The sequence below is a fragment of the Gossypium hirsutum genome, chromosome D06 (assembly GCF_007990345.1).
Source record: "Gossypium hirsutum isolate 1008001.06 chromosome D06, Gossypium_hirsutum_v2.1, whole genome shotgun sequence".
NCBI classification, from domain to species: Eukaryota; Viridiplantae; Streptophyta; class Magnoliopsida; order Malvales; family Malvaceae; genus Gossypium; species Gossypium hirsutum.
The window spans coordinates 55,898,710-55,970,798 of NC_053442.1; the positions used below are offsets into that span (position 1 = coordinate 55,898,710).

The following is a 72,089-nucleotide window of genomic DNA, read 5'->3' on the forward strand; positions in this document are numbered from 1 at the left end:
GAGAAGCTTCTCAACTACACCACATACTTCATTTTCCAACTAATGGAAAATCCCTCTTTGGACCTATGCGCTCCCACATCTATTCCATTGGTAAAACCATATCTTGCACAAACTTTTTCTATTCTTTTTTCACTTAAGTACATGTCTCACCTTATCCCGGAGGTAATTAACCGCCCATGGATGCCCTAATCCAAGAATGTTCCAACTTAAGATTTTTATTGCACCCGGTCAGCACGATTACCAGCGACCATCGATCTCTCAGTAAATTGAATCAATGCACCTGAATTATCGTCCTCAACTGAATGTTTGTTCCTTATTCTTTGTTATTTTTTTCCTTCACAATGCTCAATTGGTTTATTCTCCATTATTGATTCCCTTTGACCCATTGACCATTCACCTTAGGTAGATTCATCTCTTTCTATTCCTCCTCTACTCCGAATATCTATCTCTATTCCAATGAAACTATTGCCCATTTGAAGTCTGCTTGACACCTCCTCCCTTAGCCATTTACTTCCGACGAGCTCATTCCTTAACGACACTCTTAATGATTAGTTCCATCCAAATTTTACTTCTTGAATCCTACTTGTCTTCCTTACTAGACATAATCCTTCCCCATGATCTAATTTTCTGCGTAGGAAACAGAACAAGGATAGTCACTCATATTAAAAGTACGCATATCCCTCTCGTCCTTGCCTCAAGGCCAATTTTTTCTTTCTTTTCAAGGCTAGTCTTACATTGATTCTTGTCCTGAATCGCATATACCTTCATTCCTCTCTTGAAATCAGCGCAGCATCATATTGTATGAATTGCGCAATAAAATCCCCCAACTTCCTTGCTAATCCCTTTGATATTACCCCCAAAGGGCAAATTATGGACTTGAATCTAGAAGTAAGTATAATTTAAATAAATTTGCTTTGGGTCTTCCCCTTTAACCAAACAATGAAAAACTATTAGATGTCTGTTGAACGACCACGACATGCCATCCAACACCCTCTTTATATCCACTTCGTAGAAGAATCGAAAAATATATTGTTTCTCTTCTAGATATGAAATTATTACTCCCCCCAATGGATAATATAGATCAACCAAAGTTCTTTTTAGATAAGGAAAGAGAATTACACAATCCGTTAGTGCTTTTCCAACTAAACAAAACTGATATTCATCATCTTCTTTGTTCGGATCTCTTTCACATGGGATCAATTCCTCCTCTTCATCCTCCAGATTTAGATTTGTAGTATTTGCCTCCATCAATGACCGGTTGCTTGTGAAAAACCTCACTTTTTCCAAATAGTCCAACCCTAGAATATGCCAACTTGATCTCAACAAACGAAAGAGAAAAAAAATAGCGTGCTAAAAAACCTTAGCAGACAAAAGAACTACCCTATTTTATTTATGAAAAAAGTGAGTATTTGGTGTATTAGCAGTATGTATTTTATTCCATAAACAATTTTAAAAAATTGACATCTACACTTGTCAACCCTCTAATCTTACATATGGAATCCTGATGATGACAGTGTACCGAATATTTTCCCTCCAAACATATATATGTTTTCTCCTGAATTAGATATTAATTTTTTACAAGTCATCTCCCTCTAATTAGGGTGATAATGTATCGTATTTGTATTTTTTATTTTTTATTAATATAAAATGTTTTAGATTTTTTTAAGTCAAGTAAAAATTTGAATTTATTTGTTTCTTTTTTAAATTGAACATATTTGATTGATTTTATCAGTTGAAATCGAATGATCAATTATGAAAAAAGTTATTATTTTTTAATTCGTTCTTATTATTTTAAGATTATTTTCAATACATAATATATATTTAGATTTAAGATAATTATTTTATTTTACAGAAAATTAAAAATTATATAAAAAAGTATAAAAGTTCATGCAAAACAAAATTTGATTTGGATACAATAATTAATTTATATGCCCAAAATTGTATGGTTGTTTTTTTTAAACGTAATTTTTTATGATTGTTAAATAATGGAAAATCAATAGAAGATATAAATGTCAGCATATATGATATATGTTGATTAATGGATAATAATACATATAATTATCTGCCAAAAAAATTACTAAAAATATAATGATTTATAACCTTAAAATTTAAAAGCCTAAAATAATAATAATATCTCATATATTGATAAATAATTATTTCTTATTATATTTAAATAAACCAATCTTTAATTAATAATTAAATTAAATTAAACAAAAATAAATTTTAAATAATTATATTTTAATATTTTAACTAAAACTTAAAAATAAAAGTGTGAAAATATGAAGAGTGATTAAACATGCATTGAATATATATATATATATGAAAAAGTAATGGATTAGAACCAAACTCAAAACACTCTTTGGTGCTTAACTTGCCACTATTTACTAGATTTAAATATTTTTAATATCTGAAATTCCTTTTTGTTGAGTAAAACTGAAACTTTCTTTACAAATGTCATGACATTCCTATTTCAACTACAAAAAAATATTTTACCTGAGGTGAGGTTGCTATAAATAAAAATATTTCCAGTTTTCATTGCAAAAAAAAGCAAACAAAGTCTTTAATTCTAAATTCTTTGTCTTGTTTTTTCATTCTAAAATAATAAAAATTTTAAAATTGCATTACTTTATTTAAATAAATTATTGTACTTTTATTAATAAAATAATGATATAAGAGCCTTTTTTTTTTCAGAGGTATTTCAACCTTGTCTTTTTCTCTTCTCTCATATAAAAAAAAAATGAAAACAACAAATACCTCTTGCCAACTTCAAGGAACTATCCAGCGTTGTTATAAAGTCTGTTCATTTCACCAATCTATTTAACAAAGAAATACTTGCCTTTCTCCTCTTCTCTTTCTTTTTAATGGTGTTTTTCTTCAGTAAGTGCTGTTTGTAATTCACGAGATTTCTTTGATTTTTAGATTAGTTTTTTCTTGTTGAACTTTCTTTTTTCTTTTTTTTCCTTCTGAACGAGACTGTATCTCTGTTTCTTCCTTTATTGCTTTTTTTTTTACTAATCTTTCCCTCACTTTCCCGAGAAAATGATGGACATGACGGAAAACCCAAAGTTGGTAAGTATAATATATTTAGGTTTTTTTTTTTAATTTCATTTTCCTTGTAATCAACTGTTTGATTGATTTCTTTCATCATCTAATATCTATCCTTTAGTTTTTTTTATCATAATTTCAAGTTAACCGCTGTTCTGTTTTTTTTTTTTTGTATTCCTCTGACTGTGTTTGGTCGGATTCCTTGTAGGATTTAGCATCTTGCTGCGGGGATCTTGTGTCAGAAGAGAAGACCTCCACTCAAAAGATATCAGTTTTGGATCATACTAATGGATTTCACTACACAACTGATCAATCCGATAGCTTTGTCATTAACATGGAAAGTTTCTCTCATGGAGGATTCAATAAAGACGTCAATCCAAATTCAAGAATCACAGTAAGTCTTCTTCTTCTTTTCTGAACATGCTGTATTTTTTGAATCACACGTGTTTATAGCTTTTTAAAAAAACCAGTTTCATTCATGTATAAAAAAAAAAGTCATCTTTTGTTTGATTTAAAAAAAAATTGCAGAAAATCCTTTCACGAAAAGGGTCTCAACGAGGCGACAAGAAGACTATTGTTCCCAATCATACCAATTCTAATGATATGGATTCTTTAGTTTCCACCTCTTCACCCAGAGGTACAAGCACTCTCAATTTACCAATTGCTGGGTTGTTATTATTATTATTATTATTATTATTACTATTATTATTATTATTATTAACTCATAAGAAATTTCCTTGAAAAAGATGGGAATAGTTTAGTCATCACCAACCTGGACCAACCTCACCTCCGGGGTTTAGTAGCCAGTAATAGCTCCACAATTATACGGTTATATATATATATATATTATTAGGTTTATCAATTACTTTAATACTAAGATTCTTGGTCCTCCACCATGTGCTGGCATTACATGCCTTGCTTGAATTTAACTTGTAAACAACGGGGCACCTATGGAAAAGCCTTTGTCATTTAACTCACGAGAGCTCAATGCATGAACCTGAGCACTGCCGTGTGTTTATTAGTTTGGTGCAAGTACAGATTCTTGAGAGTATGTCCTTTTTGTTGGTGGCTCTTTTCTCTTGGATGCAATCTTCTGCATGTATGTCTGTTAGTTCACATTACTTTTTGTTAGATTGATCTTGGAATTATTGAAACTGCAATTGCTCTGGTAGGGTCTTGCATGCCAGAAAAGCCGAGGACGGTGGTTGCCGGGTCCACCGATCCTGCCACCAACCAACAAGTTCATCATCAGATCGCCATCACAACCGGCAATATCACTGCTGCAACCGAAAGCAGATTTAGTTTGAGGAGGAATAGTTTCAGGCGGTATCCTCCACCATGGTTGCTTGATCCCAAGAGGATTCTCATGTTGTTTGCCACATTGTAAGCTTCCAAGCTATTATGGTATTTTCACCTCCAAATTACATAAACACTTTCAACAAATTGATTTGATATATTGAAGTGAAATTTTCCGTTCTTCGACAGGTCAAGCATGGGCACGATTTTGCTGATATATTTCACCTTGTCGATAAGAAAAATGAATGGAGATGAGAATGGCTTAGATTAGTAGCTGGAAAAGATAAGACACCAACATATTGCTGATTAAAATATGTTGCAGTATAACACACACATGGGAGTTCGATGCTTGACAAACAGAAATGGATGCAAGTGGTTGATGATAGGCCATCTTTTAAAATTAAAAAAAAAGGGCCTTCTTTTGATGAGAACTATCCAGGAAGTGAAGAACAAAAAGAAAGTTTAGAAAAAGAAGACAAAGTGGGCCATTGGATGACAAAAGCTAATCAATCTTCCATTAACAGAGCTTCTTTAAAGAAATTTTGGAGATGAAGACAAGGCCTTACTCCACTAAGACAAAGAGAAGGAATCTTTCCTTTTAAATTTACATAAATATGTATGTATGTATGTATGTCAGAGATGAAACAAAACATGGTATCCTACTTTTTTGTGCTTTCTTGTTTATCTTCAAATAAGACAAGTTGACATGGAGGATCAGAAAAGTTACCTTTGCTCCCCTTCTTTTAATTTTCCTTCGCCCATACCTTCTTTTCTTTTTATTCCTTTTTTTTTTTCTGACAGTCCAACTTCAAGTGCTTGTTCTTTGTGGCTTTCATGTGATTGAGCAGAGGGAAGATGATGATAGCTATGACCCTGAGATTTACAGGCACTAAAGTATATACATAAATGTATATTTGCATATCAGTATGCGCACTCCTAGTTTCTTACCTTTTTTGGACCAAAGTTTGGGCTTTGGGGAATAAAGAAGGGCTACCTATTGAGAGGGGCCGGGGGGGGGGAATTCTTTTCCAAAGGCACGTAGGCTTGCTCCCACAACTGTCAAGTAGGCGGAGCACTCTCACTGATGGTTCAGTTGAAGTGGGAAAGATTGAATCATTCCTCATACTGATACATTAATGCCTGGGTTCCGTTATGGTTCAAGTAATCATTGTGCTTTTGTGAAACCATGTTAGTGAAAATGAGCAAAAAAGCAAATGCATCATGCTGCCGGCAGCAAATAAAGCAGAATAATAGGCAATATGTATGTACACTATGACCATGAGAGCATGCAAAGAGCTAAAATTTTCACTATTGAGAAAAGCTGCTTCAGACATGTTGAATTGTTTCAGTTCCATAAAGCCACACCTGATCCCAGAATACAGTCTTTCCTTTTACCTAATGCTCTACACTGTGTGAAAAACAAAAATCTTTTATTCTATTCATCAAAACAGAAGCAGTCCATTTCAACTGTATGAATCATGCGAAAGCATAAAGAAATTTAAAGTATCATGATACAGAACCCAACAAAATCACTAATTCAACTATAGGACTAAAACAAACTTCATAATAGCATTCAGCAAACTGATTCAGAACATTGTAGTCATTGACAAATGGAAAACCTCTTAAGGTAAGGAATTCAAGAGCACCTAGAAAATACGGATTCATGCTTCTTGGATAAAACCAGATACAAGTTTTATATATCCCCAGTGGGGAGAAATGCAGACTCAAATAAACCAAAATAATAAACGAATGATTAAAGACAAGTTAGACCTTGCACTCGTTCTGGTACTAATTTCCTCAACAATCAATATATCAGGTTCGGGAGATAATCAAGTAGCCCCTTTAGAATATATTTTCAATAATATAAACCACTTGTAACAAATAATGGCTGCCACTTTATTAAGAATCTTTAAATGTTCAATTGACAGAAAGAAGAGTTTGTTGTAGGACAAACTGCATAAGTAAACTACATAGCTGTATTGCATCATTATAGAATAGTAGTTAGTATAGTTCATAACCAGTGAAGCACTGGCATTGTACATGTAAATTGTAGCTAATTTCATCGACCCTTCTCAGTAGTTACAAGGCAGCAAAGTCCTATTACTCCAGCACACCTGGAGAAAAAAGTAATTTTCCATCTCATTACTTCATTAGTAACGTTTTGATATTCGTGGCATTGAACACTTTTGCTTACGGTCATGGTAGAGCCTCAATATAACAGCAGCAGTTTCTTCAATTGCTTTACCAGTAACTTCTGCAAGGATAAGGACCAGTAGGTGATGAGCCCAAGGTTCATCAGATGAATATGTCAAACATCTTTAACTGCTTAATATCAAAATTTACCCTATTTTTAATCCTCTTAAGCTTAATAATGATCTCTAAGTATCTCCATGTCAAGGAATCAAAATAGTTGGGAGAGTTAAACAAAAATAAGTAAATTAATTATGTTTACCGATGACTGGCCATGTAGGATTTTGAGCAAAAACCTTGCGAGCAAACTCCAACTCCTCTTTCACATAGGCCATCTCCGAGTAGTTACTCCTTGCATTGTCACCGAAACCCAGACTCTTAGCCCTTGCTTTCCTAATAGTTTGCAAGACCAAGGGATTAATAGTCAAACCAAAAACCTTCTCAGGGTCTACTTCGAAAAGTCCCTTTGGCAAAGCCACTCCCTTCACAATAGGCACATTTGCTACTTTATATCCTTTCTGTGCTAGATAAATTGATAACGGCGTCTTCCCAGTACGAGAAACACCTGTGAGAACAATGCCAGCCTTGCTTAAGTTTTGAGGTAGTGCCCCATCATCCTGCTTGATTGTAAATTCAACAGCTTCAATCCGCCGAAAGTATTCATCTGAGAGGGGGATGTTTCTTCCAGCTGCTCCACGGGGAAGACCAGAAGGTGAGACACCTAAATGAGCAGCAATAGCCTCTGTAATTGGACCCAATATATCCGTCGATGGTATACCCCACAATTTGCAAGCTTGCTTGGCGGACTCTGCCATGGAAGGATCAGCTAAAGTATATACAAGCAATGCACCTTCCTTGGCTGCCTGCTTTATAATCTCCATCAATCTCTCAACATCATCAATCTGAACATTGCAGATCATCATTGTCATTCAACCAATCTAAATGACACTGATTTCCCAGTTTTTAAAACATTACAAGTTCAAGTTTCATCACTAACTACAACAAATACAAAAACTTGGATTAATTAGTAACTGAAACGAGTTCTGAAATATGAAACAAAAATACCCCAGAGAAGAGATGGGTATTTACGGGACACCCACGATCCACCAAACAATGCTCGAACTGCCCCAACGCTGCGTTAACGGAATGCTCCGCCGTCCATCCAGTTCCATCAGATACCATATAAATTGGCTTCCCCGAGTCTGTTACCTCCACCTCACGATCGCTGTCATTTGCCGTTGAAGTGGGTTCCAAAGACAAGGTCCCACTGGTTCGTTGAGCTGAGGGGTTCACCTCAAGCGCCCCAGTCCCGTGGCTCGGTCGTTCAAGCTTGTGGCCCGACCTTAAGGCTCGTGCACGGTACCATCTGTTGAACTGTGGGCTACCCTTTAGTTTCCGAACTTTGGGCTCGGGTTCTGGGTCCGAAATATCAGGATTGGCCGGGGCGGCCGTGGCCCGGAGGTTGAAGGCGGAGCAAGGACACGCGAGCATTTTTAGTTTTGCTTCATTTGCTTTTCTTCTAATCTAATTTTATATACTTGTCTGAAAATTATGAGGTGGAAGGATCTTGGGCCAAAAAATGGTAGCAAAATCCAAACAATAGGTTAATGAAATATGAACCCACTGAATTGGATATTAAAAATCTAAGATATTTTATTCCCATTTGAAGAAAATATCAATTTGATTCTCTCACTTTATTGAGAAATGATGGGAGGGATATGAATTCTTGGATATTAATGCCAATTCAATAGGAAGTTGAACCCATTGTTTGGGGCATGAAAATTTCAGTGAGGGCTTTAAATGAGTTAATGGGAGGATTGGGAGAATATTGCATGTAGTTTAAACAAAATAAAATGGATAAAAGAGCCTCCAAACTATGGGGAAGTGGATCCAATCACATAATGCCTTTTTTATGGTTACATTCATGTGAGAAGGTGTTGATGTCGGTTTATGCATACCATACTGAGAGACCACCAAAAATAAATCACAAAAGAGAATAAACATGTCTTTTGAACCGGGGGCCTCTAGTGTGTGAGATTAGCATGATAACCAACTACACTAGACATTTTGATGTCACTTAAAATATTAATTAAATATTAATGACATAATAATCGGATGCAAGTGTCACGGGCGACCGCCTCCAAATGTGCGAACGTTTAAAGTTAAAATGTGCAAATAAAAATATAAATATTTAAGTGTGGTATCTGTAAACGTACATGTCAATTTGTAATATAACAAGCGTTACAATAGAATATCGATAAGTATTTCGAGGATCGTATCCAAGAGATTGCAGATTGGAGAAATTTATTATTAAATTAATTATAGAAAATAATTACTAATCTAATCAAGTCACAAATCAGTAGTGTGAACCCAAATTAAAAGATTAATTAAACTAATGAAGTTAATTAATTTAAAATTAACCTAAGGGAATTTCCAATTCTTAGTGTTGACAATGCGAGCCTCTAGCTTATGATCGATTAAATCCCTAATTATCTAATTAAATAATTAATTATCCTCGATTGAGTTATTTATCACTCTTAGCTAAAAATACTCTTCCGGTCTCATCTTCACTAAGGATTACCACCTAAGTCACCCTTTCAGTCTCTTCCTAGGTATGCGGATACCCTCCCGGACTCATTGTTTGGCACAAGGTATACACACGATAGGATACTCTTCTGGTCTCACCTGTCTAAATATTCTATCAGGGGTGTCATTCCCTAATATACTAAGTACTCTTGAATAAACAACTAATTTCAGATAAATAATCACTTAACAGATAAATCAATTTAATAATCGAATCATGCAAGATATGAATAAAGCACAAGAAATTGTTCTAATATTCATACAAATGTTAATTGATCAGATTAATGAAATATAAATAAAAGAATAAAATAGAAAAGTGAAGAGAATGCTCATTGATAAATATATTGAAGTGCGGATCCAAAGCAATCTTCGCTCGTAATTGTCTTCACATCGGAATAGAAAAGATCCGACTAAACGAACATCAAAATAAAATACAAAGAAAACTGAATAGTAAAAACTGTCTGTTTAAGTCTACACTGTCCTGTCTACCAATCCCGGTTACCCTAAAGTTACTTATATAGGCTACGAGCTACTTGGTGCCCACACAACACAAGATACATTTAGATACTAATTAATACAATATAATCTTAGATTGCTAGGGTCTAAATATGAAAATATCCCAAGAGTTCCGTCCTAGGATTTAGCTCATTTTGGCCTGCCTTTGTCACGTCATCTTGACGTAGAAAGACTCCTCGTCACGACATCGCTATCGTGAATGCCTTCTCATGATTGTTGCGCCGTCATGACAAGGGGAAATTCCTCATCACGACATGGGATGCTTTTTAGCCTTGACAACTTTGTTGTTCTACTGAGCTCCCTTGTCTTGCGGCCCGACGATTATTCCTTGTATTCTTGGACCTGAATTGGCATCCTACACACTAAATTAGCCCATTAATCACTCCCGAGACCCATGTTGGCCTTACAAATCATCGAAACATTAGAAAATGCATAAGAACACTTATTTTATTAATATTTAGCTCCTAAGCTATTAATATAAAAAATGTAATAATTAATTATAAAATGCCAAGAAAATAAGTTTGTTAAGTGTCGAAATGTATTTAAACTACCACTATAATTAGTGGCAGGTCAACAAGCCACGGATCAAAACTCATGACAAATGCACACAGAACGGCTCATGGGGATCATTTGATCCACTTGAATTAGCTCAATTCGTGAAACATATGGAGAATTACATCTACTTAAAGTCTTAGAGGCCTAGTGGAACACTCCAATAAAACTAGAGTTATCATGTTGAATATTGTAAATCTTAAGGGATAAAATTGTATAAAGTTTAAATCCCTTAGGACTCTCATCTTGTAGATAGGCTTTAATCTTTATCATCGGTGTAGTTTAAATTATATCGTTGGATTTGGGAGAGTTCAACTATAAATAGAGTACCTCATTTGTAATCATCCCATTCATTGTTATTGAATATGTTTGAGAGCATTTACTCAAACACCTTGTGTGCATTGTTTTCGTATTTTCAGTTTGATTCAAGTACTTTTTTCTTTTGAGTTTGCTTCCGCTTTGTGTTGGTGCCTTGGAGAATTTCCCTTGAGAATTTTCACTTACAAGAGATAGACTGACTTAGGTAGATTTGAAACAAAAAAATTACTTAAGGCCGTGCAATTCACCAAACTAAAATTTTAACCCCGTAATGCAAGAAAGTAGATAGTTTTTAGCATCTAATTGTAAGAAAAGAAGAAAGGCTTTTCAAATGAGACCTTCTAACGCAATGAAATGATAATGGTGCTAGCGGCAACGATTTGGTGGTGCGCGCAATCGTATCGGCTACTGTTCTATCTCACCTCATCTCATTGTGGATTGATTAAGGAATATTAACCATCATTAATGAAAATTTTAATCACCTCGTTATAAAAAAAAAGACAAAATCTCTCTGCACATGATATTAGGTCTAACATGAGCCACAAAAAGTTAATTTTGATTATGTTGGAGAAAGGACTTGTTTGAGGATGGATTTGAGTCTTTTAAGGAGTCAAGGGTTGCATTGTTCATAAAAAAAACTGCCTTGATGAATTGAATTTTCCACCGCTCAAATTAAATTCCACTGACCCGTAACGGTGATAGTGGAGGAGCCTGAACCTTTGAAGACTCCTCCAAGTATTATCCATAATTGGAAGTTCAATTATTTTCTACGAATAAAGTACAATCACTTCAATTCTTTTCCTCTAGAGTGGTCAGATTGTAATGAAGTGATTGAAATGAAGTTTCGCAGGCCTAGCCTGTACTTGATGAACAATGCAAGTCCTTAGCAGTAAGCAGGCATCCGTGCTTTTTTAAATTATTTGATTCCTCAAATTTATCTAAAAATTTGAGTTCATAAATTATTCAAGTATTACTATTCAATATTATTATTTAGCATTTTCAATCATATGTTAGATATCCGAATCTACAAAAATTCATCTCTATTCACGAAATAATATAAAATCAAAGAAAAATTAATTTTAAATAAAATTTATTTATAATTAACATAAAATAAATAAAAATTAACAAAAGTAGTTAAATAAAAATCTAAACAAATTAAACATAATAAATTCACAACAATTTAAATATACCTACCAACTTTACATAAGAATTCTAAACAAATTAAAAGTCTCAAATAACTTAGTTTCACATTTAGAGTTTAAAGTTATATATTATTAATATAAAAATGTTCATTATATGATTATAAATATAAATAAAATTAGTTATCATTAATAATCTACCATGATTGTCTCACCACCTGTAACTCTCCATGTGTTATATATGTTGCCAGCCAACTTAGCTTGCCATAAGGGGAGGAAGATTATTTTCTTTTCTTTTGGTCAACATGCCTTAAGTGAAGACACCATGATCCCCTTTTCACTCTATTGTCCCCCTTTGTTGACTTTTTTCCTCCATTTTTGCTTTATTCAAGGTACGATGAACCTAGACTAGGTTGAGCACTTTTTTCCATCCAACCTCTCATTCTCCTCCTCTCATTGCTACACCACCCTCCTCTCCTTCTCATTTTCTCTTTTGTTTAGCTCTCAACCTTCCCATTTTTCTTTTCTTTTATTTTTTCCTCCATCCTTCTTAGTTGTGCATCACCAATATTTCACCACCGAACCACCACCCATCACCTCTCCCCTCTCCTTTTTTTTTCTCTTCGAGCGCCGCCCCTTGCGTCGCCCTCCTCCACCGTGTCAACCACCGCGCACCACCACTAAATTCCTCTTTTTTTCTTATTTTTTCTTCTTTCTTTTGTTTCTCTTCTCTTCTCCATTAAGAAAATGATCGAATCATTGTTCATTCTTTCTCCTCCGTCGAACTGTTGCAACTATTGCTAGACTGTCACCATAGCACCACCACCGACGGTGCAGATCTTTTCCCTTTCCCTTTTCTTATTTTGAATGCTCATTATTTTTATTTTAATAATCAAATTCCTGCATTAATCATTTCATTTGAATCCTAATTTGAAGCTCTATTTCTGCCTTGGTTTTATCTTCGAATAAATCCTCCTATTAGATTATTCCTTCTCGGATTTGTGACCCATTCGATTCGTTGATCCTCCATTCCATTCGTGTGAGAGTAAATATAAAGGGTATATAGAAATATTTTCTCCTTTCTATTTTTCTTCTCTTCGCCGATTACTTTAGGGGGCCTTGGTGATTTATTTCCTCAATAATTAATGTTTCATCTATCTTGTGTGTAGAAGGGTCAATCGACATCAACCCGAGAGACCGTTAATTGCTGGGTTTTAATCACTAATCCGAGAGATCTTATAAGGGTAACTGATAATAATAATCAATAATCAATTTATCGTATTAACCTTTAAGATGATAGTCCTAACTCAAGATAATTTATTGCTCGATTAGGTAATCTAGTTGTAGATCCACAAGTGGGGGTTTTGAGAGATTTATTGCACATCATATCTATGATTAGGTGTGGGTTTAAACACTAAATAAATTAAGACTAGTATTAAATCGATAAGAATGTTGTTATTAAAATAATTTTGTTTGATGGGGATACTATATGTATCTATAAAGTGAGAGAAGTCATCCTTATGGATTTTTATCTATTAAGTGTTTTTCCTAAACCGAATGCTTGTGAAAAGTATATTGTGTGATATTGATGTTAGCTAATAATGTGAAAAATATGTACATCTCATTCTCATGTTATGTGATTATATGGCATATGTGATATTCGTATGAAATTAAAACGTGAAATTTGTGTACCTTGAGTACAAATGCGATTTGCATTTAAACATGCCTATATGATTTCGAACGCTTTAGTCATATCACATGCATGGGATAGGATATGTGAAAGGTGAAAGTATATGGTAGTTTATCTGTATTAATGAAACACTGTTCATGATTTGATTATATGGCAGTTTATCAACAACTTTGATGGCTTGTCCACGATTTTGTTTATATGGTTGTTTATTGCGTTACTATGATACTATTCAAAATTTGGTGTGTTGGTTGGACGAGTTCTGGGAAAATTCAATTTTGGGGTGTAGTGGAAATTGGTAGGACAATTTTGCTAAAATCTGAATCGTTTTACAAATTATGCATTAACATGATCCTGCATGGTATACTTATGAAATATTGAGATATGTGATTTATGACTTTGTATCATATATGTTTTATATTGTGAATGAGTTTGTGTTAATCTCACACTAGGCTTAGGAAGCTCACCCCATTAGTGTTTCAATCTCTTAGGTAACACTCAAACATAGGACTTGGATTCAACACTTGGTGGAGCCTCTCGGAAAATTTTACATCATGGATATTTATTGGATTTTATTTAATTAAACCCTAAATAGAAAACTTGACAAATTGGTTTAGTATACATGGGTTTTATTTACATATGAAAATTATGATATGTTTCATGGAATTTATTTGAATGTGCAATTGTATTCTTATTATGAATTGAAAAGTATATGTGTAGTAAAATTGATAAAAATGACTAAATTGCAAAGAGAGTAAAAGTTAGATGGGTGAAATAGATGATGATATAAAGTATTTAAGTGAGATGTTAAATGTTGATGAAATAGATGTCAAGTGAAATTTGATGAATGGTTGATTCTATATGGATAAGGACTAAATTGTAAAAAAATAGTAAAGTTTGAATTGTTTTATTTGTCAAGAAAATGTAAATAAGTTGTATAGTTTAAATACCCAAGTAGACAAAATGAGAACTAGTAGAATATAAATGAAATGTCATTAGGAAAAATTTCTATGCGCGCAAGTGATAGCAGCATTATAGTGCAAGTGTTGGTGGCACTTCGGTGCAAATTATCGACATTGCCGCATCTCCTATATGTTCTATTAAGTCTACATTTGGGCAATAGATTTCCATGGTAAGTGAACTGCACAATGATACTATTGGTAAGTAGCTTATGAACTTGTTAAATTGATGCCTTATTACAACTATTATGGAAGCAAATTCCATGTATGATAGTATTAATTCATATATGTTATAAATATATATAGGCAACAATTTGTTTTACATTGTAAAGTTTAATTCTTGATATGCTTATTAAGCTCTCATGAGCTTAAAACGTTTCTTTTCAAGCTCGTAGGCGAGGGCTTGTTTTGGAGCTCTAAAAGGAAGATTGACCTCTACTGATCTCATCACAAATCAACCTTTGAAGCAAGTATGAATTTAAATTTTAGGCATTATTTTTTGGCATGTACATAGGAATATGCTAAGAATGTTTGTGGATGAATTCAATGAAAGAAATTGATGGTTTTTGATCTTCTTGTAAATTTTGTATCTTGAACATGTTTAATGTTGCTTTAAGTTTAATTAAGTGATGTCTAAGGATGGAAATTGACATATTTGAATGGTTAATTGGTTGATATGGATGATATATACCATATAGAGGTTGTCGTAAGAGATAGGAAGCAAAATGCTAAACTTTTAAAGTGGTAGGATTGAAGTCACGACGAGCTTTTGAAATCACGACACGCCAAGTCAGATACTCACATTGCGACGTGGTGCTCTCGAGGTTGTGATGAGCTAAGTTAGTATGTGACGTCATGATGTGGGAATCCATGAAGTCACGACGAGCTCCCAATGGTTTGGAATTTTACATTTGGGTCCTTAAATAACCTCCGCTCACCTTAAGAGTTTTCGCAAGCTCGGATAAGTATTTGAATCATATTTTGAGCTTATCAACTTGAAAAAATGTTTAATTGGTATAGAGTGCTTTTAGTTGCTTCAATAATGAATGTGACGTCCTGATACTTTAGCATGACAATCGGGTTGGGTAAGGGGTGTTACATAATTACACTTAAATTCAATTATTAGGTGGTTTTCCAAACACTGCCTTAGTGAATGATTATTTCTTTACAACTCTATTTCATTTGATTCAACCAAAGATACCATAAATAAAATTAATGAATGTTTTTAACATTTCAATTTATTTGAAATCTATTACATTTTCATTTATTGTTTAAGACTTTAAAAATATATTATATAAGTTGGCCGTATTTACTTTAGTAAAACCAAGGTAATTTTATTTTTATTTTATCCTTAAATTTAAGTTAGCATACCTATTCTATTTTATTTTTATTAGTTTCTAATGTTACAAGTCATTTTATGTATTTAAATTTTATTAGTTTTACAAAAAAAAAGTATTTTTACTTATTTTAATTGTACAAAATACTATTTGTTATTCAAATTTTCGAACATATTTAAAAATATTAATTTATTTAAAAAATAAAATATAATAAAAATAAATTTTTTAAAGCATAATTAATTTTTTTTACAATATTCAATATTCATTATAGTTCTACTTAATATAATTAATATAAAGCAACATTATTAAAAATAACAATTAATTAACATGATTAATGCATATAAATTATTTTGCTCATTCAAATATAATGCTAATAAAAAAAAACATCATAATCATTATTAAATCATCTGTACAAACTTATAAAAATTTTTATCTATTGTATAAGCTCTTCACCATTTAATTTTTTTCTTTCTTTAATAGTCAATAAATTGACCCTAATAGTTGGTAGGTAATATATAATTAGTATAATTATAATAGATTAGATTAGGTTATATAAATTTATTATTTATAAAATTTTATATATGAAATATAAAGTTACTTATTATATAAATAATTAAAATTTTTTTATTTAAAATAAATGTAATATAATTATTTTTTATCATTGAAAACATAATAGTTTAAATATAAAGTAATTTTTTTATCTAAAAATATAAAGTAGTTTAATATAAATTTTAATTTTTTTTATTTATATCTAAATCATTTAATAGAAGTCTTTAAATGGAATCGAAATTATTTTTATAAGTATAATAAATTTATTTAACCAAATATTTTAATAAAATTAAAATTCTTATTTATAAGGGTGATAAAATCTTATAAATAATAAAAAAATATTTAAAATGAAAAATTTAGTCATATAATAAATAAAAAAGGTATATTAATCAGTTTAAAGATTTTTCTAAACTATGTGTTTCATGTGTTTTTGACGTGTTTATTATTTTTAAATCAGTAAGCAATATAATTTTATTTCTAATTAAAATATTAACTATTTTAAAATTGGAACAATAAAAACTTTTAAACCATAATTAAACTTTCAATGAAAACTAATAATGAAAATTTATTTTATAATTTTTAGCTAAACGATTATGGTGATAGATTTCAACTTTCTGCTATTAAAAAAATCAGTTAAAATTGAACAATTTAAATTAATGTAAAAGAGTAATTTAACATAAACACAATGTGTAATTAAAAGATTTTATTCAAAATTTAATACTAATATTTTAAATGAAAAGATTTTTCCAATAATCAAAATCTAATAATAATATTAAAATATTATTCTAATGTTAATATAGTAATATAATAGACAATAAAAGATATTTTTGTCAATTTAAAAATTTATCTAAATTCATACTTTTAAAATAATTAAATAAGTACTAATTTAATTTATATAGAAGTCTATTAATTTTGAAAAATATTTTTGAGAGAATAAAAATAAAATAACATTTTAAAAGTAATGGCGATAACAAGAATTGGAAAACAACCCATGATAAAATATTAAGAAATTTCATTTACAAACAACTGTTATTTTAATACTCCATGCATGAGTCAAAGAAACGCACACAGCCTCTAGATTGTGCCGAAGGGGAGTTGGTCATTCGGTTTGGTGCTACCGTATGACGTCTGCTCTGGTACTTTCTTCATTTGGGTTATCGGTCGACCTTCCAATGGAGGCCCGCCGATAGCCATGAATTGCATAGCTTGGAACTGTCGTGGTTTGGGCAATCCATGCGAAGTGTTTTCTATTTTTATTTGAAACTTTAGTCAATTCTAATAAAATTGAAGAGTTGCGTGTTTTACTTGCACTTGGATAATTATTTTTCTGTTGATGGTATTGGAAGGAGTGGTGGATTAACTCTATTATGGACGTTAGGGGATGTGGTTTCAATTGCTAGCTACTCATCTAATCATATTGATGTCGTTGTTGAAAGCTCGAATTCTCGTGAGTGGCAGCTTACTGATGTTTACGGTTATCCGGAATCTCGCAGGAAGAGAGCAACTCGGGTTCTTATGCGTTCCTTGTCAGAGCGTTTCCAACTTACTTGGTTCTATATGGGTGACTTCAATAATTTGCTCTCAGTTTAGGATAATGGGGTGGTGTCCCGTATTTGGATAGTCTTTTTCGTGGATTTCAAGATTATATAACAGATTGTGGTTTGACGGATGTGCCAAAGTTGGGTCCTTCTTTTACATAGGATAGGGGTAGGGGTACTGCTCATTTTGTAATAGAATGGATATGGCGTTTATTAATGAGGAATAGATGCAGATGTATCCTTACTTTAAGCTCTTCAATCTTGCCAGTGCTACTTTTGATCATAATCCCATTAAGATGGTGGCTCGTTTGACTCATCCTGACTGACAGGGTCGGTGGTTTCAGTTTGAGAATGTTTGGCTTTCTAAAATAGATTTTGGGGCAGTGATTTCTTCTAGTTGGGTTGAGTGTCCTTCAGTTTCTGTTCTGGACAAGCTAAAGTTTTGTTTTGATCGACTGCTTCAGTAGCATTCAACTTGCCCTACTAATTTTGAGCCAATGTAGGAGCTTAAACTCAAATTGTAGCAGTTCAGTTTTTTCAAGCAAGGGGTCGCTCGTTGTTTAAGCTTCGTAAAGAGCTAAACCAATTGCTAGCACAACATGTTGTGTACTAGAAACAACGGGCGAAATTGTTCTGGATAAAACATGGTGAAGTGAATACAAAGTTTTTTCATGCACAGGCTTCTTTGTGATGGTGTACTAATCATATTCATATGCTTTATGATGCCACGGGCCGTCCTTATACTGATACATCGGGTATGCGGAAGATTGCTTAGGATTATTTTATATAGTTTTTTTTCTAATTCCACAGGGACCAACTTTCATAGCTTCTCGGATTTTCCTTCGTCTGTGACAGCTGCGCACTGCTTCTTTGCTTGCTCCTTTTACCGAGGGTGAGTTCAAAGCAGTGATTAAGGAAATGCACCCTTATAAGTCTTTTGGGCCAGATGGGTTGAACTCCGCTTTTTACCAGGGGTGTTAGTCTATTGTTGGTACTGATGTTTTTTTGCAAAGTGTACTAGCTGGCTTTTTACCCAAGGCCAGTTCCCGTCGAGGTTCAATGATACGCTTCTAGTTCTAATTCCTAAGAAGGAGCGGCCTAATCAGATGCAAGATTTGCGGTCCATTGCTTTATGTAATTTTATTTACAAAATTATTGCCAAGGTCTTTACGAATCATCTGAAGTTGGTTTTGTCGGATAATCTCCCATATGCAGTCAGCTTTTATGCTAGGAAGGTGATTACGGCTAATGTTCCGATTGCATTTGAGGTAATCCATCATATGCATAATAAGGGTCAAGGTAAGGTGGGGGATGTAGCATTGAAAATCGATATAACACATATGATCGTGTGGATTGGAATTTTTTACACTTTATTGTGTGCAAGATGAGATTTGATATGTTGGATTAACTAGGTAATTCTCTACAAGATGAATGTGGCTTATTCGATTTCCTTGAATGGGGAGAGGTAGGATCGATCCACCCTAAGCAAGGGCTTTTCCAGGGTGAACAGATTTCTCCCTATTTGTTTATTCTTTGTACTGAAGGGCTTAGCTTTTATGCAGAACTATGAGGAGCTATCCATGGGGTTTCTTTTTATCGTCAAGGCCTAGTGTGTCCCATCTACTTTTTGCATATGATAGCTTTCTTTTATTTTGCGCAATTGTCACTGAGTGCAATGTTGTTTAAAGGGTTCTGGCAGATTATAAGGTTGCTTTGGGTCAAGCTCTAAATTATCAGAAGTCAGACAAAGGGTGGGTTTGGATGGGCGATTGGGTGCGGTGCGGTGCGTTTAGCTTACTTTTTGTCTCACGCTACAGTATTGCTACAGTATCTAATCTTACCGCCACCACTTTTTTTACACTAACCGCAGGTAAACGCACCGCCCATCCAAACTCACCCATAGTATTTAGTTCTAACACAATGGCATCTGTTTAGGATATGGTAATAGGCATATTTGGTGTGACTAATCCAATTGATCATGGGAGTTATTTGGGTCTCCCTTCCTTTGTTGATCGTAAAAAACAACAAATATTCTATTTTCTCAAGGAACGATTTAGTAAACGCTTTTTGACTTGGAAATATAAATTATTATCTAAGCTGGGTAAGGTGATAGTTATTAAAACGATAATGCAGGCTCTACCAATTTATTGTATAAGTGTGTTCTTGTTGCCTCGCACATTCTGTGATGAACTCCAAAAGTTGATGAGCTTGTTGTGGTGGTGTAGTGCTAGTAATGGAGCAAGTGGGCTCAAGTGTGCCTCTTGGAACATTTGTGTGTCCTTAAGAACATTGTTTTAATCTTGCTATGTTGGCTAAGTTTGGGTTAAAGGTGTATATTAGTTTAAAAGAGCTAATTACGTTAATTTAATTATTGTTTTAAATGTTTGGATTAGTTAATTGAATTAATTATTATAATTAGATCAAGAAGCAAGTTCGTCGACTGCTAATTGAGGAAAAGAGAAGGTTGTCGAATAGGCGTTGTCGTATATTTGTAGTTATGGAATCTCGGTAAGTTCTTATTATACCATAAGTTATATTAAATTCATTAATAATTGTTTTGCTTTAATATTCTTAATGTTAGTAGTTGTTGAATGTTGATGGATGAGAATTAATAATGAAATAGAGTTGCATTAGAAATAGTGTATCGAACTTTGAGTCTAGCAGGCTTAGTATGGGTGTATGGAATCAGGCTTTGAACCTAGCAGGCTTCATGCCGGTGTATTGTATTAGGTTTTATACTTAGCAGGCTTTATGCCAATGTAATTGTAACAGGCCTAGAGCCTAGCAGGTATTGAGTCGGTGTGGCCATATCAGGTAACTTGTATGGAAGATACTTTTTCAAGTAACCGTCGAATTTAAAAATGTTTATGACCTTATAAGCTTATATATGGTGTATCAGTTCGTGACTTGGTGATTTTAAACAATTCAGATTTTTATAGATTAAATTATATTGGTCGTTTGAGATAGGGAATCATGATACGTCGTTACATTAATGTACTTATATTTTTTAGTATAACAAGTTAACTTCAGGAACTTACTAAGCTTTACTCGAGCTTACTTCGTTTGATTTAATTTTGTAGGTCCGTTAAAATTTTGACATCGATTGGACCAGCTCAAGAGATCTCACACTATCCACTATATTTTTGATAGTCATATTGTTCATTTTGGGGTCGATTTGAAGTGGCATGTAAATAGGGTATCTAGATATATATGTTTTAAACTCTAATTAATAAACAACTTTTGTTGGATTAGTAACTTGTATAAGTCATTATGGTACTTGATGGACGTGCTTGGTGTTTTGCAATGGTTATATGTAATTATCATTAAGTATCATATTGAGGTGGAAATGGTTATTATATGTATGAGTAATATGGTATTGGTTGGTAAAATAGACGTAAAAAGTAAGCTAGCATAATGTATGTGATCATGGTAGTTGTTATGTTTTGAATTGACATTCAAATTGTGGTGCTAATGAAGGCATATCAGTTAGGCACATAAGTTGTTATTTGGTATGATTTGGTTGTTTTAATATGTTCTTTTTAATGTGTTTAAATAGGGTGAATATGTCTTGAATTGATTTGGATTGGTGCCCAAGCAATTGAGTTGAAATGCCTTGTTTTAGGGGTTATTTAGGGAGCATACGGGCTGTCATACAACCGTGTGCCACACACGGTCACACTACATGGCTGTGTGTATATTTAATTTTAGGTGCGGGTTTCACAAGGTCTAAGACACGGCTATGTGTCTCAAGTTAGTTTGTTGCGTGGCCTAACACACGACATATGACACAACCATGTGAATCAACATCAAATATACATGGTTTGGCACACGACCTGCAACATGATTGTGCGGTCCTAGTTCGAATACCCACACGGACTGGGACACGGACATGTGTCCTACTTCGAATGCCCACATGGTCTGGGCTATGTTACACGGCCGTGTAACCCATGTTTTTGAAGTTTTCAAGTTTTTCCTAAATTTTCTATTTTGTTTTAAATTGTTCCCTGAATGTTTTCAAACTATTTTTAGGGCCTTGTAAACTCGATTTAAGGCCAGTGAGTGTGTTTTTGTTATAATTAACTTATGTAATTGAATTTCATTAATTAAATGGTATAATTGTTTCTAGTGTAAGATAAATATTCTAATTTTTACCGTAATACTCCGTAACTCTAATATGAAAACGGAGACGGGTTAGGGATGTTTTATTCAGTAGTATCAGAGCTATGGTTTAATCAGTTCTAGGACTGAACGTCATATCTATCGAGTCTAGAAATACATGCCACTTTAGAACCAGTGATAGTGTGATGACTCTTGATTAATTTGAATTGTTTTCTATATATCAAAGATGTCATTTAGATCCAATCGAGCAGATTTCGATTAGATAGAAAGTTTTACATTTGTTACTGATATGGAGAGTACTCAAAATGAGGCTGAATCACAAGGGCTAGGAGATATGACGCCAAATGCCTTTCTTCGCATGATGCATGACAAGTATGATGCTTATTTAAAAGTTAACTCGACAACTCAACAATCTCACTCCTTTTTTCCTCAAAGCTCAAATCAACAACAGGTTAGTAGAATTACCCTCGATAAATTTAGGAAATGTAGAGCAGTTGAATTTTGTGGAAATGTGAATGATGACCCAACCAAGGTCGAGTATTGCGTAGAGCATACTCAGAGGGTGCTCGATGAATTTTTGTGCTCCCCTAAAGATTGTTTAAAATGCAATGTGTCATTATTAAAAGAAGAAGCATTTCAGTGGTGGTCTATGTTGACGGCAGTGGTAAAGAAAGAATTAATTGGGATTTCTTTAAATCTGAATTCCGCAAGAACTATATCATTAAAAGGTATCTAGAGAGAAATAAAAAAGAATTTTTCGAGCTGAAGTAAGGAAATAGAACATTGGCAGAGTATGAGAGACAGTTCGTGCAACTTAGCAAGTATGCTCGGGAGAGTGTACTTATAGAAGAAAACATGTGCGTACGATTTGAAGATGGATTAAACGATAAGATTAAAATATTAATAGGGGCAACATAAATTTGTGAGTTTGTGATATTATCAGATCGAGCTCAAAACATAGAAGAAATATGTGCTAGTAAGAAACGAAATGAAGTTAAAGCATGAGACTTTGGCAAACGTAATAGGCCTAAAACTTCCTCTGGTTTTTTGTAGAAGAAGTTGAACGAATCAAATAGTAGATTGTCAGTGCCATCAGAGTTTTCAGGTAAGGATCGTTTTAAACAGAATAGCAAGAGATCACTAACTCCTTCAGTGGCTAGTGTAGGCAATATTTGAAATACCAATAGGATTGAATGCAAATAGTGTGGTCGATATCATTTTGGAGTATGCAGATTGAATAACGGGACATGTTTCATTTGTGGATCCCCTAACCATTTTAAGAAGCATTGCCCGGATCGAACTAAGCCTATTAAAGATCAAAACACAAGACCTGTTGCTACTTCTACTCGAGGTAGACATCTTGGAAATAGTAGTTCGGTCGGAGCTAATAGGAGTGGAGCTAGAGACACGTCAGTTAGACCTGAAGCTAGAGCTCTTTCCAGGACTTATGCCATCCGTGCACGAGAAGAGGCCTCAGCTCTTGATGTTATTGTAGGTACCTTTTCTATCTTTAATGTTAGTGTGTATGCATTAAGTGACAAGGGGTCAACGCATTCATATATATGCACTATGTTAGTGATGGAAAGTAATTTACCTGTCGAGTCCACTGATTGTGTTGTTAAAGTAACAAACCCTTTAGGTCATAGTGTGATAGTTGACTTGGTATGTAAGCAGTGTCCATTGAAAATTCAAGGCTATAACTTTCCTACCGATCTAATGATATTACCTTTCAATTAATTTGATGTTATTCTTGAAATGAACTGGCTGAATGCACCTGATGTTGTGGTTAGTTGTCGATGGAAAAGAGTTGATTTAATATGTCCAAATGGCGAGGTGATTGTTGTTAGATATGATAAATCTAACTATGCTTCGAGTATGATTACAGCAATGATGGTACAAAAATCGATCTAAAAAGGTTGCGACGCATTTTTAGCCTATATTTTGGATTCCAGATATGAGAAAAGAAAATGGATCAGGTCTCGATAGTATGTGAGTTTTCAGATGTTTTTCCTAAAGAGTTACTGGGTTTACCATCAGAGTGAGAAATTTAATTTTTATTGAGTTGGTGCCAGGGACTTCTCCAATTTCGATTGCTTCGTATCGAATGGCTCCAACTAAACTTAAATAATTCAAAGCTCAGTTCCAAGAGTTAGTTGATCTAGGTTTCATACGACCGAGTATATCACATTGGGTGCACCTATATTGTTTGTAAAAGAAGATGGGTAGATGAGGTTGTGTATAGATTATTGACAATTAAACAAAGTCATGATAAATAATAAAAATACGTTGCCTTGTACTGATGATTTATTTGATCAACTGAAAAGAGCCTCGGTATCTTCAAAAATTGATCTTAAATCATGTTATTATCAGTTGTGAGTAAAAGATGTGGATATGTCGAAAATAACATTCAGAAATCGTTATGGACACTATGAGTTTTTGGTTATGCCATTTTGATTAACGAATGCTCCAGCAACGTTTATGGATCTGATGAACTGGGTTTTTCAGCCTCATTTTGACAAGTTTGTTGTTTTTATTGACGATATTTTGATTTATTCTAGAAATGAAAATGAGCATGCTCAACACTTGAGGATCATATTATATACCTTGCATGATAAACAATTGTATGCAAAGTTTAGTAAAAGTGAATTTTGGCTTAAAGAAGTTGGATTTCTCAGCCATGTGATCTCAACAGAAGGAATACAAGTTGATCTGAGCAAAATTTCTACTATTCTAAATTAGAAACCCCCGCGAAATGTTTCTGAGGTATGTATTTTTCTGGGATTGACTGGATATTATCGATGATTCGTTAAGAATTTTTTGACAATAGCTCTACCTATGATGAAATGTTACAGAAATATGTTAGTTTTGCGTGGTCTGAAAAGTGTTAGCAGAGTTTTGATCAATTGAAGAATACGTTGACAGAGGCACCATTGTTGACACAGCCTAAATCTAGGAAAGAATTTGTTATTTATAGTGATGCTTTTTTAAACGTTTTGGGATGTGTTTTGATGCAGGAAGGAAAATTTATTACGTATGCTTCTTGACAACTAAAAACCCATAAAAAGAATTACCCCATGCATGATCTTGAGTTGGTTGCAGTTGTTTTTGTGTTAAAAATTTGATGTCATTATTTATATGGTGAGAAATGTCACGTGTATACTGATCACAAGAATCTGAAGCATTTGATGACAAAAAAGAGTTGTATCTATGACAAAGAAAGTGGTTAGAGTTACTAAAAGATTATGATATCATGATAGATTATCATCTGAGTAAAGCAAACATAGTTGTCAATGCTTTGAGTCATAAATCTCTATTTGCTCTTAGATCGATGAATGCTCAACTTAAATTAGAACATGATGGATCCATTTTGTCTAAGCTTCAATTTAAGCGTTTATTTTTACAGAGGATTCAGGAATTACAGTCTTGTGATTCAAATTTTTATCTAAGCAGGAGTTGGTTAATAATGGATAGTTGGCTAATTTTAGTGTTGGTTCAAACGGTAACTTGTATTTTTGCAATAGGTTATGCGTATAAGAGGATCTGCAGTTGAAACAAGAAATTTTGACTAAAGCTCCTAATAGTGTGTATTCCTTACATTCGGGTAGTACTAAAATGTATTGCGATTTAAAACAAAGATACTGGTGGCTAGGAATAAAACGTGAAATTTCTGAATTCGTATCGATATGTCTTGTTTGTGAACAAGAAAAGGCTGAGCATCAGGTTCCATCTGGGTTGTTATAGCCTATTATGATACCCATATGGAAATGGGAACGTATTACTATAGACTTTGTATCAGGTTTATTGATAACGCCAAAAAAGAAAGATGTTATCTAAGTTATAGTTGATCAGTTGACAAAGTCCGCACATTTTATACCTGTACATACAGATTATTCGCTTGACAAGTTAGAAGAATTGTATGTTCTAGAAATAGTTAAACTATACGATGATCCATTATCAATAATCTTCAATCATGATCCGATGTTCACTTTCAGGTTTTGGAGTAAGTTACATGATGCCTTGGGTACCAAATTGAAGTTTAGTACAACTTTTCATCCACAGATGGATGGTCAGTCAGAACGGGTGATTCAGATACTCGAAGACATATTACGATGCTGTATCATTGAATTCGAGGGTAGTTGGGAAAATATTTATCATTAGCCAAATTTGCTTACAGTAACAACTATCAATCAAATATAAAAATGGCACCGTACGAGGCTTTATATGGGCATAAATGTAGATGCCGTTTGTATTGGTCCGAGTTGAATGAAAGAAAGTTAACTGGTGTTGATTTGGTTCGGGAAATTGAGGATAAAGTTTGAATTATCCGTGATAACTTGAAAGCTGCATCAGATCGTCAAAAATCTTATGATGATTTGAAGCATAAAGATATAAAGTTTTCTATTAGTGAGAATGTCTTTTTGAAAGTCTCGCCCTAGAGAAAAGTGTTGCATTTTGGCAAGAAGGGAAAGCTCAGTCCGAGATTCATTGGACTGTATGAAATTTTAGAAAGGATCAGACCTGTGGCGTACCAGTTGGCATTACCTCCTGAACTTGAAAGAATTCACAACATTTTTCATGTTTTGATGCTTCATAATTATCATTTTGATCCATCACATGTACTGTCTGCGGATGAGATTGAATTACAGTCTGATATAACGTATAGCGAAAAACTGGTTAAGATTTTTAACCCTAAAAGTGAAGGAGTTGCAGAATAAATGTGTACATTTAGTTAAAGTGTTATAGCATCGACACGGAATTGAAGAAGCTACGTGGGAAATAGAAGAATCAATTATATCATAATATTCAAACCTATTTTCTGGTAAGATTTTCGGGGACGATAATTTCTTTAAAAGGGGGAAGTTGTAATAGCCTGATTTTAGTGGAATCGTTAAATAGTGGTTTCAGAACCGCAATTTTGGTTGGAGAGTCCATTTTTATTATTTAGTTTAATAAGAATGGTTGTGTAAAAGTTGTATAAAAATTTGGTTACGAAATTTTAATATTTAGATAATTAATTAAGTAAAAATGACTAAATTATAAAGGTTGCAAAAGTTAGTTGTATTAGTGAAATGAGTTAAATAGCTATGGAAATAAAAATGAACTTAAATGGCAATTAGCCACATTTTCTTTTGGGTGGACGGTTATGTCTAGGTTACTAAGAAAAATTTTAGTCAATTAAAGGGTAAAAGGGTAATTGAATAATTAAAACATAAAGGAAAGGTTGGACAAAACCATCATCTTCTTCTTTAATTTCTTCCATCACCGAAAATACCATGGTTTTTCATGCTTGAGGTTCGGCCAAGGTTTAAAGGTGTGCATGTAAGTAAAATTTTAGTTCGTTTTTATTAATTTTTATGTTTTTCTGTTCGTGTTAGCTTAATTTAGCTAACTCAATGGTTAGATCGTGAAATTTTTGAAAGTTATAGAACATGCCATGGTTGAAATTTGAATGTTTTGATGTTAGTAGATGGATTTATGATATTGATGGTGGTTTTAGACTATTTTGTAAAATAGCTTTGAATGGTTTCGTAATTAAGGACTAAATTTTTTAATGAGGAAAATTTCATAGTCTAGGGGTAAATATTCTGTTATTTAGGGGCTGTTTTGGGACTATTAGGAAATCAACACAAGTCTTTCTAGTTTAATTTGATTAAGGTTGAAAGTTTAGAGATTTAGGGTTAAATCGAATAAAAGACAAAGTTTAGGTTAAATGTGTATATTAGTATAAAAGAGCCAATTACATGAATTTAATTATTGTTTTAAACGCTTGGATTATTTAATTGAATTAATTATTATAATTAGATCAAGAAGCAAGTCCGTCGACAACTAATCGAGGAAAAGAGAAGGTTGTTGAATAGGCGTTGTCGTATATCTATAGTTATGGAATCTTGGTAAGTTCTTATTATACCATAAGTTATATTAAATTCCTTAATAATTGTTTTGCTTTAATATTCTTAATGTTAGTAGTTGTTGAATGTTGATGGATGAGAATTAATAATGAAATAAAGTTGCATTGGAAACAGCGTATTAGACTTTGAGTCTAGCAGGCTTCGTGCCAGTGTATGGAATCAGGCCTTGAGCCTAGTAGGCTTTGTGCCGGTGTATTGTATCAGGTTTTATACCTAGCAGGCTTTATGCCAGTGTAATTGTAACAGCCCGGTTTTAGTTAAATCGGAATAGTGGTTTTGAAACCACAAATCTGAGGTCAAAAAATTATTTTAATATTATTTTTGGTATTTACAGCATGTGATTATATATGTGTGAAATTTTCGTAAAGAAATTTTACTGTTTGAATACTTAATTCGGTAAAAAGGACTAATTCACGTAAAGCGTAAAAGTTGTGTTCTATAAGCTAAAGGCGTCTAATAGCTATAGAACATTAAAGTAAAGTTCCTTAAGTGGTAAATAGGCCAATTGTGAGTTAGTGGATGATAGTGGAGTGGCATTTTGTGTAATTATTAAAGTTTATAAAGGTTAATTAAGTAAAATAGTAATTAATGTTAAAAATAAACAAAACAAAATTATCATCATCTTCCATTACCATCTTCCACCGATTTTTAGAAGGGAAAGAAGCCATTTTTATGCAAAACATTCGGCCAAGCTTGTAAGCTCAATTAGGTATGCCTTTTTGTCCCGTTTTTTATGATTTCTATGTTTTTGAGATCGTTGCTTCGTGTTCTAGCTAGCCCATGCCTTAATTTTGAATTGGTTGATGAATTTGTGAGTTGCCAATGATGATAGCTTGATGTTTTTGAATGTTGATGATGGAAAATGAATAATTGTTGATAGATTAATATGTTTTGTAAAGTGATTTTTGACAAAAATGTCAAATAGGGATTAAATTGTGAATTATGCAAATTGAGTGGTTGAAATGTGAAATAAATGAAATTTTTGGGCTGCTAGGGGCACTATAGTAATTCGGCTAAGCTTGGGTTATATTGAATTGTGTAAATTTTGTGTATTTGTGAAATAGGGACTAAATTGAATAAATGTGAAACTTTAGGGGCTAAAGTGAAAAAATGTCCAAATAGGTATTTTTGGATGAAATTGAATGAATAGGTGATTAAATGAGTTAAATCTGAATTCATATAGATCGAGAAAGAAAGAAATCGGATTTAGATCCGGGCAAATCGAAAGTTGACGAGTAGTTGATCCAATCCGTTCATTTCCATACGAGGTAAGTTCATAAGTAAATAAATGTTTTTTTTTTAATTCAAATGTATACATTTTATACATTGCCAAATTGATTTGTATATAGATATACAATGCCGAATTGATTTGTATATAGCTATATATTGCCGAATTGATTTGTATATAGCTATACATTGCCGAATTGATTCGTATTTGGATATACATTGCCAAATTGATTGGTATATAGATATACATTGCGAAATTCATTTGTATTTGGATATACATTGCCGAATTGATTCGTATTTGGATATAAATTATCGAATTGATTGGTATATAGATATACATTACCGAATTGATCTGTATTTGGATATACATTGCCGAATTAATTCGTATTTGGATATACATTGCCGAATTGATTTGTATATAGATATACATTGCCGAATTGATTTGTATTTGGATATACATTGCCGAATTGATTTGTATATAGATATACATTGCCTAATTGATTTGTATATGGATATACATTGCCGAATTGATTTGTATATAGATATACATTGTCGAATTGATTTGTATATGTACACATATATATTGCCGAATTGATTTGAGCATTGGATGATTGGTTTCATGCATGAATTGATTTAATTACGAAGTCGAACACTCCTAATGAACCTTAGGAAATGTATTGGATATTGATGTCATGATATTAAGACTTTTGAGGTGTGATTTCCTGTAAGACCATGTCTGGGACATTGGCATCGAAGTGAGAAAATATGTAAGACCATGTCTGGGACATTGGCATCATATATGATTCGTATAAGACCCTGTTTGGGACAATGACATTGATATGTGTTAACATGTAAGACCATATCCGAGATATGGCATTGTATGAGCTTTATATGAATTTCGTGTGTTCTTAACAATTTTGAATGTAAATATGAGCTAAATGGTTCAGGTATGTGTGAAGTTATATGTTCATGAAATATTAAGGTAAGTTTAGTACTTAATGTGATAATATGAATTTATATGAGTTACTTAAATGTATATGTGTTTGAGATTCATTTGAATTTGACCTAGTTGAATTGAATTATAAATATCATTGAGATGATTTATTTGTTTATAGCTTACTAAGCTTCTAAAGCTTACTTTGTGCATCCTTCCATTGTTTTACAGTTACATAAAGCTAGCTCGAGCTCAGGGATCGTCAAGGATTATCGATACACTATCAATCCTCATTTCGGTAGTTTGAAAGCTTGATATTGTGACATATGACATGTATAGACTATGGATAATTTTAAATTGTATATAAGTCGCCACGCGAAATGGCTTGTTAAATATACTAATTATTATGTATATTCGGTCATGTTATAAGCTCTTTTGGAAAGTATGTTTCGAAGTATATATGTATGATTTAGTTGGTGGATGTGTTTCATTATAATGTAATATGAATCGATGTATGTTAGTTGGTTCGAAATGTGAGCAGTAGAATGATTATGACTTAGTTAAATTTCAGTGTATGAATTGTATTGTGAAATTGGTTTGCACGGAAAAGAAGTATGGTTTGTATATGAGATATGATTAGTAGACATGAATTGTGATAAATGACTGTGTTAGACCACGTTGTGTTAGGTAATGCCTCGTAACCCTAATCTGGCGACGGATATGGTTAGGGGTGTTACAGTAATTGTAACAGGCCTCAAGCTTAGCAAACATTGAGCCGATGTGGCCGTATTAGGTAACTTGTATGGAAGATACTATTTCAAGTAACTGTCGAATTTAAGAATGTTTACGACCTTATAAGCTTATATATAGTGTATCAGTTCATGACTTGGTGAATTTAAACGATGCAAATTTTTATAGATTAAATTATCTTAGTTGTTTGAGATAGGGAATCATGATACGTTGTTACATTAATGTACTTAAATTTATGAGTATAACAACTTTAAGAATTTACTAAGCTTTACTCGAGCTTACTTCGTTTTGCAGGCCCGTTGGAATTTTAACGTCAATTGGATCAGCTCAGCAGATCTCACACTATCCACTATATTTTCAGTAGTCATTTTTTTCATTTTTAGGTCGGTTTGAAATGGCATGTAAATAGGGTATCTAGATGTATATGTTTTAAACTCTAGTTAATAAAACAACTTTTGTTGGATTAGTGACTTGTATAATTCATTATGGTACTTGATGGACGTGTTTGGTGTTTTGCAATGGTTATATGTAGTTATCATTAAGTATCATATTGAGATGTAAATGGCTATTATATGTATGAATAATATGGTATTGGTTGGTAAAATAGACATAAGAAGTTAGTATGTTTAAGCTAGCATAATGTATGTGATCATAGTAGTTGTTATGTTTTGAATTGACTTTTACATTGTGGTGCTAATGAAGGCATATTGGTTAGCCACATAAGTTGTGGTTTGGCATGATTTGGTTTTTTTGGGATGTTTTTTTTAATGTGTTTAAATAGGGTGAAAGTGTCTTGAATTGATTTGGATTGGTGCCCAAGCAATTGAGTTGAAATGGCTTGTTTTAGAGTTATTTAGGGAGCACACGGGCTATCACACGGTCACACCACACGGTTGTGTGTATCTTTAATTTTTAGGTGCAATTGTCACACAGTCTGAGACACGGCCTGTGGCACGGCTTTCTGTCTCAAGTCAGTTTGTTGCACGACCTAGCACATGATCTACGACACATCTATGTGAACCAACATCAAATATACACACGATTTGGCACACGGCCTGCGACACAGTTGTGTCGTCCTAATTCGAATACTCACATGAGAAAACACACGGGCTGGGACACGGCCGTGTGTCCCTACTTTGAATGCCCACACAGTCTAGGCTATGTTACACGGTTTGGCCACACGACCGTGTGACCCTTATTATTGAAAGTTTCAAGTTTTTCCTAAATTTTATGTTTTATTTTGAAATGGTCCCTGAATGTTTTCAAACTATTTTTCAGGCCTCGTAAACTCAATTTAAGGCTTGTGAGTGGTGTTTTTTTTCTATAATTAACTTATGTTACTGAATGCCATTAATTAAATGTTATAATTGTTTCTAGTGTAAGACAAATGTTCCAATTTGTACCGTAATGCTTCGTAACCCTAATTCGGCAACGGAGATGGGTTAGGGATGTTTCACAAGGACTTTTCTTGGTATTGTCTTCGGCACTTTTTATCGACATAGGGTTATTTGAACAAGAAGGGTATTTCGCTGTCTTCCTTATGTAGTTGATATGGTGAGGCCGAGTGTATGGGTCATGTTTTGTTGCTTTGTTCATAAGCACAAGCCATTTGGAGTAGTACTGGATTTTCTTTTGGGCAATGGATAATGTATAAATTGTTTTACCAACTTCTTGATTCCACTACTCTTGAGCATTTGTAGCGTGCGTTGTTGCTATGTTGGATGATCTGGTCTAATCGCAATTATCTTGTTTAGAGAGGGGAAGATGTTGCTGCGACATCATTTTTCGAGTTGTTGATGCTTTTAGGATTCACTAGTAGCAAGCGTTAGGTATGTGATCACGTGCGCAGAAAAAAAACAATTTTATAAAGCAATTTAAAAGTGCAATTTTAACTTCAAGTAGAGAGTGTCAGTTGTGATATTTATAGTGTCAATAGAACACTCAAGTATTCCAAAGATCGAATCCAAGGGATTGCCGGTAAATGTATTTATCAAGTTAATTACAAGTTAAACTATTACTAATCTAATTGATTCGGGAATTATTAGTGCAAATTCCAAAATAAATTGTTTATAAACTAAATTTAGATTATCAATTAAAATAAATAATCTAATTTTCTTCCATATTGTTTTAAACAATATAAATGATAAAACAATAGCCGGTTGATTTGTTAATTGCTAGCTAAGCTAATAAACCTATATTTATTATATTGTTTGTCACTCTTAGCTAAAAAATCTCCTCTCAATCTCATCTTAGACTAAAAGATACCTCCTAAGTTCTCCTTTCGGTCTCACCTAGGTATATAGATCTCCTTTCGATCTCACTATTTGTCACAATTATATCAAACTATCTAATGATCTCCTCTTGTTCTCGTTTATCTAGATTTTCCAATAGAGACATCAATTCTAGTGTATTAAGCATTTCGATATAATTGAAAAACTAATTAATCAAACATAGACATTAACTTAAACTAACGCACAACCAATCAACCAACCATCAACAAATTTAGCACATAATCAAACTTAAGTTTTAAACTAGCATTTTACCAAACACATGATAAACATAAAATAAAGGTAAAGGGTTTAAGAAAATGCCTATTCAATTGATTGAGATCTGATGAAGCCCAAGAGTTTGATCCTCTCCCTTTTACATAATCTTCAACAACAAGAAGAAAAAAACAAAAATAAAAAATATTCTAAAAAAAAAAGAGAGAAAACCTAATAAAAAATTAAAAGAAAAAAGAGAGAGCAAAACTAACCTAAATTATGAAAACCTAATAAGAGTATTGGCCTCAATTTTCTTCACTTCAACACTGTTAGAGGTACCACGACTTTCATGCCTCGATATCGTAATACCCCTTTTAAGTGATATTTTCTTCACGTTTGGGTCATTATCGACTCCTTAAACCACTCAATCTCATTGTTAGGTTCCCCATTGCACGATTGGCCAATTTGGGTCTAAAAATTGACATAAAGCTAACAAAAGCAATTTATTAACAACAAAACTAATAATCAACATAAGTAAAGAAAAGACACCTGGTTTGCTTGAAAATAAGCTCTTTAAGTGTAATGGAAGGCCTCATTTGACGTATCAAATTACGAAAAATCAGTATGTTTGCTGCGGCTGGAGCGAGTGGCGACCAGGAGGGAGTGGCACGTAGCCAGGGAAGGGCTAGTTGGAAACCTCTGTTGGTGGTAGGCTAAAATGTAATGTAGACTTTGCTTGGTTTGAGCAAGAGGGGGCTACAGGGTAAGCAACTGTTGTTTGGGATTATACGGGTTGTGTGCTTTAAAGTTTTTCAGATTTTATTTATGCTCATTTTAATCTTTGCATCACTGAAGCTTTTTTCATTAGGGAGGCTTTGTCATGGTTAAAATCTTTGGTCGACAATGTTATTGAGTTGGACTGCTTGCTTATTATTTCAGCTTTGTCACATTTATTATCTGATATTTTTAAGTTAGGTTTGCTATTACATAAGTGTTTGTTGATGAAGAATCAGTTTTAGCACTTGTCTTTTTATTGGACTCGTCGTCGTGCCAATGAGATGGCTCATTTCTTAGCTTGAGCGACCTTGTTATATGCAAACCACATGGAATGAGATGAGTTTCTCATTGTTTCTTATAATGAGAATATTTCATCTGTAACTGAAGCGAGTATGATTGAGGAGTGTGGATAATAAGTTTAGGTGTATGGGGGTGAGTTTACTGGCTCGGGTTTAGTTTGTCCGTATCCTCAGTCTATTTGTTGTTTGAACTATTTTTCTCATTAATGGACTTTAAAAAAAAAGATCCATTTCTTTTTACATAATATTTGAAAAAAAATTCAAATCATATAAATATTGTTATTAAAATCAAATAATAGTAAAAACATCAAATATCAAATAATAATAGGCAAACATATCAAATAATTAAAAATCATAATTTTTTGAGTGATGGAAACAAAACTTATTAAACAATACTAAATTATGGGTGTTTTTTTTGTTTGTTTTTATAATTAATTTAAAATAATAAGTGTAATTTAATATGAAACCAAAGTCTAATTAAGTAATTATAAATGTAAGACTAATAATGAAAAATTATTAATAATTTGTTATTTTAAATAAACATAAAATATATATATATATTTAAATTCAAGGTGCAATAAAAACATTATCAATAAAATAATTATAAAATATATACTATTATTTAAACTTTTGATTGAGTTGTTGTCATAAGTCTACTGAATACCAACTCGGTTAAAAATTACGAGAATGTCCTTCCATAATTAAAATAAGTAATATTATTCAATGATATTTTAATCTTTTCACTTAAAAAATAATAAAAATATACATATGGTGAGATTTAAACACATGTCAATTGCATTAGTAAAACATTTAATTTACCACTTAACTAAAACTTCATTTTAATAGTTTTATACATTTTAATTTTATTTTGCACAATCTATTACCACCATCAATTGTATTTATTAATAATATATTTGCTTGAATTAGTGTCAGAAGTTAACTCAACACCAACTCAAAATTGACGATAACACCATGATAAACAATTTAATCTAATTTTTTCATTCTAATAAAATACATATTTCATGTATTAATATTAATTAGTTTCAAACAATAAGTTTCATGATTAATTGTATGTTATTTTTAAACAAACATTTGTATTTTAAATTTATGGTTTCCACGCGCATAAGTGTGTGATAGGATTTTTAATATTAATAATGTATTTATTTGATTAAATTAGTGTTACAAGTTAACTCGACACTGAATTAAGATTGATGACAACATTATGATAAATAAATTATTTTATTTTTTCATTCTAATAACGTATATATTTCATGTGTTACTATTAATTAGTTTCAAACCATAAGTTTTATTATTTATTTATATTATTTTTAAAAACACTTTTGTATTCTAAACTTATGGTTTTCAAATGCATACACATACAATAGAATTTTTAGTACTATATTATTGATTTTATAAATTTAAAAATATGAAAAACATAATTAATATAAAATAATAATTTTTAATTAATCCCTATTACAATCTTAAATTTTCAAATAGATTCTACACTTGAGTCATGCTACTTGCTGAGTCAGGATTTTTATTGAATCATTGATATGGTTAGATATAATTAATATTTATAAACAAACTTTAATTTAATTATAAAATATATAATTTTTTAAAAAATATATTTATTTTCTTTTGAGTTTTACTATATAAATTAAGAATAATAAATAAATTTATACACAATAAATAATATTAGATAACCAATATAGTAATAATATTTTTTATATATAAGTTTAATCTCAAGCATTTAATTTCTAATAATTATAAAAAAATTGATTTTAACATGATAAAAATGTATATTTATCTAATTACAAAAACTTAGATTTTTATTGTTTTTAATATATCCAATTGTATTTAATAATATAAAAATTTATTAATTAATCATATTGATGTCATTTTTTAAGTGGAATTTTAGAAAATATAATCAAATTAATTAAGTTAACTAATAGTTAATTAATATTATTCATGACCACTCTAAAATAGGGTTTGTCCTATTTCGACTACTTTAATTGTTTATTTCTTAATTTAGCTATTCTAAATAAGATAATTGTACAAATTAATTATCACCGTTAAAATTTTAATTTTTTTAACAAATTGTTGATTTTTGACTAAAGTTTAGACCTCCATATAATCTAAAACTTTATAGGGAGGTGTTTAAACTTTAGTGTGGGTGACTGAATAGGCTAATGTGCTAATTAGTTAACAGAAACTGAGAATTTTAACTGTAATGAATTTAGAAACAATACATAAATATAAGAACCAGTTTTAGCTGAAGTAAACCCCTACCATTCCACAAAAAGAAAAGGACACTATCATCCTTGGCAACAATGTTTGTGGTTCTCTTCTACCCACTTATTACTTTCTATAAAAAATCAATCTGCGGGCGACAACTGGGGCCCCATTTACTTCCAACGGCATGCTTTCCGTCAATTAACGACACTCCTCTCAACTTCAAACGGGAAGACTAACGGCAGTTACCCCCACTTGCTTTGCTTTGTCAATTCCTCATCTTACGTGTTTAATTCTTACTGGTTCTTCATCTCTATAAGTTAGTCCCTCCTCCGACTTCTTTTTCTCATCCCAAGCATTTCGATTTTCTATTTAGTTTTCTCTTCCTCCAATTAAGATGCAGATCTTCGTTAAGACCCTGACCGGCAAGACCATCACCCTCGAAGTCGAGAGTTCCGACACGATCGACAACGTTAAGGCGAAAATCCAAGACAAGGAAGGGATCCCACCAGACCAACAACGTCTCATCTTCGCCGGAAAACAGCTCGAAGATGGCCGGACCTTGGCCGATTACAACATCCAGAAGGAGTCCACCCTCCATCTCGTCCTCCGTCTACGTGGTGGCATGCAGATCTTCGTCAAAACCCTGACCGGCAAGACCATAACTTTGGAAGTCGAAAGCTCTGACACCATTGACAACGTCAAGGCCAAGATCCAAGACAAGGAAGGCATCCCACCAGACCAGCAAAGGCTCATCTTTGCCGGGAAACAACTCGAGGACGGTCGCACCTTGGCCGATTACAACATCCAGAAGGAGTCGACCCTCCATTTGGTATTGAGGCTTCGTGGTGGGATGCAGATTTTCGTCAAGACGTTGACTGGGAAAACCATAACTTTGGAGGTGGAGAGTTCCGATACGATCGACAATGTTAAGGCGAAGATTCAGGACAAAGAAGGGATTCCACCAGATCAGCAAAGGTTGATTTTCGCTGGGAAACAGTTGGAAGATGGAAGGACTTTGGCTGATTACAATATTCAGAAGGAATCCACTCTCCACCTTGTCTTGCGTCTTCGTGGTGGTTTCTAAGCTCTCCTATGAAAATGAGGTTTCTGGATTTTATGTGAATGATTGTGATGTCTGGCCCTGTTAAGGCCTCATAAATAAACCTAAACTATTTTATCTATGTTTTATCTTATGTAATGATATTATATGAATAAAAATTACATGTTTACCTTAATCTTCTTGTCCTATCATCGATCAATCTTCATTTTTGTTCATAATTTAGATGCTTGTGTTGTTATGTGATGTTAATTGCATTCCAAGAAGAGGGTAAAGGAGACATCTTTTGCCTAATAAGTTTTGTGAAGGATATAATCTTCTGAGAGAGTACTTCTATATATTGTGGGACTCATTACAAAATATGAACAAGGCCATCAGTTTATATCAAAATCCATCTCTTCTCAAGTACCTTCTCTCTTGGAGATTTTTATGTTGTCTATTTGTTCATGATATGCACTTCACTTTTCTCTGTCGATCCATAATCATTACTTACGTTTATTTCACATTGCATAGATCGAGCTTTTAAAATGGATTGTTGAATGTCTCAGATGACTTTTACATGCGTTTCTTTTTTCTAGCTTTTTCAACATTCTGTAAACAAATAGAACTCATGTGTTGTTAGCTCCCTTCCAAAATCCAGCAACCAGGGTTTCATGTCTAATCTCGAAGCCCAAATTCTTGGCTCTTTTGGTTCTCCAGTAATTATAAGTATCTTGCTTTGTAACATTTACTATTCTAACAAACAGCAGCAACAAATTGATGAGGATGGTGTTTGCTATTGTATTGTATGACTTTTTGGGCAGATCCATTCACGGATGCACATGGTCAGAACTCAGGCCCCGGGGCAAAGGAAATAACTGCATATTCGTGTACAGCAACGCGCAATGGTTGCACGAGCCTTACGACTGTTCAGGGATTGAAAAAGGAGTTCAGCTACCGCAAGATACTTAAGGACCTCAAGGAGTTTTGCTGCAATGGTACCGTTGTCCGGGATCCAGAGTTGGGCCGGGTCTGCCATTTCCTATAGTAAATTATAATATATATATATATATATATTAAAGCTAACTCTAAAATTGTTAAAAGTGATACTAAAATAGCCTTTTAAAATATTTAATTTAAAATATATATTGAATATTTTGATATAATTAAAAATGATGGAATATTCTTTTAAAACAGTTAATTTTAAAAAATATTTAATATTTTGATATATAAAAAATTTTTGTATTAAAATTTGAAATTTGAAATATTTAAATAATCATGTTTTATATATATTGAAACATGTTTGAATTTTATATATCAAAATATTAAATATTTTTTAAAATTAAATATATCAAAATATATTTTAAATTATTACTTGAACAAGGTATATTCTATCAAAAAAAGAAACACGTGCACGTTATTTATACTTGTTCATTTAGTGATACAATAAGGAAGAAGTATGGAAGAGAAGGTTATGGTTGTCATAGAGGTCGGTTCACCCAATCGGTAGAGAGCCGGAGGTTATAAAAAGTGGAGAAGATAAGAGTGCTAAGTTTGGAGGTTGGAGGTAAGTTGATAGAGTATAGGCTTGGCCTTTCTTTTGAATCAATCTTTTTTTCGTTGTTCTTGGAAATATTTATAGGCAGGGGTCTCGTGTAAGATGATGTTAACGTGTTAGACTTGCCACTTAGCTATCATTATGGAACACGTGTGGAGGATGTTTGTGATAGGAAAAATCTTGTCATTCATTTTGACTTGATAGTATATAGCAATTGAACCCATGTGGTGTTTGGTGACCAACGATATCACATTTCCAGCAGGAACCTGAATACTTGTGTAACACCTCTTACCCGAGACCGTTGCCGGAGTCGAGCTCGAGGCATTACTTTACTTGTCTTACTAGTTTGGGACATAAAAAGTTACTTTTGAAATCAATTTCCACATTTACAGCAAAACTGTCCACTCGTGCAGCAGTTACTAAATCATTTATAACTTGAGCTACGGAACTTGAAATATAAATCCGTAAATTTTTCCTGAAACTAGACTCATATATCTTTTTATCATAAAATTTTAAAAATTTTTCATTCTGCAAATTAGTACAGTTTATTAGTTAAAGTATCCCCTGTTTCACCAATCGACTCCTCTGACCTCTTGTCACTAAAAATAAAATTTATCATTGTGGGATTTTCATACGGTGTTACCACTTGTTTCTACAGAAAATAGAATCAATAAGGATTCTAGAAATATAAACTACAACTCATAAATATTTTTGTACAATTTTTAGTGATTTTCTAAACTCAGAACAGGGGACTCCAAAAACAGTTCGACCCTGTCTCACTAAAATTCACATATCTTAAAATATAAATTTCCTTTTGCTAAACCGTTATTTTTCCATGAAAATAGACTCAACAAGCTATCATTCCATATATCATTCACCCTCTAATTCATTTTATACCATCTTAGGTGATTTTTCAAAGTCACATCACTGTGCTGCCTGAATTCTGTTTCTTTACAAGATTTTACCCTTTCATGATTTCCGTGCATAATTTATCACCTAGACTTTTATAACAACAAAAATCTTCATACTTAACCATTTTAATAACCATTCATCATCAAATTCTCACACACCATTCTTTAGCAAAATCATAATTACAAACATGCAAAATAACTAAGTCCCTATACATGCCATAACTCAAACGTGTTTCATCATAAAATATCGAGCAGTTGTTCTTGATAGTGTAGACGATCTCCAACTTCTTTAGGATCCCTGAAGCAGCTTTACAATACTATAAGAGAAAGAAAAATAAAAGAAGTAAGCATTAAGCTTAGTAAGTTTACTAGCAAATAAATAACAACATTTAACACAAATGATTATACTCAAATGTCAAGGTCTCTAGTTTACTCTTTAATTAATCTCATTCTCATTCTCTTGCTTGTTTACTTAGTTAACTTGTGATCATATCTTACTCTTCCATTGCTAAAACGTTGAGTATCATTTGATAATATAATAAGTTCTTAACTCTTATAACTTACCTGAGCTTGCCATTTACGCTTTTAACTGAACTTTCATGAACATGATTTGTTTACTAGCCCGTTGAGCTACATTGGAATAATAAGGATACTCGGGTCTCTTCTGATAATAACATGCCAAAGCCATGTCCCAGACATGGTCTTACATGGGATGTACTCATGTCGGTGCCCATGCCATGTCCCAGACATGGTCTTACGGGGGACCTCTCATCTCGGTGCCAATGCCATGTCCCAGACATGGTCTTACATGGGACCTCTCATCTCGGTGCCAATGCCATGTCCCAGACATGGTCTTACATGGGACCTCTTTACCCAAATTTCATGACATTCGTATCCAGTACCATCCTTATGTATCAACGGGACTTTTTAATTTTAATTCTCTATCATTTCATGCTTGGATAATCATCAAATAAATTCATGAAATAAATTCATAGTTACTGGAAAATAGCAGCATTAATAATAATTATTGAAATATTACATTTATTTACTGTAAACTTACCTCGGTACCAAATATAGCCTAATTCAACAACTTAGTCTTTAACTTTATTCTTTCCTTTGTCTAACCTCAAGTTTCGTTCTTCTTGATCTAAAATAGCAAATTTAACTCATTTAATACTCACATTTATCAAAACAGCCCTCGACTCTAACTTTGACAAAATTACGATTTTACCCTTAAACTTTTACATAATTACATTTTTGTCCCAAGGCTCGGAATTTAAAATTCATCTCATATTCTTATGTTTTATAACATGCTGAACATTTTTCCTTCTATGGCAACATCAAATTCTCACTCTAACATGTACTTATGAACATTAGGTATTTTTACCGATTATGTCAACTTACTCGTTTTCACTTAAAATCGGCTAGCAAAAGTTGTTTAATGTAATTTATAGCTTCATATTCTATCCTAAAACATCAAAATAAACACTTTTCACCTATGGGTATTTTTCCAAATATAAACCATAGGTTAAATTATTGCTAGAATAAGTTAAATTACGCTACTAGGATCTCAAAAACGTAAAGAACATTAAAAACGGGGCTTGGGATCACTTACTATGGAGCTTGTAAGCTTGAAAACCCTAAATATGGCTTCCCCCCTTGCTGATTTCGTCCAAATGAAGAAGATGAGCACAATTTGCCATCTTTTTCCCTTTTAATTCATTTTAATTACTAGATTACCAAATTGCCCCTAACTTAAAAATTTCCTATTTCACTTATCTCATGTCCATTTTTGTCTACCAGCTTAACAAATGGTCTAATTACCATATAAGGACCTCCAATTTAAATTTTCATAACAATTGGACACCTCTAACATGTTGAGTTCAACTTTTTCACTTTTTACAATTTAGTCCTTTTGACTAAATTGAGTGCCCAAATGTCGAAATTTTTGAACGAAATTTTCAAAAAATCATTCCGTGAAATCATAGACCATAAAAATATAAGAAATATAAATTTTTCCTCATCGGATTTGTGGTCCCGAAACCACTGTTCCGACTAGGCCCAAAATCAGGATGTTACAACTTGAGTACAGGATGGCCTTCACTTGTCCGAGTGGGTGCGTCGGAATGTAAGACTTATGGATAACTTCCAATTCACTGTTAGTTGGTTTGTTGCTCAAGTGTCTTTCTAAAGTCGAAAGGGGGGAGGTTATAAAGTGGCTCTTCTCAAGACACATTGTTTCGTTGTCCTTTCTTCATTTAACTGCCTTTCCGTGGATAGTGACCTTATTTGACAATGAAATATGTCAAAAATTCTTGAGATTTTGTCGTAAATGTACTCTGAAGATTGTGTTTTTGGGGAATTGCGATAATGATGAACAACAACCTTTTACAACAGGTGATGAGTTGTCATTGGAAGTTACTTGTTTATTGAATCAGTGCGTTTTAAAAGATATGTCTATATATTTTTTGGGTTTTCTTTTTTGGGGTTATTTTGCCTCCGTTGTTTTTTAAAAATCTCTACAACTGTTTTTGTCATTTTTCTAGTTCTAGTTGATTTTTGCAATGATTTTTGCTCTTTAGGAGTGTCTTTACTTTGATTTCATCCTGTAGCTTTTCTTTTTCCTATTATCAGATTTTTTTGTCTTTTGGTCAAAATGGATGGGGGAGATGGAGGTTGTTCTGGTAGTGCTCTTACAAGAAAGACAATGAAAGATTGAAAGGTTACTACGATTAAGTCCTAAAGGAGGAGTGATGAACCTGCTGTTAACCTTAGCTATCCATGCTCTACAACCCATTGAGAGATTAAGAATTTGTTAATATGTTGTGGGTTACTTGTGAAACATCACAGATATATTTAGTTTTTCGAAAGGGTCGCATTATTTTAACGAGGTGTTTGGTCTTAACTTTAATAGCGGGAGGTTTGGATTCTACCTATCGCTGTTTCTTCTTGAAGCGAGTTTTTCTCTTCCCCGTTTGGATTTTTTCGAGATGTTCTTTCTTATTTTAATGTGGCATTGGGGCAATTGGCATGTCTCTTTTGGTGGTTATTGGTTGAGTTTTATATTATGTCTTGTAAAAGAGGCATATGCCCTTTTCGATTGAATGTTTGATTATGCTTATTTTCTATGGGACATGGATGAGGAAATGTTTTCTGCGTTGTTTGAGTTTTACACTTGGATAACTTCACCTCAGATAAAGAACTTTTTTTATGGCGAGGAGGTGGCGATGAATGTTGATTATAGCAAGTACATCTTTGTAGAGTTAAAGTTTGGTAGGAGATTTGGTTTTTCTATCTAATGGACTCATCCTTCTGTTCGAAAATGTTATTATCATCCACATTTGCAAGATGCTCTTGGAGGTTGCCACAATCATAAAATAATGAATCGAAAAGAAATATTGGTAGTCCCTTTTGAGATCACTTTAAGAAGTGTCTGGCAGTAGAAGGTTGTCGGTGGTCCAATAGTGGTGACATGAAAATGGCATCAGAAAGACAACGATGACAGAAATGTGAATCAGTATTGCAACAGAAGTCCGTAGTGGCAAAATTGAAAACCCAAAGTATACTTTAGGGTGAATTTTGTAATTTTACAATTTTTATTTTTCTAAGATGGAATCATGAAAGCTTTGGCTGGTCAGATTCATTTAAATTTTTTTATGCTTTTATATATGTGATAAGTATAATGATATCTATATGACTGCGAATGTATGTTCATGCATATGTATGATAAGCATGTCTTATGGTTTAGGGAAGAATGTCACATGTAATTGGCATGCATATATTAGTCATTCATAATTGAAATCGAACATTAAAGATCTTGTATGCTTTTTAAAATATTGAGTGAGAGAAGGTCCCTAAACAAGACATACGACCTCCATCAATGGTCTCTTGTGATGGCAGACACAGACCAATCCCAAGGCAGACATTGTCATGTGGATTTCACTGAGGAGATTTCTTAAAAGTAAGTAGAACTTTCTTATAATCGTATGATGGTTGGACTGACCTCCGTAGTAGGTATTATCATGCGATATATCAAGAAATTTTTTCTTCAAAGAGGACAATTAGTCACAGCATGCTACTCGATTAGATTGTCCCAAGATGACTCATTTGTGGTGCATGATATGATAGGTGTTGAGTTGATAATTATACACTCAAGATCTTCTAGTTATGTCACTCCTAAAGGAGTTATGTTTAAGTTAGAATGATAGTCAAACGTTACATGATTATTAGTCGTTTGAATGCCTAAGAAATTAGATTCATGGACTAATTGGATGAAAAATCATATTCTTACTAGTTGACCTTGATCACCCCAAGGTGACTTGATTCAATGAGTGTAAAAATTATCATTGCAACGACTTACAAATGATTTCAAGGTTTAATGTAACACGCATGCATTATCTTAATGCATATCGTAATATTACAAAACGTTTTTCAAACATTTGCTTAATACAAAGATATTAATACATGAGTGTTTTATTTTTAGTTCAAAAATAACACCAACTCCTTTAATACACATACTCACTGAAAACAAGCTGAACGGAAATAATTATAAAGAATGGAAAATGAATATGATGATTTTCCTGAGCTATGAGAATCTTAAAACAAATTTTGATAATAAGTGCCCTTAAGTCACTCAACTTAAGGCTAGAAAACACTGGGAGGATTCTAATGAGATAGCTCGTTACTTGGAGAGCTGTAAGACTACCAAAGCAATTCTAGATAAGCAAGAAGACATGTTCAGAGGCCAAGCTACCTTGGCTTGACATTCTGCTATAACTAGCTTGATGAATGCCTAGCAAAAGCTCGGTACTCCGGTGAAAGACCATATGATAACTCTTTTCAGAAACTTTGCCGAGGTTGCAGACAATGAGGCCAATTTGAACCAAAACACTCAAATTTAGATGGTGTTCAGAAGCTTGTATAAGGACTTTGCTGGCTTTTGGGCTGCATATAGCCTTGGTAATAAGAACCTGACGCTTACACAAATCATGAATGAGTTACAATCCTATGAGTTGATGTTGAATGGTGGTCAGTCGGTTCGAAAAGCAGAAGCAAATATAATTGTTACGTCTTCCTCAAAAGGGAAGGGAAAGCATGCTAAAAAAGACAAGGCTAAGGTCTCTAGGCCACCAAAAGTGTAAAAGAAAAGAACTAGAAAGCTTAAAGACTTATCTAAGTCTAAATTTTTCTTTTGTAGTAAGAAAGATCACTTCAAGACAAATTGTAAAGAGTGAAAAGAATACCTAACCACCAATGGAAAATGTATGAAACTCTTAATATAGAAGCTTGTTTAGTGGAGGATTTAATAGACCACAAGGTCATTGATTCGGGAGCCACTAATCATGATACAAGGGTTTGAGGAGATGAAAGATCTCAGAGATAATAATATGTCGTTACGAATCAGAAACGGGACAACTGTGGCTGTTGAAGCAGTGGGAGATGTACATGTAACACCCCTCGCCTATGTATGCTTTAAAATTAACCCATAATAGCATAAGAAACATAAGGACCAATAATAGCTAAGAACAGAATGCTATAGTCATTTTCAGAGCAACTACAGTCGAATAACATGCAATGTAAACATAAATCATACAAATACCATCATTACAGATCATAAATTCATCATTCAATCTTTTTCGGGCATTATACGAGCTTATGCATGCTATAAAATTAACACATAATAGCATAAGGACCAAATTGCAACATTTTCAAAATTTCAAAATGGCATCGCAAAATGACCTTTTGTTTTGACAATGAGATTCCATGTCACGCCATGGTCTGAAATCAGATCATGTCGCGACAACCATCACTTAACATCGCGACATGAACTCTGTTTTTGGCACAAAATAAGCCTTTTGGTACTTGTATCATGCCAATTCAACCATATATACTTTTGGTGCAATTGTGCACCTTTAAACCTACACAAAACCAATCCAAACCATCTCTAAACATTTCATTTTAATCAAATGCACATCATTCAAACGAAGATGCTATCATTTGGCACCAAACATACTTGATCATCCTATTCAAATTCAACCTATATAATCATGTTTTTAAACCATTCAATCTCATTTATCAACATCTTATATCAATGCTTATTAATGCTACCAAATTTCCATCCAAAATATCAATAAGTTACCAAACATACATTTGAACATTTGATCACTAACACTCCATGATTCAAACATTAACCAAGTTCAAAACAAACTTACATCCAAAGTAAATTGATATAAAATATAACACCTATGTACATGCCACATAACTGAGCTTAAAATGAGCAGAAGTCTACAGAGTCGATAGCTGAATATTGTGAACTTTGAGGTGACTCGATTGACGAGTTCTGCAAATTGACAATCTACAGAAAGGGGAAAGACAACTAGGTAAACATTTCAAATGCTTAGTAAGTTCATAGGTATTAAAATGAATAATTTACTTAAATTTATAATCAAACATAACAATTTAATTAACTTGATACAAATTTCCTAACATAACATTTCACAATGATAAGGTGAGTTGTCACATAACCGATTCATATACAATTCAAAATTTATTACGCTATTAAATTTAGTACAACTCACATAGAATTCACAATTCAATTCCATTTGCGATATCAAAACATCAATTTTCCATTTTGGACATTATACTTATAACATTTCATTGTCATTTCTCTTTGACATTAATCATTTAGCCCAATGAACTCTAGTAAATAATCTCAGATATATGGGTAACTACACAACACCTGAGAGCACTGAAGTGCTAAGTAGAGAGCACCGAAGTGTTGATCAGATAGCAATAAAGTGCTAAACCCGTACAAACGTGCAAATAACCCTATTGGTATGACAATCATATCCTAATCGTTTATTAAGTTCACACGAGCATTAATATTGTATTCATAAAATTTAAACCACTATAGAGTCATCATGTACATATCATTCGATCATAAAACATTTCATATCCACTTGGGCACATATAGCACATATTACCATTTCTTTATAATTTAATCCATGTCTCACCCTTTTCTACCAAACCGTAACCAATTCAAAATTACATTTACACAAACAAATTCTTAATTCAAAGATATTTACATTACTACATATAACTACACATTATGAACTTACTTGGCAAAAACTGCAGTAACAATATGTCGGGGACTAATTTGTAATTTTTCTTTTTTCTCGATTATCTTCCTGTTGGTTTAATTCCTGATCTATATGATAATTTATTTCAATTTATCAATTCCAAATACTTTATAGCATTACATTTTATGCATATGACAGTTTAATTTCATTTTTTTGAATGTTTCCTAAATTTTTGTATTTTATTTAATTTAGTCCCTAAAACCAAAATTGTTATAACTTTCAAATTTGAGCTTCGATTTTGAAACCGATCTCAAATCCATTCTTCTAAAACCTTCTATTATAAAAATTGCAAAAATATAACATCAATTTTGAAATTTATACACTTTAGTCCCTATATTTAAAAACTAGCAATTAAACTTTACAAACTAGTCTTTTTTTCACTTCTAAGCTTAAAATCTATCAATTTAGTACCAAAAGCTTCAAGAAATCAACAATGAAAACTTTTGAAAACTTTAACAGTTTTACAAATTGATACACAGGCTAGCTAAATCAAGCTCCCGAGACCTAAAAACATAGAAATTACAAGAAAAGGACTTATTTATACTTACAAATCTTTAGCTGAAAGTCTTGAAAGTTCAAAACCCTTTCTTTCATTTCGTTTTCGATTGAAAAAGAAGATGACAAGAATGTTCTTATGTTTTTCTTTTAATTTGGCTTATATATTTTAATTAGTTTATTAATTATTTAATTATAATTAACTTAATTAACCTATAATTAACTAAACTTAGCTTAATTAAAAAAATTATGGTTTACAACTCATTCTATAAAACCCCGAACCCGAGACCGTCACCGGAGTCGAACACGAGGTGTTAACAGACTTTTAAAAATTTTCCAGACACTGCCAATCTGCATAATAGTCGCTTTAAAAATCATATCTTGAGTTTCACAACTCGAAAATCAGTTTCGTGATTTTTCCCTGAAACTAGACTCATATGCCCATCTACATATTTTTTTCTAGAATTTTTTGTCGGGCCAATTAGTACAGTTTATTAGTCAAAGTCTCCCATGTTACAGGGATCGACTACCCTGACCTTTGCGCATTACGACTTGGATATCTCCTTGTACAGGGATCCAATACTGATGCCGTTTGTTTCTATAGAAACTAGACTCAGAGAGGAATCTATACATATATAGTATGACTCCTAATTATCTCTGGTTAATTTATAATGAATTTCCAAAGTCGGAACAGGAAATCCAGAAACCGTTCTGGCCCTGTCTCACGAGAACCTGAATATCTCTTAACATACTGTCCGTATGATTGTTTCGTTACTTTCCTATGAAAGTAGATTCATCAAGGTTTGTTTACATAATTTATTCACTATTTAATTCCATTCCTGCTATTTTTAGTGATTTTCCAAATCTACCTCACTGCTGCTGTCAGCATCTGCCTTTAAGGTAGACTTTACCTATTTCATGGTTTCCATGATTCAACTAGCCCTTTTTGCATAAATAGCACAATTTATGAAAGTGATTAACCATTCCCATGGCGAATCCTTGTCAAGCATATCCACACCAAATGATTATAACATTATACTCAAACACATATAAGCCATTTTCGCATGGCTATCCAAAATTATACAAGTCCAAAGGGTCCACGACCCACAACAAACGGGTAGTCCTATACATGCCATTTCGAAGTTCAACCAAAATTGTACCAAAAGGGGGCTTTGATAGTGTGGGCGACTTTTACCTCAAGATCCCGAGTCCGATAGCTGGAGAACCAATCTATAAAACAGAGGAGCAATGAAACGGAGTAAGCAATTTATGCTTAGTAAGTTTTGAGCAAGGAATTCCAGCACAACAAAAGTATAGCATTCATATGGCTAAACGGATAATTTCATATGCACAAATTTTCGATATCATACTTGCTTCACATTACCAACCCTTATGTACATACACAAAAGATCAACTCAGCCAAAGGCCGGTAGCTCGTTTATCAACTGAGCGAACACTTATTTGTAAGGGCTCAACTAAATTCAAGCACATACGAAACATACCTCAATGTTGGGATGTTTCGAGAGTATTAACTGGAATTTTACAGCAAGTTCATTCATTCCCAAATCACGTACCTTCGGAATTTAACCGGATATAGCTCCTCGTTCAAATGCCTTCGGGACATAGCCCGGTTATAGTAATTCGCACAAATGCCTTCGGGACTTAACCCGGATTTAGTATCTCGCACAAATGCCTTCGGGCTTAGCCCGGAATTAGTATCTCGCACAAATGCCTTCGGGCTTAGCCCGGAATTAGTATCTCGCACAAATGCCTTCGGATCTTAGTCCGGATATTGTCACTTAGCACAAGCCTTCGGGACTTAGCCCGGACATCATTCAAATAACCATGCACATTTAACAATAAATCATGGCCCATTCGTATTTCATTTTCGTTAGCAAAACACAAACACAAGACATTTATCATTCTTGCAAATTCGGCTCAATAGCCACACAAAGAGCATGATTTTAATTTGCTCAAAACATGATCTAATCACATCATAATTTAAGCTCTTTTACTCAAGAACTTACCTCGGGTGTTGTCGAACGATTCCGATAACTATTCGACCACTTTTTCCTTCCCTTTATCGGATTTAGTTCCCCTTTGCTCTTGAGCTTAATTAAACAAATAAATTGATTTAATCATTTGAGCATCGAAAAGAGGAACACAAGGCACTTAGCCCATATTTATACATTAGACATTAAAGTCACATATGTACGGGATCATGAATCAAACTCAACATTTTAGCTATTTTTTCCCCCTTGGCCGAATATGCATGTCTATTTTGGGGCCGATTTCAACACTTAATACATTCTACAAGTATGGTCACTTGTATTGACTAAACACCCTTTTGTTTCAAGTTCAAAACTTGGCTAATACACACATATACACACTAGTAAAGCATCCTCTCCCTTTCCATCAATTTAACACATGCATTGCTCATTAACATGCAAAAGTTATATTCGGCCTTAGCACACAACTTGCTAGCCGATTCTTCTCCATTTAGCAACCAATGCACATATGTGCTCACTCAAAAATGCTAAAAAGGAGGTTCAAGAATCATCAAGCCACCATCACATGCATCATTAACAAGCTTCATATTTAGCATGCAATGGCATTAACACAAAATCCACCTAGGCCGAATCTTAAATCATCTTCATGCCTCATCACCACAACATCAAACATCAACCAAGAATGATGCATCCATGGCCGAGTGTCATTTCTATCACATAGCAAGATTTAGACCATGGGCTAGGTAGAACTCAAGCTAACAACTAAAATATGCATGAATCTCAAAGAATAATATCAAACATACCTCAATCTAGTTACATGCATGGCCAAACTTCCTCCTAATCCTCTTCCAAACCAAACATGAAGCAAGAACTCCTTCCTCCTTCCTTAGAATTTTCGGTCAAAAGAGGATGAAAAAGGATGAACAAGTTTTTCTTTTCCTTTCTTTAGCTCACGGCAATGGGGGGGGAAACAACTACACACATTTTTTTTTGTATTCATCATACTCCTTTTCATTATTTTATGCCCATGCCACTTATTTTATTTTTTTCCTACATACCTCACTAGGCCAACATGTTCCCAACATGTTTCCACCCATAGCATGGCCAACCACTATCTCAAATTTTGGGTAATTTGACATGCAAACCCATCATTTTCACAACATGCATTAATAGACCATTTTAAATTAGCCTATCATATTTTCACCATGTCTCATATCAATCCCTATTTAATAATTTCTCATGCAATTGGCAAAATTGGAGAATGAAACTTCCACATACTCATGTACACACATAATAAGCATAGAATATGGAAATCAATTATTTTTATGACTCGATTTTGTGGTCCCGAAACCACTTCCCGACTAGGGTCAATTTTGGGTTGTCACACATTCCTACTACTATATATTCATTTTCTAATGGCCCAATTGCTCAATTGGTCCTTTAATTAATTAAAATACCATAGTGATTAACTTGACTACTTTTTCAATTTAGTTTTTGTATCTTAATTAATTATCTAATTGATGAAATTAAAGAACCAAAATTTAATTAAACCTTATTCTAACATCGTAAATATTAAATAATAATATTTATGGATTCACTCATTGGAAATAGGGTTTCAAAACCACTAGAAAATGGGTTGTTATAGTACACCTTTATTTTAATAATTTTAGAAAGATTATTTTGAGAGGCGTTTTTTATGTACCAAATTTCAAAAGAAACTTAATTTCAGTTGCTTGTCTATATAAAGACAGTTTGACCGTGACTTTTAATAATGAAATTGCAATATTTAGAAATCAAAATCTTATCTGTAATGGATGAATGTCAAGTAATCTCTATTTTTATCAAACTAAAGATGTACACACTGTTTGGGAGCGTGATTGATATTTGCAAGAACTTAGCAATTGGCCTTTGTTGGCTCAAATGCTTCTTCAGGGTTTGTTCTTGCCTGGTCTTCCTGGTCCTTTCACAACATCAATGACCTCCTCTTGGACTATATTAGATGGTTCATCAAACACTGGTCCAATCTAAGGGGAAGATGAAACTTGTGCAACATCATCGGGAAAAACTATGCTTAAGACAATGCCCATAATTTGTGGCATTGAGAACTTTCAAGGATTTCAGGAGTGGAAACTTAAAGGTTGATAATGGTTTCCCTTGAGTGCTGAACTTATTGTACTGGTGTATCATCAGATAGGGGAGAGGTTTTCTCAATGTTAGCCATGATAGTTTTCTAGTAGGGTCTTCAAACAAGATAATGGAAAGAGAGTAAGAAAATCAGGAAGGCTAGAAAACCTTTAGGGCTTGGAATACTCAGAGAATAGATGTGAGTATATTTTTCTAATTTGATCTCTATTTACACCATTCAATTTTATTTTGGCAAAAAACCCTTTATACTTTCCCTCCAAGAATTTGGAAATGAATATTTTCAAAAAATATTGCCGCCAAAAGTAAATAAAATACCTCCAAAATTAAATGCCATTTTTTTTATCAAATCATAATTAATTTGCAACCTCGATATTCATTTCAGTTTGCTTCCCAACATAACTTCCATGTGCTAAACGCGACAAACCCAATTGGATTTCTAAGGCTTTCAAACCTTGAAGCATTTAGTGGCTTGGTGAACAAGTTAGCTAATTGGTTTTCGATTTCACGTATTCCAGTTACACCTTTCCTTATTCAACAAGCTCTCTGATGAAGTGGTGAAAATTTTCAATATGCTTAGCCTTTGAGTGCTTAATAGGGTTCTAAGATATGTTAATCGCATTTGTGTTATCAAAGAAAACAGTAGCCATAAAAGTTTCCACACCATAGTCTGCAAGTATCTGCTTCATCTAAAGAAGTTGTGCACAACAACTCCTAGTTGCTATATACTTTGTCTCAACTATGGAAAGTAAGATGGAGTTTTGCTTCTTGTTTAACCAAGAGACTAGATTCAATCCAAGATAGAAGCACCCACTAAATGTGCTATTTCGATCATCTACATTCATTGTCCAATCTGCATCATTGTAGCCTACCAAGGACATAACATTACCTTTAGATAACCAAATGCCATAATCTAGAATGCCACTGACATACCTAATCACCCTCTTGACAACTTTAACATGGTATCCTTTTGGATTGGATTAGAATCGAGCACACGCATTCACAAGAAAGCTAATGTCAGGCCTTCTTGTTGTTAAATACAATAGACTCCTAATCATGCTTCGAAATGTTCTTGGTTCAGTGGGCACTCCTTCAATATCCAAACTTAGTTTCACACTAGTTGGCATAGGTGCCTTAACATCCTTGACAGTTTCTAATCCAAACCTTTTGACAAGGTTCTTGGTATAGTTTTCTTGGGATAGAAACATACTACTATCATTGAGTTGCTTAATCTGGAAACCAAGAAAGTATGCTTGTTCCTCAACAAGGCTCATCTCAAACTCACTCTTTATCATATTCACAAATCCATCCCTTACACTAACATAGGTTGAGCCAAAGATTATGTCATCGACATAGATTTGCACAATGATAAAGTGGGCTCGATGTTTCTTAATGAACAAGGTTTTGTCCACAGATCCCTTTTGATACCCTTGTCCTAGAAAAAATGTGTTAATCTCTTATACCAAGCCCTAGGTGCCTATTTTAGTCCATAAAAAGCCTTCGTCATCCTATAAACATAACCTGGATGTGTTGAGTTTTCAAAGCCCTTTGGTTGAGCCACATAAACTCCTTTATTTAGGTAGCCATTCAAAAAGGCGCTCTTCACATCCATTTGAAATAATTTAATGTTCTAATGTGTGGCACAAGCTAGAAGTAACCTTATTGCCTGTAATCTAGCAACAGGGGCAAAGGTCTCATCGAAATCTATACTTTTAACCTAATCACCTATGAACGAGTTATCGTTTATAAAATACATATAAAACCAAAAATATAATAATTAAGAACGAAGGTGTCTGCAAGTGTACGAGTCAAATTGCAATATAATTGTACAACGAAATATCAGAAGCGTTTCGAGGATCGTACCTAAGGGAGGATGGAATAAATAATGAAAATACTTCTATGATAACAAGACTTAGTAGTAGTAATTATTTCCTATATTACGATTAATAATAAAATATATTAAAAGGAATAAAAATAAATAAATAACGAGAAATAAACAAATGAACTAAATCGGTCAACCAATCAAGAAGATTTACTCGCTTTAGGGTTTGTAACTAACTTCAGATTAGGGATCTAGAGTGGATTAGCCATCGATTAAGCAATTATTATCTCCCGACCTCTAATTAACTCGCTTATCTCCTGACCTCACTTTCTGAACCAGGATAAATTACGATTTACTCGGTTCGACTTAGCTTGCGACCTCGTCTATCCTATGCTAACTTATTAGGGTTGCCAAGCTTAACAATTTAAGAACACATAATTTATATCAACTAATCCATCTCGAGAAATCCCAAATCCTATGTTAATCACATCTCTATCCACTAGTTAATCTCCCTAAGGGATTTAGTCGTTCATATTATTCATAATCTCAAATTTGCTTGAATAAACCATGTGAGACACATGATCGATTCAGAGAAGAAAAGAAATTTGAATAATTGTGGATTGAATATCGAATGGGAAACAGAATAGCAGCCTTTATATATCCATCATACACACTCAATTGAACCAATTAGCACACCCTAAGGCCCGTGTTGGCCTATTGGGTCACAACACCTACAAAATGTGTTAAAACACTTATTTTTATTAACTTTTAATCCTAAGATCTAATTATCGAAGACATAACTTGAAATACTAAATTTCTTAGAAAATAAACTCCTTAAGTATGAAATTGACCCGAATTGACTACTACATTTGACGGTAGGTTACAACCTATGTATACCCTTGAGCTACCAACCTTACCTTGTTTCTTGTGATGCAGCCATTCTCATTTGTTTTACTCTTGAAAATCCATTTTGTACCGATCACATTATAATGGAATGACTTAGGGACCAACTCTTAGACTTGGTTTCTTTCAAACTGTCGAAGCTCATCTTACGTTGCATTGATCTAATAAACATCTTTCAAAGCCTTTTTAACCTTCTTAGGCTTAATATGAGAAGTATAGCAGGCCAATCTTATCATGTCCTTATAATTAGGCATTGACTTCCCTCTAGTTCGAACACCACTTTGAAGGTCATTTATAACATCCCTCATAGAATGGTTCTTTCTAACTCTTTCAAGCATTATTTTTGTCACATATATTGCACCACAACATTAATTGACTCCATGATCTTTTTGAGACGCTTATTGTAGACCCTATAAGCCTTGCTTCTTTCTTAGTACCCAAGGAAGACCCCTCCATCACGTTTTATATCAAAATTTCCTTGGTATTCCTTGTCTCTGAGAATATAATATACATTGCCAAATATATAAAAATATTTAACATTAGGTTTCTTACCATGCCATAATTCATATGAAGTTGAGCAGGCAGTAGTATGGATTGCTTTAGCCCAAAACTGTGAGTTATTCCCTTGCAATTCAACATAACTCGAGCCATCTCCTGAATGGTCCTATTTTTCCTTTCTACCCCTCCATTTTGTTGAGGAGTCTTTGTAGTATAAAATTCAAGATCAATGCCTTCCTTATTACAAAACTCAACAAATTCTTGATTTTCAAATTCCTTACCAAGATCACTCCTAATTCTAACAATGACTCAAATGGTTCTCTCTTTCTCAATCACGAGTCATTTGTAGAGTTTCTTAAATTCTCTACAGGTGTCTGATTTCTCCTTCAGGAATCTAACTGATTTTTCATAATTTGATATGACAGATTAGGCTTTCCCAGTATACTTAAGGAGCTTATTTGCAGGTGAAGTAGCGTCTTTTTTGTAGTTTTTTTTGTAATTTTTAGATTTTAATTTAATAAGTAGAAGTGTCTTATTTTTACTCATTTTTGTGACCCAATTTGGCCAATAGTGCCATTAAGGGCCCTAACATGTGGTTGAGTGGTATAGGGCATGTTGAAGGTTGAAAATGAGCAAAAATGGCACCAAAGGAAATGGTATCACGATATCCAAACCTTGGAATCTCGATACCTACAACAGATGTAACGATTGGAGACCACCCTCAATGGTATCGTGATATCCACCCTAAAAGAAGACCCCCAAGTTCAAAACTAATCGGGGTATCACGATATCCTCTACTTGGGTATCACGATACCGATATTGTGAGGAGACAAATTTGGACAAAAAAGGTAGTTTTTTTTCACCTGACGCGCCTATCACACAAGGCCTGTGTAGGGGCAATTTTGGCAATGAAATTTCATCTATTATCAGCCTAAAACAACAAATTTTGGCGAAGGAGAAGGGGGACACACATTAGTTTAGTTTCTCTAGGTTTTCTCTTAGTTTTTCTGCAACATTTTTAGGGCTTTTATTTTCTCTTCTCCTTTCTTAGTTTTAGATTTTATTTTTCTACACTTCCTTCTTTTTCTTAGTGTTCTTAGTGTTAGTTATCATTGTAGCTTAGGTTTATTTACACTTTCATTCCTTGTACCTTAGTTGTAAGACATTTCTAATTTTACTTCAATGTATTTCAGTTTTTCTTACTTTAAATCAGCTAAAGTTTGTTCCTTTTATGTTTATTAATTTAGATTTTCTTGTTGAATATCTTTAATTTCATGTTCTTTAAGTTTTCTTGCATAAAAATCTAAACTTTTATATTTTCCCAAGCTTTACTTTAATGGCTTCTTTTCTTTTCATTTCCATTTCCCTTAGCTATATTTTTAGCATGAGTAGCTAAACCTTAAAGGGGTTGGTTGATGGAGATGTGGGTAAGTTGAATTTTATGGATAAGGGACTAAATCATAATAAATTGGACTAAATCAAATAGACCTAAAAACTTAGGAATTGATGCCCTTAGGGGAATATCTAGACAAGTGAGACCAAGAGGTAATCTTGTTGTGCACGAATTCATTAGTCTCGGATTAACCAGTGAGATCGAGAGATAAACCAAATTAATTTGTCTAAGTTGGTAAAATTGAGATCGAGAGATAAAATTGAGCCACTTAGTAATTTAAGCAATTTAAGTCCCTCATTCGAAGACCGACAAACTAGATATCGAATCAGCTGACCACCATTAGTCATTTCTTGGTTAATCTCATAGTTTTGTACTTTTTACAATTTGGTCCCTAAATTAACATTTTTAGTTTTCTTGCAAAACATTCTTTTTATGATTTGTCGTACTATAAAACCACACCAGTAGCCGCTTAGACTTTATAGTGTATGCTATTATCACTCAATCGCTATCTCTTTTCAATTCGACCCCTTGGAATACTTTGTGTTCAATTGGAACTATAAATATTACAACTGGTCTATATGCTTGCAGTAAAAATACACTTTATTTTGCTTCATAAAATCGTGATAAGTTCTAAAACTAACATATTTTTTCTTCATTCTTAATGAATTTTTGGGTAATTATTCGATGTTAATTATGAATTTCATGCTCATGATCCTTTAAATTCATGTTTTTATGTTTAATAGAGCATTTGGGAGCAAAAGGAAGGAAAACCAGAAAATCAGAGCAAGCTACAAAAGCCACACAGGCTGACCCCTTCCACACGACCGTGTGACCGGCACGAGCTACCACACAACCATGTGGTAGACCGTTTCTATTGTGTGGATTTGCACTCTGAACAGAAAAAAATAAGATTTTTAGGTTTTTTAGGCATTCTAGGATATATATGTGAAAAAAATAAGAAGGTATGAGTGAGCTGTCATATTCAAGAAAAAAAACTAAAAAAACACCATTGAAGCTGATTCTCAAGCAGATTTCTGTCAAGATTGAAGATTTCCCGTTGATTTCTCAAGAGATTATCATTAGTTTCTTTATTTCTTTCGGTTATACTATCTCTTGGATGTTTTTATTTTCAAGCATGAACAAATTTTCTAAATACTTAGGGAGATGAACCCTATGATGGATTATGTCATTGGATTTTCATTTTACGTAATAAATACTTATATATTGTTCTCAATTATGCGTGTTTAATTCTTGGTTTGATATTTCTAGATTATTAATCCATCTTTGATGTGTTTAAATCAGATGAGGAATATACCATGTTTAAAAGTAGATCTTGCATAATTGAGTGGAGTTACATGCAATCCTAGAAATAGGACGACATAAATATACCAGATTAGAGTCAAATCTAATAGGGGAATCCATAGATTGAGTTAATGCGATAATAGAGGTTTTAATTAGAAAGAAATTTCAATTAATCAACTTAGAGTTGGTTGTTCTTACTCTCGAAAGAAATATTAGTATAATTTAGGGATTTCTATGGATCAAGATATTAAGTAAAGAAATTGCGTAATTTAGATTGATAGTGATAGATGAAGTCTAGGTGAATTCTTTCCTAGGTATTGTTTTGCTTATTGGTTGAAATCATTTATTTTCCTGATTTGTTATTTGTCGTGTTCATTAGTTAATTAATTTTGTTAATTTTAGTTTTTAATCAATCACTCGACTTATTCAGTTAAATAATAGAAAGAAAGTAATTACTAGCACTTTTAGTCTTAATGGGAATAATATTTTTGCTCACTGTAACTATATTATTAATTGATAGGTGCACTTGCCTTAGTAAAATTTTTAGTTGGTTTCGTGGACATCAAATTGTTTGTTTTATGCACACATGCGCAGGCGGACACTCACCAAGTGTAACGAGAGAAGTCATCCACACATACTAATACATACTTGTTACCTCCAATACTTTTAGTTTGCATTAGCCCAAAAAGATACATATGAAGAAGCAGAAGCGAAGTTGTAGTTTGAATCTGTGCCAATAGTTTGTGGGGCTCTCTATACCGCTTCCCTTTAAGGCAATCTCCACATACTTTAGGGTCTGTTACTCCTAGCTTTAGTAAACCTTGAACTGCATCATATTAACTAGCCTTTGTAGTCCTTGATAGTGGATGTGTTTCAACTTCTCATTCCATAGCTCTAGATTAGACACTCTTGCCTTGTTGTTAAAAGTCCTAGCACCCGCTATGATTTCTTCCTTCTGCCTGAGGTAACCACTCATTTATTCCTTGTGAAATTCACAAGCATTCTCTGATCAAAAAGTTGTTTGATGCTAATCAGGTTAGATTTTAGTCCATAGACATGCAACACATTCTTGAGACTAGGCATCCCATCAACTATAAGTGTCCATTTGCCATAAATTTGCCCATTCTTTTCATTTCCAAACGTGACACTGCCCTTATGGCTTTCAATAAAATTACTTAAGCACGAGAGGTTATCAATCATATGGCTTAAGCAGCCACTATCAAAGTACCAAACATCATCAACTAAAACTTTAAGTGATTGGTGTGCAACAAACAAACATTGTTGGTCTTTTCTTCTCCACAAAAGTTTTTCCTTCTGTCAAACAGTGCCAAAAGTAATGGGAACAGTTTGTGGTATTATTTTATTCCATAGAAGATCTTTGAGGATCTTGAAGCAATATGGCCTGATATGGCTTGGAACACCACAGTAGTGACAAATGAACCTTCTTCTAGTAGATGGGATTGGTTTCTACAAAAGTTTAGGCTTCTCTTGAATTTTTACTTGTTTATAACACTCTCTAAGAAGATTGTTGTTTACTACCTTGACAAACACTGTATAGCTTTCCACAATAGTCTTCCCTTTAGTATGAAGCTTAGACCTCCCCTCTTCTGATCCCTTTTGTAAGTTGCTATCATCACATTTAATTTTACAGTGCTACAATGGAATTTCTTAAGAGTTTACCTTGTATCTTTCAATTCCTCCTCAAGTTTTTCAACCCTTTTTTATTGCTCTTCGAGCTTTATTAACTTTGCATCTACTTGTCCTTCAAGCACGGATACTTCTGTTTCTTAGAGAACCATTCTCAGTCGAAAGCTTTGACTTAAATTCACTAAGAAGATTCCATTTTTCCAGCATGAGATTGTAAGCTTTCAGCAATTCCTCATATGTGTTTTCTTCATTGCACTCAACTGATTCATTATTAGAAATATCATATTCTCCCATATTTGATGTAAAGACAACAAAATTACTCACTTGTTCCTCATCAGATTCTAATTCTGAGCTGGTTTCTTCATCACTCCAAGTTACATACAGAGATTTACCCTTATTCTTCTTAAGAGTATTTCCACATTTTGCTTGAATATGCCCAAAACCATGAAACTAATGACACTGAATTCCTTGTTTCTTCTCTTTAATAAGTTCACTTGACTCAGATATGCCTTAGAATTTTCCCTTCTATATGATCTTGGATGACTTTGATCTTTTATTCCTTTCAAATTTCTTTTTTGCCATCTTATTGAACCCTTAAGTAAGCAAAGCCAACTTTTCTTGCATCTTTATAATAACAGTGCTTTGTTTAGTGGGCACAGTTTCAACCACTAAAAGGGCAATGTTCTTCTCAGACTTTAGCTTGCCTTTTTTGGCCTCTTCCAAGTTGATCGCAAAGGTTTTAAGAGATCCAATCAACTCATCTATCCTCATGTTTTTGATGTCCTTAGCATCCTCAATGGCAATACTTTGATGCTAAACCTTTTAAGGAGTGACCTAAGCACATTTCTTATCAGTTTAGAATTTGAGCACTCACTCCCTAAATCAAAAGCCTGATTGGCCAGGTCATAGATTTTTGCCTAAAAATATCTAATGGTATTGATCTGCCACAATCGACGTGACAGATTAGGATTTTTCGACACACTTAAGGAGATTTTTCTCAAGAAAAATAGAGTTTTTGGTGTAGTTTTCTGTTATTTTCGTTATTTTAATATTTTCGGGTAATAAGTGAAAATGCCTCATTTTTATCTCATTTTTTATCCAAATTGGCCGATAGTGCCATTTGGAATCCTAACGTGTGTTTAAGTACTGTAAGGACGTGTCAAAGGTCGAAAATGAGCAAGAATGACATCTAGGGAAAGGGCATTGTGATATCCAACCCCTAGAATCGCGATACCTCCAACAGTGTAGAAGACTAATGAGACCCTTTAGTGGTATTATGATATCTTCTTTGGGTATCGCGATATCCACCTCTCAAGGAAGATCCTAAGTTAAATATTGCCTGAGATATCGCGATATCCTCCCCTAGGTATCACGATATTGCCTTCTTCAATGGGACAAACTAGGACAAAAAGGGCAACATTTGTTTACTCGGCTCACTAATCACAGAAGGCTGTGTAAGGGAAATTTTGGCATCAAAAAGTCATCAAAACACCCATCAAAACAACCAAAAATTGATGAGGATGAGAGAGACACATTCTAGCTTAGGTTTAGGTTTAGTTCTCTCTAGGTTTTATGTAACACCCTTAACCCGTCTCCGTCACTAGATTTGGGTTACGGAGCATTACCGAATAGTCGGAATAACATTTAACATCAAGCATCTTAATAAAATCATTTAATATTAAGTAAATAAATCTCATTAAAAACCTATCAAACATATGCATTTGGGCCTTAACTCGAGCCTTCGAGGCCCTAAAATTTATTTAAAAGAAATTTAGGAATAATTTGAAACAATTCTATAAATTTGGAAAAAAGTTGTAAATTTTGAAAATAGGGGTCACACGGCCGTGTAACAATCAAACAAAAGAACACACAGCTTTGTCCTAACCCGTGTCTCAACCCATGTAACTCACTGAGTTGGGTCACACGGCCGTGTACCAGACCATGTAACTTACTGACTTGATACACTAAAAATTAACAAGTGACACATGACCGTGTAGCCAGGCCGTGTGTGTCACACAATCGTGTGACAGCCCGTGTCCTAGGCCATGTGCTCCACAAATAGACCCTAAAATCAAGTCATGTCAAGGCCAAAACATACCTATTCAACCACTCCATTCATGCACACATTCAATAGACCTAAGCATCATTCAAACACATCTAAACATACCAGTTCAAACATCCTATTTCATCTAACCAAAATGTCATTCAAAGGCACCACATTTATACCAAAACATCATTAATCAAATCAAAGCAATATAGCCACATTTCAAGCATAAAACCTAATTTCTTTAACTACCAAATAACATCACATATAACCATTTACATATCATCACAAACATACAAAAAAAACCATATATTACAAGTACCTAAAAATGACCAAAATAACCATTCCAAAACATGCCATCATACCATATACTATCTAGAACCTATGGAGCATGCATGAGGTTTCATTCACCGATATTTGCAACTAATATTCATGCCAACATTAACCTTATTAACCACAACAAGCTTGACACAACTCAAGACAAGCAATTTCACTTGAATAACCTTTTAACCTTATTACATGTCATTTATAACCATTAACCAAAATAACCATAAAAACCAATATGTCGAATAGATAGTGTGACGATACTCCAACGAGATTCCAATCGGCTGAGCTCCTTGATAAACTATAATTCATCACCTATATATATATATATATATTCTTTACACATACTTTCTATTGAAATCATATGGTTAATAGATATGAACATTAGTAACATTAAATTTTTATACATGTCTTTCCATATATCATCACACTATTACATGCCATATACTATCTCAAACATAACATATATTAAGAAATAGATTCCATGCATATTTCATCCATCACTCGATAAATTATCAATCATTTTCATATTGTATATACATATTCACCTTTTCTTGTCATATAAACATTAGTAACATTAATTTTTTATACATGTCATTCCATTAACCTTTTCTAACCCGTTGAACCGTATAGAATAGCATCGGATCCTCAGGGATGCTCACACATAGTATGCCTTTTCATGTAACCATAACCTTTCCTTTACACTAGTGCTCACACGATCTGTGAAAAGGGCCTACTCACATGAGCTGTAGGTCAGAATGTTAGCTATATGATGCTGCTCACACTAGCTGTGGAGTATCCGCAACAAATGTAGGGCTTCAGCCATCGGTAAGACGTTCAAGACCAGTACCTAAAACCGTATATCCCTAATTACATGTCATTCATATCCCAAGTATTCACAAGGTTCAAACGGGACTTTTACATCTCAAATCCTTTATTTCAATTGCATTATAACATTTCTGTATACCATCATGAATTTCACATTTATAAATTACAACTTTAAGTGAACTAACCTTCCAACCATATTCATAATATCAATTATCAAATCAAGATTATAATTCACATAATTATGCATAGTAACTCATCCAAAACATAAAATGAAAAATTGAATCTCTATACGAACTTACCTGTAGCAAAACGATGCTCTAACGTGATCCAACGATTAATATGCTATTTTGGCTTTCCCACAATTAGTGTCTGTTTGAGCCGTTTCTTGATCTATATAATTATTTTTATTCAATTAATCTCGTTCTAACATTTAAAATAATTAATTTAACATATAACCCTTCATAATTAAAATTTACAAAATTTCCCTCAAATTTTACCTTTTATGCAATTTACTTCCTAAACTCGAAACTAGCAATTTCACCATTGTTAACCATAAAACATGCTAGTTGATTTTTACCTAATCTTATAACGGCCCATATTTATCCATAACTTACAATATTTTTCTTGAATTTTACCATTTTCATAAATAAGTCCCTAAACTTGAAAATCATCAAAAATTACTTAACAAAATACTTATATTTAACAACCAAGCTTAATAATCTATCATAAAATTTTCAAGAACATAAAAAATTCATCCATGGTAAAATTATAAAAATTTAACAAATTGACCCCCGGGTTAGCAAGATTAAGCTAATACGAGCCTAAAAACATAAAAATCATTAAAAACGGGTAAAAATTACATACCATGCATGTGAAATTAATCTTGGCCGAAAGCTTGGTTTAATCTTCCATGGAGTTTCGGCCTTCTCCCCAAAAATATGACAAAAAATGGCTTTGTTCATATTTTAATTTATGTTTTAATTTCATTTATTTATGTAATTACAAGTTCACCCTTTACTATTTAATAAAATTTCATAAAACATATCACCTAAACCATCCACTATCTAAAAATTATGGACAAATTACCATATAAAGACATTCAAATATGTTTCTATGCTCAATTAACCCATAATAATCAATAGTGATTAACTTTTGCATATTTTACGATTTAGTTCTTTTTCCTTAATTAACTATGTAAACATTAAAACTTCTTAACCAAATTTTAAGACAACCTTAATAACACTTCGTAAATATTTAATAAAATATTTACGGCTCAATTTATAAAAATGAGGTCCCAATACCTCATTTGCTAAAACCACTTGACTTTTGGGACATACCACTTGAACCTAATTATTATTTCATTTAACATAAATCATTAAATCAAATTTTATTATTACACTATATTTTACTCATAAATATTAAATAGTAATATTTACGAACTCACACGTCAGATTTGTGGCCTTGAAACCACTATTCCGACACCATAGAGAAATGGGTTGTTACATTTTCTTTAGTTTTTTCTACACTTTTCTAGGGTTTTTAGTTTTTCTCTTCTTCTACTTTAGATTAGACTTTATGTTCTACATTTACTTCTTGTTCTTGCTTTTCTTGTTGTAAGTTAAGTTAGTTAACACTGTAGCTAAGGTTTATTTGTATTAACACTATAACTAAGGTTTATTTGCATTTCAATCCCTGTATTTTGCTTTCAAGACTCTTTAAGCTTTAATTTAATGTATTACAGTTTATTTTACTTTAAATCTTGTTCCTTTTATGTTTCTTGCCTTATATTTCTTGTTAAATGCTTTTGGTTTCATGTTATTTAAGTTTTCTGGCATAAAAATCTCAACTTTCATATTTTTCTTAAACTTTACTTTCATGGTTGACATGCTTTCCATTGTTATGTTTATTTTATTCACTTTAAGCATGAGTAACTAAACCTTTAAGAAGGTTGGTTGATGGAGATGGGGATAACTAAAATATTTGGACAAATGACTTAAACGGAACAAATTGAACTAATTTGAATGGAACTAAGAACTTAGGTATTGACACCCCTAAAGGAATATCAAGATAAAGTAAGACTGATAGGTAATCTTTCGAGCACTTGTTCATTAGTCCCGAATTAACTGACGATATTGAGAGGTAAATAGGACCTAATTCGTCTAAGTCGGTGAAGTTTAGATCGAGAGATAATATGGAGCTACTTAGTAATTTAAGCGATTAATGTCCCTAGCTCGAGATTTGGTGAACCAAATCAAAGTCAACCAACCCCCATTAGTGATTGTTGGATAGTTCGTTAGTTTACATTTCTTGCAATTTAGTTATTAGGGTAGAATATTTAATTTTTTTGCAAAATCTTTTTTTATGAATTATTGTACTATAAAATTGTGCTAGTAGCCACTTAGACTCTATTATGTATGTTAATCATTACTCAACCATCTCTTCCTTTAGGTTCGATCCTTGGAATACTTTGGTGTTTCATTGTAACATTATAAATATTACAACTAACATTGTATGTTTTAAGTAAAACTAGACCTTAGAAATATTTTCATAAATTTAGTTTTTTAATGCGCATGCGCGCAGTCGGTCAAGTTGTTGGCATCGTTACCGAGGAAGACTGTGTAAGATTGAGTAATTTTTAGTGTACATTTCTAGGTAGAGATAAGTAAAAAAAGTAGAATTTATAGATACAAATTTATTTCCTATTTTTTTTTTGTTTTCAAGTTTGAGAAATTTCATTCAATCCCTTGTGCTTGTAGGAACGTTGTATGACTCAAACCGGTAACGGTATCTTACCATTTGAGCTAGAATCAAAACGCATCATCACTCATGTTTTCCTTACTTGACACTATGCTACATGATCGGAGATGGTTCAAACCCTGAATAGATACACATAATATTGAGATTTCACATTTCGAGATTAATCCATCCCTTATTTCGTGGATGTTAGGCAATCTTCAATTTAATGGGAATGACAACGAGAGTCTGGTGAACTTTCTTCGCATGTTTGAACACATATGCAGTAAGTTATGGAGGGGTTCATTCTGACAGTATCAGATTACTGTTGATTCCTTTCTCTCTTGGAGGGCAAGCTAAGGAATGGTTAGATATGTTCCCTCCTAATACTATAGCCACTTGTGAAGAATTTCCTTGGTTGTTCTTGGAAAAGAACATGCCCATCACAATGGTAATTAATGCCTATGAAGAGCTATTCAATTTCAAACAAAAAGAGACTGAAACCTTAGGGCAAGCTTGGGATAGGTTAAAAAAGATTTTGAGGAACCTTATCGGAAATGGAGTAGAGAGAGTTGCTCATTTTCAATGTTTTTATGCTGGATTAGATACGAACAATAAGAAAATATTTCACATAATCTTTGGGGGAAGCATTTGGACTAGAACTGTAACAGCCTAATTTTTAGTGATGTCAAAAATAGTGGTCTCGGGACCACAAATCCGACAAGTAAGTTCGTATCATTAGTATTTAAATTATATGAGTTAATAATAATTTTTATATTGAATTTTGATTTGATGAATTGAACTAATTGAATTAAAAGTTAATATAAGTGGTTCGGTTCAAAAGTCAAGTGGTTCTTAAAAACGATGTATTAGGACCTTATTTCCGTAATTTAGGGTCGTAAATATTTTTATTAAATATTTACAGAGTTTTATTATATATGAATTGAGGTTTGGTCCAGTAATTTTGATGATTTATTCCTTAATTGCGGTAAAAGGATTACATTGTAAATGAGGTAAAAGTTAATTTCTTTTGATTTAAAATAGAAAATGGACCAAAATGGTAATTAAACCATGGTCAAAAAACCCAAGCGGTGGTGACATGATTGAATCCACTAACTTCTGGGCTAATTTGCTCATTTAGTCCTAATTAGTTTAGGGTTAAATTGAAAATTAAGTTTGCTTAGTTGGAATTTAATATAATTGAAGCACCAATTGTGCAATTAAACCTCCCTTGGATGGTAATTATACCATATTTATATATTATGGACAAATATGTACATGTTTTAATTATTTTTATAGGTTATATAGTAAAGGTTAAAATTGTAAATTAGTAAATAAGTAAAAATTATAATGAAACAATAAGAAAACAAATTTATTTTTTCTTTATTTTCTTTCTTGAAATTGAAACTCCATAACCATGGAGAAGCAAGCTTACGACCAAGCTAGGGCTTCCATTTGGCTAGGTAATTCTTGCCCGTTTTTAGTAATTTTTATGTTTTTGAACTCGTATGAGCTTGATCTAGCTAATCTGGTGACTAATTTGTAAAAATGTTAAATGGTGTGGATTATGCCATTGATGAGTTTTGTATATTCTTGGAATTTTATGATGGATTGTTAAGTTTAGTTGTTAAATAAGACAATTTTGTAAAGTAGTTTTTGATGATTTTAACATTTAAGGACTAAAATGTTAGAATGACATACTTGTACTTGATGTGAAATAATTGCAAAAATGGGTTGTAGAAAGAAACTTGAATATTTGGCTAAGATGAAATTTGAATAAAAATGGTTAAATTGCATGTTTTGAGTTAGGGACTAAATTGCATAAAAGTAAAATATTGGGGGTAATTTTGTAAAAATTTCAAAAAAGTCTTAATTGCATAAAATGAATTAATTTTGTTGTTAGAATTAGTGAATTGAATGGAATTATTATTTTAGATCTTGAACGAGTGGAAAACCAAGGAAACGAGAAAATTACCAAATATCCCCTATACTTTGTCGTTACTGCAGATTAGTCTAGTAAGTTTGTACGGCTTAAATTTAGTACATTTTTAAATGTATTATACGCCTTAATTTTTTAATGTTTGAATTATATTGATGTGTTTAATTGAAAATGAAAATAATGAATTGACACAACGTCGATCATTGATTAAGATATTCTGGACTGTTACTGTAAATTAGACTTGTCAGTTCGTACGGTTTATAATTTAATATCTATATGAAATGTTTGATGATATAATATGATATAATAGATATAATTGTTTTATTGTTGATGTAAAGTTATTTGAAAAATATTACTGAATTTCAATACTTGGATCGGATGAACGCGAGATAGAGTACAATTGAATGACAGCGTGTTATGTGAGGATTGGAGTGGAGATTGATGTGGTATGATATATATATATTTCCCGCTTAGGCCAAGGTTCAGCATTTTTTACGAACTCTCATGGTATACTCCCTATTTTAGCGTGTTATCGGGTGGATTAGCTCTTATAAGCGATTGGCGTGTTTCGGTTGGATTGTCTGTGTACTCATATTTGTAAGTTGTTCATCAGGTCGTAAATCATGGTATTATAACATATTTAATGGACTTGAAAGGCATGATGTGTATTTGGCCCCTTGAATTAATCTGTTATGTATATATGTGTTTTTCAGAGATTATGGTTTGAGTTTTGAATTGAATTATGAAATTCACCGACTTGATATTGTGGATGACAAGAAGCACTTATTGTTGAATTATTTTTGATTGAATTGTTATATTTAATTCGATAAGATTTATCATTTTTGTACAACGAACTTACAAAGCTTCAATAAGCTTACTTGTGTTATTTTCTGTCTTGTAGATACTTTTAAAGGTTAGATAGTCGGACCACCACTCAAGTCACACTATCCATCCATTTTCAGTAGTTTTTGGAACTTTGTTTTGGATTATATGGAATGTAATAGGCTTGTTTACCATTGCTATTGTTTTGATATGTAAATCCTTAAAGTATGATCTTAAGTGCAAGTAGTCAACTCATTATGATATATGTGAATGAAGGAAGATGTTTTTAGTACAAGTTTATAGTATGTGTTATATTGAAATGTTATGATTTGAGGTGCCTATGATAGGCATATTGGTTGGGTGCTAAGTTGTGTCAATTGACATGTTTTGGTTGATAACTCATTTTGTTGTATAATTGTGTATAGTTATGGTACCAATGAGGGTACATTGGTTAAGCACTTAGGATGGTTGATTTAGCATGTTTTAAGCTTGTATAATGTTAACTTGAATAGTTTTAATGGCTGGTAAATGGATTACTTAGGGTCTAAGTAAGCTTGAAATGGTAAACTTGATGTTTAAGGTTTAATTAGGTGTACACGGCCTAGGACACGCCCGTGTCACTTGGCCGTGTGCCGCACATGATTTGAGGCACAACCGTATGTTATAACTCAGTGTGTTACACAATCGTGTGTCATAAGTCAGTGAGTTACACAGGCTGAGACACAGTCGTGTGTCCCTATTTCGAAAGTTAGACAGCCTGGGGCATTCCACATAGCCGTGTGTTCCCTATTTTGGAAAATTTTTAAATTTTTCTTAAAACTTCTAATTTATTTTGATTTAGTCCCGAATCGCTTATAAGTGATTTTCAAGGCCTCAAAGGCTCGATTTAGGGACAAAATGCAAGAGATTGGTTGGTTTTTATTAAGGTTAATCTATTTAATATTATGATGTTAAATATTATATGGTTGATCGATAATACTCCGTAACCCTATTTCGGTGACGGAGACTAGTTAGGGTATTACAAGAACGGTGAGAGAAATAACAGTTTAGCTCAAAAATGTTAGCATCAACGACTCTTTTCTTGGGGATAATTGAGGTTTTGACAATGATAAATCTAATTAGATGTCTGAAAAATTGGCAAGCCAGAAAGTTAAAGTAATTCAGGGACTCCTTATAGCAAGAATGGTTATGGTCTAAGAAAATTACGAAGTTTCTGTATAGGAGGAATATGAATTGGAACCATTTTCAGATATTGAAAGTATTAAATCTATAGAAACTGAGAGCATTGAAGAATGTCAAATGCTCTATGCACAGGATATGGGCAAACTCACTGTAGACGAAGAGGATAATAACTTGCGTGAAGTCTTGGAAATTCAACTAACACCAGAATATGTGTATCGACTCGATAGGTGGAAACACTGCAAAGAGCCTCTAGGGCCTCTTAAGGATGCTTCTGAGAAAATGATTCCTTCAACAGTTAAACCTCTTAAAATTGAATTAAAACCCCTCCTAGAAGGTTTGAAGTATGGATATTTAGGAGAACACAACACTCTTCCATTTATTATCTCTTCCTAGTTGAGGACGAAAAGGGAAGTTGTGCTTGTTCGTGTGTTAAAAGCACACAAGAAAGTGATTGGGAGGATGATCACTGTTATTAAGGGAATAAGCTCATCCCTTTGCCAGCATAAAAATATTATTAGAAGAGGGAAATAAGTCGGTTGTTGATGCCCAATGACGCCTCAATCAGAAAATGAAGGAGGTCATGAAAAAGGAGTTCACCAAGTGGTTAGACACCAATATTGTCTACACTATTTCCAACAGCGATTGGGTGAGCCCCATACATTGTGTCCCCAAAAAGGGTGGGATCACTATGGTGTCAAATGAAAAAGACGAGCTCATACCGACTAGAATTGTGATCGAATGACATATGTGCATTGATTATCGAAAGCTTAATGATGCCACTAGAAAGGATCATTTCCCCTTATCGTTCATTGATCAAATGTTGGATGGATTAGCGGTAAGAGAGTTTTGTTGTTTGTAACAACCCGTTTTCAATGATGTCATAAATAGTGGTTTTAGAACCACAAATCTGATGAGCAAATTATTATTTTAATAATTATTTAATGTCTACGGGATTACTTTAAGGTAGTATTAAAATTTTGTTAAGAAATTTTAATGTTTAAATGGTTAATTAAGTAAAAAGGACTAAATCATAAAAGAGTTTAAAAGTTCAGTTCTATTAGCTAAAGGGGTCTAATGGCTATGAAATCTTAAATTGAAGGACTTGAACAGTAAATATACCATTTAAGGTGTTATTGGATGCGCATGGACAAGGTTTTGTTGAAATTTTAATAGTTTTAAAAGGTTAATTTACTAATTTGATAATTATGTTAAAAGATTAAGTAATTAAATGATAAAAAAAGTATCATCTTCCTTATTCCTTCTTTCTAAAATCGACTTCACCATTAAAGAGGGGAGCAAGTTTTGACCAAGCTATAATCTATTGCATGGTATGTATTCAACCCCCGTTTTAATGACTTTTATGTTTTTGAGTTCGTTTTAGCTTAATATAGCAAGCCTGGGGGTTAATTTGTAAAGCTGTTAAAGGTTAAGTGACTTTCCATGAATGTTTTTGGATGAGTTTAGATGTTAGTTGATAGACTATTAATCTTTGTTGTAAAATAGACATGTTTTATTAAGTGATTTTTGATGAATTTTAGAAATAGGGATTAATTTGTTAAAAGTATAAATTCATGGGTTTTATTGTGAATTGTTGATAATAATGGGTTTTTCCAAGGTCCCTTGTAGCTTTGGTTAAAATGGTTAGATTTCAAGTTATGAGCTTAGGGACTAATTTATGAAAAGTTAAAATATTAGGGGAAAATATGTAATTTTGCATAAATATGAATTATGGATTAAATTAAATTCTATAAGTACTTAATTGAAATAAATTATTTATTTAGATCAAGATAAACCACATTCGAACTTAAATCGAGGAAAAGCGAAAGCTTTAGATTAGTGTTCGATTATACTTCTTCACCGAATTATCAAGGTAAGTTCGCATGAACTATGATCGTCTTAATGTTAGTTAAATTAACTATTTACTATGTTGTTGTAATATAAATGAATTAGATTATAAATGTATCAATGATATGATGAATTGACGGAATACGAGACTCGGTTGAACCTTAAGAATTTTTAGGATACAAATGACATGTCATTAGGAATTTCATGTTTCGGTTGCTGGTCTTAAATGTCCTACCGATGGCTGAGGTCCTGCATTTGTTGCGGATTCTCCACAGGTCGTGTGAGCAGCATCGTGTAGCTTACATTCCAACCTACAGCTCATGTGAGCATGCCCATTTCATAGCTCGTGCGAGCATTGATGTAAAGGAAATGTTACGGTTATATGTAAAGGTACACTATGTGTGAGCTTTCCCGAGTATCCGATGTAATTCTAGATGGTTCAAGGGGTAAGAAAAGGAATGAAACGGTAAGTAAGTTAATGGTAATGTTCATGACTTTATGAAAAGGTTGGTGCATATGTAATGTATCTTATGAAATTTACTTATGATACAAATGAGCTTATATATGATGTTGATGAACCTACTAACATGTGATCTTGATGATGCTTGAATATCATGGCATTGGTAATGGTTCATACTTAATCTACGAATTGTATAAATGACATAGTAAGTTATGTTTATGTTATATGAGCTTACTAAGCACCCGTTGCTTATGTAGTTCCTTTCTTTTGTTCTATAGATTATCGAAAGCTCGACCGGTTAGAAGCTCGTCGGAGATCTATCACACTATTCAACAACTATTTTGGTAGATTTGAGTATTTTGGCCAAGGTTAATAATGGCCTGTATAGGATCTTTGTAATGTATGTTTTGGTATGATTTGTTGTCTTGCAAATGGTCATATATGGTAGTTGGTTGAATTAGGCTTTTACGTTTGGAAAATGGAAATATTGACATGTTTAGGTATTGATGTTTGGATACAATTTTGGTGCCTTTGAATGGCATATTGGTTAATTGATTTAGAATGTTTGAAATGACATGTTTATATGTGTTTGATTGATGAATAAATCCCTTGAAT

General features: G+C 33.0%; 3 protein-coding genes and 1 long non-coding RNA gene across 6 annotated transcripts; 3 read left to right on the top strand and 1 right to left on the bottom strand.

The window, feature by feature from the left end:
- The first annotated feature begins 2,705 nt into the window (after positions 1 to 2,705).
- LOC107901927 (uncharacterized) lies at positions 2,706 to 5,067 on the top strand. Of its 2 annotated transcripts, none has more exons than XM_016828105.2 (5): positions 2,706 to 3,069; positions 3,254 to 3,439; positions 3,574 to 3,682; positions 4,218 to 4,428; positions 4,531 to 5,067. In XM_016828105.2, exons 1-5 carry the CDS (start codon positions 3,040 to 3,042, stop codon positions 4,610 to 4,612), a joined length of 618 nt encoding a protein of 205 aa, XP_016683594.1. In that variant the 5' UTR covers positions 2,706 to 3,039; the 3' UTR covers positions 4,613 to 5,067. The 2 variants fall into 2 exon arrangements, with proteins under 2 accessions (XP_016683594.1, XP_016683595.1); XM_016828106.2 differs by having other exon boundaries at positions 2,713 to 3,069; positions 4,218 to 4,449; positions 4,531 to 4,736.
- A 1,149-nt stretch (positions 5,068 to 6,216) lies between these two features.
- Positions 6,217 to 8,301, bottom strand: LOC107901928 (pyruvate, phosphate dikinase regulatory protein 1, chloroplastic). Of its 2 annotated transcripts, none has more exons than XM_016828107.2 (3): positions 7,597 to 8,301; positions 6,794 to 7,433; positions 6,217 to 6,595 (listed from the first exon to the last, which is right to left on the bottom strand). In XM_016828107.2, the coding sequence occupies exons 1-3, from the start codon at positions 8,020 to 8,022 to the stop codon at positions 6,492 to 6,494; spliced, it is 1,170 nt and encodes a 389-aa protein (XP_016683596.2). In that variant the 5' UTR covers positions 8,023 to 8,301; the 3' UTR covers positions 6,217 to 6,491. The 2 variants fall into 2 exon arrangements, with proteins under 2 accessions (XP_016683596.2, XP_016683598.2); XM_016828109.2 differs by having other exon boundaries at positions 7,621 to 8,108.
- Positions 8,302 to 11,922: 3,621 nt separating this feature from the next.
- LOC121218550 (uncharacterized) lies at positions 11,923 to 15,352 on the top strand. The gene is made up of 2 exons (XR_005914958.1): positions 11,923 to 12,470; positions 12,622 to 15,352. It is a non-coding gene; the product is annotated as an uncharacterized lncRNA (long non-coding RNA).
- Positions 15,353 to 36,711: 21,359 nt separating this feature from the next.
- Positions 36,712 to 37,677, top strand: LOC107901929 (polyubiquitin 11). Its single transcript, XM_016828110.2, has one exon. It carries the CDS (start codon positions 36,837 to 36,839, stop codon positions 37,524 to 37,526), a length of 690 nt encoding a protein of 229 aa, XP_016683599.2. The 5' UTR covers positions 36,712 to 36,836; the 3' UTR covers positions 37,527 to 37,677.
- The last annotated feature ends 34,412 nt before the right edge of the window (positions 37,678 to 72,089 follow it).

Excerpts from the sequence above, each read along its gene's own strand:
- LOC107901927 (XM_016828105.2), top strand. The coding sequence starts at position 3,040 with ATGATGGACATGACGGAAAACCCAAAGTTG. Across the intron at positions 3,070-3,253 it reads TGACGGAAAACCCAAAGTTG|GATTTAGCATCTTGCTGCGG; the intron begins GTAAGTATAATA and ends GATTCCTTGTAG. Across the intron at positions 3,440-3,573 it reads ATCCAAATTCAAGAATCACA|AAAATCCTTTCACGAAAAGG; the intron begins GTAAGTCTTCTT and ends AAAAAATTGCAG.
- LOC107901928 (XM_016828107.2), bottom strand. The coding sequence starts at position 8,022 with ATGCTCGCGTGTCCTTGCTCCGCCTTCAACCTCCGGGCCACGGCCGCC. Across the intron at positions 7,434-7,596 it reads ATACCCATCTCTTCTCTGGG|ATTGATGATGTTGAGAGATT; the intron begins GTATTTTTGTTT and ends TGCAATGTTCAG. Across the intron at positions 6,596-6,793 it reads TCCTACATGGCCAGTCATCG|AAGTTACTGGTAAAGCAATT; the intron begins GTAAACATAATT and ends TTATCCTTGCAG.
- LOC107901929 (XM_016828110.2), top strand. The coding sequence starts at position 36,837 with ATGCAGATCTTCGTTAAGACCCTGACCGGCAAGACCATCACCCTCGAA.